The sequence below is a fragment of the Erythranthe guttata genome, chromosome 10, assembly GCF_056151865.1.
Source record: "Erythranthe guttata isolate IM_541 chromosome 10, IM_541, whole genome shotgun sequence".
NCBI lineage: Eukaryota > Viridiplantae > Streptophyta > Magnoliopsida > Lamiales > Phrymaceae > Erythranthe > Erythranthe guttata.
In genome coordinates, this window is record NC_142542.1 from 16938674 (window position 1) to 17010320 (window position 71647).

Consider the following 71647-nt stretch of genomic DNA (forward strand, 5'->3'; position numbering starts at 1 on the left):
AATAAATTTTTTGACTTTATTATTTACAAAAAAAATTAAAATTAAAAGATGGTACATGTCAATTGTTGTGAAACTTGTACATAGAACAACATTGTCCAATCCTCTTTTCAAAATCAAAGAAAATTAAAAAAAATCTTTGATTTCCACGTTTCCACATGCAATACATGATTCAGTGTTGATTTCTTTCATTTCTGTTTGACAAAACAATAATCGATTTTTGGATAATGATAAATATATAAGTCAATTAAATTAAAAAACTAAATACAAACTTTTACATAAAAAAATAAATAAATGAAATTACAAAAATTATATGCAAACCGTAACATTGTAGCACATAGGACATAAGTTGGATTCGTAAACAACATGTGCAAGAAATACATAAAGAAAAAGTATTAGCATAGTTATGCAGTTAAATAAAAATATTAAACGGATTTAAACCATCTAAATTAAATTATAATACGATAAATGCATGAAATCAATTGAAAAAAAATTACAAAATAAAACCAAAAGGAGAAAACGAAAAACGAAAAACGAAAAACGAAAAACAAAAACAACTCAAATGGAATGGGTGAAGAAGAATAGTGTAGGGTGAAATAAATAGATGGGGGTTTATATAGTTTTGATAAGTATATAGTAATTAGGAAATTTTTTGAATTCAAATTTTAAATTCCAAATCACATGATTATAGGTGGGAATAAAAAGGTTAGAAATCAAATCAATTCAATTCGGATGATTTGATTTCTATTGGTTAGGAATTAATTTTAAAATATTAAACAATATTGATGGTTATTAAATATTTTCATTAAACTAACAATATCAATAAATATAATCATCTTAAATAGGTAAGAAATCAAATTTCATATCATAAAATGTATATATTCTGATTTTAGAAAAATTTAAAATAAATAAAACATACATGTTTCTTTTTGGGTCCTTTTTTTTGTATTTTAATAATAAAATTATAAATTCATAATATATTATTAATATGTTATTTTGAAATCGAATTTTAATACATTATTAAACAATATTAGTATATTTTTTAATATTTTTTTTATTGAATGGATATTCGAATATTCCAGAATATTGGAAAAAAAACTGTATTTCTTTATTTTAATATTTGAATATTAAAAAAATGTTTTTTTTTTCTGAAAATTATTTGAATATTCGTAAAAAAATTGAGTGTACTGAATTTTTTTTAAAAAGACTACCAAGAAATATATTTTGAAATACTGGAAATGTAAATAAGATTTTTTTATTTCGAATTTATAAAATATTAATTTTGGAAATAATATATATACACGTGGTAATTGTTAAAATGAGTGTATAAATGTTAAATAGGAAATAACTTAAATACATACCATAATAAAATTGACAACTCACCAATTGAAGAATCCACCTCATCAATTGAACTCCAACTAAGCAATTTTGACAAATGACATCATCATTTGCCACATGTCAATCATTGAGGGCATAGATCCTCTTTTTATATTATATATAGATTCGTAAAAAAATTGAGTGTACTGAATTTTTTTTAAAAAAGACTACCAAGAAATATATTTTGAAATACTGGAAATGTAAATAAGATTTTTTTATTTCGAATTTATAAAATATTAATTTTGGAAATAATATATATACACGTGGTAATTGTTAAAATGAGTGTATAAATGTTAAATAGGAAATAACTTAAATACATACCATAATAAAATTGAGAACTCACCAATTGAAGAATCCACCTCATCAATTGAACTCCAACTAAGCAATTTTGACAAATGACATCATCATTTGCCACATGTCAATCATTGAGGGCATAGATCCTCTTTTTATATTATATATAGATTTCCAAATATCTCTATTCCAAATATTAACTAAAACAAATAAATTAATTTATAACAAAAATATACAATTTATTTTACAAACTCATACTCTAAAAACGCCACCGCAGCCCCACCACCGCCTATTATTCGGGAACTGCGACGCCTATGACTCGCGAACTGCAAATAGCAAACTGAAAAATTAGATTTTATATTATTCAATTGCAAACAACAAAATACCTATGATTTTGCCAAATGCAAACAGCAAACTGAAAAAACAAAATCCATAATTTGTATTACTGAATTACAAACAAAAAATTACCCATGACTTCGCCAAATGCAAACAGCAAACTGAAGAAAAACATTCAGCAAAACTTGCATTATTGAATTGCAAGCAATAAACTACCTATGACTTGGCCAAATGCAAACAACAAACTGAAAAAAAAAATAAAAAAAAAATCAGCATCATTAAAAACATCAACCAAAAAATTGTTTATGGAACAATTTGCAAACAACAAAAACATTAAACATAATGTTTGTAAAATGTAACTTAAGACATACCTTGCAAATTGCAAATCAGAGGAATCGAATCTCAACATCAAACGCAATTTTTCAGAGAACAAACGAAGTTAAACCAACCTGCAAACGAAAATTGCTAACAACAAAAACGATGGGAAGGTTCTACATACGAGAGACACAATATGAATTTTGGCTATGATTTTGGATTTCTGAATTTTTGTTGTCTTCTTTAATTCTTCCACCAAAAAATCATCTCATAATCTAAAAAAATTCCTATTTTTTTCCTTCTCTATAATATTTCTTTATCAAAAAAGTAAACAAAAAGAAAAAGAAAAAAAAAAAAACAGAGAAGCTCGAGAGAGGGAGAAAGGCGTGAGACACAGATGAGAGAAAGAGATGAGAGATTAAATATAGGGTGAGAGAAACGAGAGATTGGAGAGAGAAAATATATGAGATTTTTTTTTTTTATTAATTGAGGGTGATTATGTCTATACACTAATTATTTTATTTATATTATTTTTTTGAGTCAAAGGACCTATGCCTATATTCATCTAGCAACTAGGATTTGTACCTATATAAGTCCAAAATAAGAGGTGTCTAGCAAATTTCCCCATGTAATTATTATATGGGATTATTTTAGAGATCTCCCAGATATAGAAATTATATATAACTAATTAACCACCAAGCGAATTACACCCTTGTGCAAATCCCCTATTTTATGATAATAATTTGACACTCCGTGACCACTTTAAAATACCTAAAATGCCCTTTTAAAATAAGTTTTAAACCCTAGTCAACTCACAGTCAGCTCTCTTTTCCTCTCTCAACTCCCAGATTCAAATCCCGTCCTCATAGGTCTCCAACCGACGATGTTGCTTCCCGAAAGTCATAACTCTCTCTCCGATGGTCGAAATTCGATGGTTCAACTACCGTTAGATTCCTCCCGTCGAGCTCTTTAAAGATTTCATAAAATTTCTCTGGATCTGTTTCTGCTATTGTTTTACAGTCGGCGCGTATTTCGACGACGGTGGATCTTGCCAGATGTGTAATTTGTGTTCCGGCTATCGAAATTTGATGAGTTACCCACCGTTGGATTCATCTCGTCGAGATCTATATTTTGGTGGAAATTTCGTTCCTTTTTTTATTGTCATATATATTTCTATAATTATTTTCACTTGTGAGCGCGAAACCTTGGGTGGTTAGCGGTGACTAGGGTTTTGGTAGGAGGCCCTTGGGGTGAGGAGTCATTGGCGGTTTGGTAAAAAAATTGTAGCTATGGCCTCTCTTTCTCTATCTCTCGATGTCTTTTTGTCTATTTTCAATTTTTTTATGTTTCTTCATTTTTTGTTGATTTGCTCTAAATTTTTTTTTTTTTTGTTTAGATTTTGCAATTTCAGCTTAATAGAAGCCATTGATACTCTCTTTAAATGTGTCAAAAAATTTGGTTGAAGTTTCATTTGTTTCAAGTTACAGTGTTCTAGAGACTGTATACGTTACTGTACATTATTATACATTACTAGTTACATATAGTTATATGTAGTAATATATGCATATATTTGTGTGTTTTGATTTGTATTTATTGGTTATGAGGTGATTTATAATATAAATATTAAAATTATGAATTTTTGTTGTTGGGGTTTATGAATTTTTTTTGTATAAGCCAATATTCGTGTGTGTACATAATCGGTCGACTAAAAATTTAGAGTAAAAAGAAAGAACATAACTACGAATGACTATAATTTAATACAACTACATGTAGTTATTTTCAATACGGTAAACATATCAATTTAATTTAAAAAAAAATAATAAAATAAACAAATAGGTTTTAATTTTTTTTTTAAATAAATAAATAGATCAACAAAAAGGCTAAATGCATGACCAGCAATGCTGAATACAGTTTAGGTAAAAATTGCATACAAGGGCAGTATAGTACTTTCTCCTCTCTAAGAGGGTATGCCTAAGGATTATTTCCACTTTGGTTCATCCTTAGTTTATCTTATATCATAGGTTAATAGAAGAAAAAAAATTCGATCTCCGCCAAATCCAATTCAAAAATTTATGATTTCAGAACAACTTTTTTTAATCCCAATCGAACTTTCTCGATATTGAACCGAAACTAATTTCACCTTCTTTGAAATTGTACGGAAATGGCAATTCCGATCTTACCCGTCCGATCGCAACTCCTAATCGTGAACCTATTCGAAAAAAAATCAAATAAATCCAATTACTACATATCAATAAAATTAGGGTACCCAAAATACCCCTATAGCAATTAATTCCGTGCTCAAAGAATCAAAATCCCCAATTGTAAGTATGCTCATAAATTTCATGTTTCCCGCTCAACTTCCCCCCCTCCCTGAATATTCCACCTCACCCTTTTTCCAACTCAGCCTCACCTCACACCACCAAACACCACCACCGCCACCCCCTCCCCCCCACCCCACCCCACCCCCCCACCCCACCCATAAATGCAGATACGGTCTGTAACGTAACCCCCCCCCCCCCCCCCCCCCCTGTGTTTTCTCCGCACTCTGCTTTTTCTTTTTTTTTTTCTGTAATAACAAGGTGAAAAAATGCCATGCCTCAGCTCAGCAGCTTCAGGATTACCGGACCTCAGCTCCGAATTCAAGCCCGTTCTTTTCGAAACCCAATTGAACCCGAAAATTAACCCGGGTTTCGTCCAAGAACCCGACCCGGATGCGTGTGAATTGGAGCCCCAATTTATGGAGCCCAGCGGCGACGGCGGCAGACCAGATGAATTCGGAGCAATTGGAATGAATCCGGGACCGGGACCCGACCCGGAGAAGGATTTGGGCTATTTGGACCAAACGGAGCTCCGATTGACTGAGGTTAACGGCGGCGGCGGTGGTGATGGAATTGAAAGGGCGAAGGCATGCAGAGTGAAGGGGCCCACCACCACCTCAAAACTTGTCCTGGAAGGGTCTCATATGAGAATTGAGGAAGGGGTTTCTGAATTCAATTGTTCCTTGCCCTTTCTCGTTGGAGCTCCGAAATCGGTATCAATTTACCACTACCATTCTTTTTTTTGTAGTTCAATTTATTTTTTTTGGTTTTTCGTTTTCGATAGAATTGAATTGTGTGCGTTTGAAAATTCATAAGAATTCGTGTTTTTATGCGATTCTTGATTTTGCTATTTGAGGTTGAGGTTGCAGATTATGTTTAAATGATTTTTAGATTTTTTTTTTCTGGATTGTGTATCTATAGGCTATAGACTATTTTTCGGTTATCAATAAAGCCCGATTTGCAGTTTTTGTTTTGGTGTCAAATTTACTGCTTCGATTGTCGATTATTAAGGATGTTTTGGAGTTTTCGATGCATCTATAATGTCTGATTCTGTGGTTGTTTACGTGGCTTATAAAAAGCATAAATGTGATCGGAAAAAAAGATTCCATTCCCGTGTAGCACGATTCTACTGAAAATCCAGTAGGAGCTGACGGAAGCTTCCTAAGTGAAAATTTGATAGCATAACTGGTAAATCTCGTTAGTTAGTTAGACAACGGAAGTATTAAATTCATATTCCCTTTTCTCCCGGAATGTTCGGTGTACTTTTTCCGATTCCTTGTATTTGTTAAATGCCCAATGAAATTCTTTTCTTTTTTGGTAGATTGTTATCATGTTCGAAAGCATTTTTCAATAAGGCTATTTTGAAAGAAAGAAAAACGAAAAGGTTATTTTAGGAACTGGCTTAAGCTGGCAATCTCTACGTTGAGTTGATTTTTTTTGTTTGAGGTTTGATTATTTTGAACACTTCGCTTTCAATCTCAGGTCCAATGCGGTGTTTGCCAAAATACGGTCTATCCCGAACAGAGTGTACTGTGCACTGTTCGTGGTTGCCGGGGTGTTTTTCACCTGACGTGTGCAAAAGAAAGTCTTGGTTTGTCATCTTCAAAGCAATTTAAGTGCCCTCAACATGTAAGTTGTTCTATTGTTAGAATCATTCTTTACGATTATTGATTGTTGCTTTGGAGTTTTTAACTGAAGAAGGCTTACATATATAGCATCTTTTTTTTTTTTTTTCCCCGTGAACAGGCGTGCTTTTTGTGCGAGAAAAAGAATCATTTGTGGAGATGCATAAGATGCCCGATAGCATGTCATGACAAATGCGCTCCGTTTCCGGAGAATGTGATCAATTTTCCCGATCGACCAGGTGAAGCTATTTGTTGGAGGCATGATGCTGATTGGCGTCTCGACAAGGTTCTTTTTCTCTTCCTCTTTTTTTTTTTTTTTTTTTTTTTTTTTTTTTATATATATCTTTTTTGGATGTTGATTAAAGTTTCCTTGTTTACAAAAATTGCTAACTAGTTCATCCGTAAGAGGTTTATCCCAATATTAAGGTAATAAATGTTCGAAAATTAAAGTAATTTAATGTGTTTTCTGTAAGCAACTGATTATTATTCTTTTTTTTTTTAAATAATTATTTTCGTTTTATAGATATAGTAAAATGCAAATATTTCAATCAGTGTATCATACAAGCTTTTGGTTGTGTATATATGCATTCTATAGGAGGAGTTCTCCGAATTAACTAATGTCGCATTTTGGATTGAGTCATTCGACATTGAATTTCAAATCCGTGACTCTCATTTGAAGTTAATTTTTGGGCAATCGTTTGGATTTCAAATCATTCCCATTTGGAGTCATATCCATAATATAGTCTTGTTGAGTTTAGGCTCGAGGTCATATAAATTTATTTGATCTTGAGCCCTCCAAATAAGTCGAGAGCTCGACTCAAACTCTTTATTTTGGTGTACATGAAAGATAATTATATTTCCGCTCGGCCTAATATTGGAAAATATGGAAATTATTTTCGGAAACATCGGTTATGGAGGTGAAAGTCGAGAGGCGTGAAACAAAATTGTTCATGGTTAATCAACACTCGACCTATTATTAACCATCGTTAGAAAATTGGATATTACTCCACCTAATCAAACTTCCTTATACGACATGCTAAATGTAAGTTTTATTTCACTTCACTTCACTTCACTTCTTCGTCCAAGATCTTGAGCATCTTTACATTTCCTCACGGACTTAATTTCTCCATGTTTTATATATGTGTCCTTGTATGGACTAATGATTAAACTAATATTATATTCCAAAAGCTTAGGCAATGTTTGGTACCGTTTTCATTTTCTTTTCTCTATTTCCCCTAAACGAATTCATGTTTGTTAAGCTTTTCAAAAGATTTCATCAAAACAATTCCAAAAGTTTCTCTCTCCTTCAAACATGATTTGACTGCTACCGAAAAAAAATGTCTTCACTAAAACACAAACAAATATCGCTTTATTATTCAAATTCTTCTTCTATACATTTTTTCCAACACATTTAGACATGATAACACTGTCTCCTCCCAAAATGTAAACATTCATTCTTAAATTCTTCTCCCAACTTTCCCCAAATGAAATGAAAATAAGCCCAAAATCGCTTCTAAACATTGCCTTAGTTGTTTATTATTCATTTTTCATGTTTTGATTAACTTGTTGATCTTTTGTTCGAGTATGGGTTGGCGGATAAGTAGTCATCATGTGTTATAACTTTTCGGGATCGTTTAATTATGGTTGCTTTTGTAGAAAACTTCTAGTTTTAAGTCATTTTACGTTTTTGAACTTTTCTTGAACGCATTGATTATAGTTTTAGTAAATCTCGATTTGCACAACCGGCATTTTCTTAGAGCTATTCTAGTAAATAGATTGATCCATGCACACGGGGTGGGGACCCAAATGTGAGACTCAAATACCAAGGGCCGCCCTTAGTACACTTCTAATTGGACCTTCCATGCTGATAGTATCCGTGGTCAACTCAAAATACCAATCGATGAATTAATTATTATTAATTTATTGAATCTGGAATACTTAGTTAGATTGTATAAGATACTCAAGAATCGTAATATCTAATCATAATGTTGAATTATTGCAATAGTATGAATATTTAATATCTTTTGAATGGTCTAGAAGATAATAATAAAATTGATATATTAAGTGCACCATGTAGGACCACCGCTAAGTTTACGTGCATGCATGCACGTCACTCACATGCACGCACGCACTCGTAACACAAACACACATGCAGATTAATTCTAGCTGAAAGCTTGCTACTTGGTAAAGTAATCGGAAAGCTTAAACATGGTGATCTATATTGATCGATAATTGTATGATTGATTTCAATCAGCGCGATTTTTCGGGCTCACAGATATGTATAGTTTGTAAAATCAGGTTACTGTCCAATAGGCTGCATTTTACATTGCATATGGTGGTCGGTCATCGCTATAAAATCTGATTTGCTTATAGATTCGACTATTTCATGCAAGATGAGCTTAATGACGATTAACTTATAATTATGGATTTCGTAACCCATTGATTATTATTATCGCATATGCTATTAGCTTTATTCAGACATTCTACTGAATATGTCGGTTGACAACTTTTTTTTTCTTCTTCTATGCAGTGTGACGTTTCGGCAAACAGCATTAAGGTTAGATTTTGATTATATATATATATATATATATATATATATATATATATATTACATATAGGTGAGACAAAGTAATGCTTCAAAAGAGTTTCTAGATTACTTTCGTAACGAATTTGAACTCTGAAGTGTTGACACGACTTTCACCTCTGATTACGTAATTTATTTATTTTGGTTATTAAATATCACCAATTAATGTTTTTAATGAATTTTCAGGACATATTCTCTCTCTTGCCTCTCCCGTACGACGAGGAAGAGTTCAAAATCGACATTAACTGGAAAGACCAGACAGAATCTAAGGTGGAGCCACACCCGTACGTTCACATCAAGCGTAGTATCCTTTGAATATTTGATACGTCAATTCCGAAAAAAATTATAGCTTTGAAAAGAAAGTAGCTACTATTTAAAACTTCTGTCATGCTAAACGAGTTTTAACTGTAATGTGTATAAATAACTACCTTTTTTATTACAACCTTAACTCCAATTAGACGTGTACCTCGTCAAGAGAAAGCGTAGTAACGTCGATGCTGATATCGGGTGCACGAACTGTACCTCTACAGAATGCAACGATGGTTGTGTATGCAGGTATTATATTATATATTACTTTTTATCAAAGGTATACGAATTTAGCTACGTTGATTTGCTTTTGCTATTGGTTTCGTTTTTTAAATGTAACAGGGTTCAGTGTATCAGCTGTTCAAAAGCTTGCCGTTGCTCGAAAAATTGTGCGAATCGACCCTTTCAGAAAATGAAAAAGATCCGTATTGTCAAGGTAAAATTATGTTCGATTATTATGTTTGTGAAATATAGTCCTTCCTTTTTGTATGGTGATTTTCAGACACTGTATGGCGATTTTTCAGACAGAAAGCTGTGGTTGGGGTGTAGTTTCTGCTGAACCAATCAGCAAAGGAGATTTTATCGTAGAATATGTCGGAGAAGGTAATCCTGCATGATCGATAAATTAATACTTGATAAATTAATAACCTCGATTTAATAATAGCTTCTTCTGGTCCCGACTTGGTAAAAAAATATTAGTTCGATAATTTAATATTTATCAAATTAATAAAATTTTGTTAGTGCCAACTGTATTAATTTATAGAGGTTTAACTGTACTCTCTTTGTTTTTGTTACATTTATTAAAAGATAATGCGACTAGTTTTCTTGTAAGAACAGTTGCTTGAAAGGATAATTAATAGCACGTAATTGATAAAGATCGCTGGTAGTTAACTGACTAAAGTCGTAATTATATATATTCTTTCACTGGTTTTGAATTTTATATAGGTACTTATAAAAATTTAATAATTGAAATGCATACATACATGTTTATATAATTATGATTAAGATGTTCTAAATCATGTTTAAATCATTAACTTAGTGTATCTTCTACACGATTACATTGAAATTCGAGTTTTTTATCGATGTGATATTTTGCAAGTCTAATTAGTTGCATTTTTTTCGTATTACAGTAATTGATGATGTCATGTGTGAAAGAAGGCTGTGGGATATGAAAGATCAAGATGCTAAGAACTTCTACATGTGCGAAATTAATAAAGATTTTGTGATCGACGCAACGTTTAAGGGAAACGCTTCGCGGTTTCTTAATCACAGTTGTGCCCCTAATTGTAAACTCGAGAAATGGTTAGTATATTTTATGATTTCTTATTCATGTTTTTTTTTTTTTAATTAAAGAAGATTGTCTTCTGGCCAATTGTGAGCTCTTAATCGGGAAAATTACAGTTTTCATCCCTTAAGTTTGCACTGATTTCATATTTGATCCCCATGTTCACAAAATAACACATTTGGTACCTCATGGTTTGATAATTTAACACTTTCGGCCCTTTTCGTCAATTTACCGTTAGTCTGTCTTAACAGACAGTGATGGGGCACATACGTGATTCCGTTAGTACTAACGGAGTATTGACGGAAATGAGTAAAAATGTTGAATTTCTGAAACGTGAGGGACCAAATGTGTTTTTTGTGAACATGAGGGACCAAATGTGAAATCGATGCAAACTTGAGGGATGGAAACTGTATCTTTCCCGCTCTTAATCCGATACTTTTGCTGGAAATTATATTTAAAACTTCAAAAGTGTTAAGCTGGTGAACATATAGTTCGTTTCTTCGTCGCTTTGTGAAATGAATTTATTTTGATATTGAAGTAACAAAAGATTCTGACTATAATAAAATCGATAGGCAGGTTGAAGGGGAGACGCGTGTGGGCGTCTTTGCATCTAAAGCCATTGAGGTTGGAGAACCATTGACCTACGATTATCGGTATGCAATATGAAGCATTGATTTCCCGGTTTTTTTTTTTTTTTTTTTTTTTTTTTTTTTATATATAATAATTATTATTATTATTATTTCAGAAATTGCTATGGTTTATTAACTGTCATTAAAACTCCGGTTCAATTATATCACAATGTTCGAGAAAAAATAAATCACGCATGCTTGTTTGTCGTCTATGGCTGTGCAACAACTTACTTGAATGTTTCAAATGTTCGTTTTTTTTTGGGACGGCAACTAAATTATTACGCGTTTGCAGATTTATACAATTCGGGCCGGAAGTTGAGTGTCGGTGTGGAGCTGCAAACTGTAACAGGTATCTCGGAACGAAAAGGAAGATTATTTTTGGACCAAAATCGAAAAGGAAGATGGAGGTATTGGAGTTTTCATGGGGTCCTAAAAGACAAAGGACTTCTAAAAGAGTGGTGGGGATTATTCTAAATTGATTTTAATTATTGGAAAATTTAAATTTAATAATTAATTAATGGAAAATCTCTTTAATGGTTTGTATATTGATTGATGTTGTTTGTTGTGAGTGAACACATTAATTATAGCAAGATGTGAATGAACTACAGTTTAATTGTTATTACAATTGAAGAAAAAGTTTTTTTTTTTTTTTTTTTTTGAGTTATAATAGATTGGGGTACCTCATTTTGCCCTTTGTAAATCTTGCATGTAATGTTGTTTTTTATTTTTATTTATATTATAATAAAAAAATTACAAAATAAATAATGAAATATATATAATTATATATATGTATATTTAATATGTTTTTTTATATTATTATTATTATTATTATTATTATTATTATTATTATTATTATTATTATTATTATTATTATTATTATTATTATTATTATTATTTGTTATTATTATTATTATAATATTTTATATTGTTATATATTTTCTAATAAAAATAATATATAAAAAATAAAAAGAAATTGAAAAAGCAGGCTCACGATTTCTTTTTCTTTATAATATACCACATTGCTGAAATTTTAATTATTTATTTATTGTGAAATCAAAAACCCATTGCGCCATGTGATTTTAGTAATAAGAAAATAACTATTTTATTCATGAACATATTATATAAGAGGAATTTGAAATTAATAAATTCAGTGACAGAAATTCACCAATTCCATAAGATTGCCTCATTCATATTATAATAACACAAACATAGTCAAATTTATTATATTTTTGCATGTCATTAAATATACATTTTTAATTAGATAAAATGTTATTCTAATAATATATATTTAAAGAAAAACCCCTCAAAAGTAAGTTGGTAATTGAGTCCATCTCCCTTTGAGAAAGCTTTTGCAAATCTCTGCCCAGAATTTTCTATCAGCTTCTCTTTCCATTAACTGCAGCTTAGCCTCTTCACCAAATCCTCTCTGTAATTAAAAATAATAAATAATAATAATAATAATAATAATATATTAAATAAATAAATAAATAATGTGGTACCTCAATGGCATTATTGGAAATAAGACGATCAATGAGGTTATTTAGAATATCATTAGTGTATTCAGGATGGCCTTGTATTCCCAATATATTGTCACCAAATGTGAACATTTCAACATTTGTTTTTTCAGAATAACCAATTACTTTTGCTCCAATAGGAACCTCCCACACCTATTAATTGTCAAAAATATATATATTAAAATTAAAATTTTTGCAATAACTAAATATATATTTTATAAAAAAAAATATATATTGATAAATATACCTCATCTTGATGGCACTCAATAATTGAAAGATTTGGAGGAATAATTAATTCATCAATTGATGAGTAGAACTCATTTGTTAGGCTCACTTCCCTAACTCCAATATCCCATCCACTACTTGATTTTCCCACTTTACCCCCCAAAGCCCTACACAACACCTACAAATTTCAACAAAAAAAAAATAAATTAAATAATTGATCACGACGAATAAATATATATTATATCTGATGAAATACATCGAGTATGATATGGATATACCTGGTGACCGAAGCAAATACCGAGGACTTTCTTTTGCATGGCGAACAAAGATTGGAGGAGAAAGCAAAGATCAAGAATCCAATCGTCGTTACCGTAAGCATCATTAGGGCTACCGCTAATCAAGAAACCCTCGTAATTGTGAAGTTCGTCGAGATTCGGAAATTGGCCTTCCACTACTCGAAAAAGATCCCACTTTTCGCCTTGCTCGCCAAACGCCTCCACGAACACATTCAAGTACCCACCGTAAACTTTCTTCACGTAATCCGAGTCGTTCGCCGCTAGTAGAAGTGCATATCTTTTCCCCTCTTCCCCCTTCATTGTAAAAAATATATGTAAATATTCTTCTTATTATTGCTTGAAAAGCTTTGGATTTTTTTTTTTTTAAGTTTGGTGAGGACTAAATTAATGTTTGTTTGTTTGCTGGGTATTGAGCCTTTCTTTTATAGGAGGGAAAAAGTTCCTAACTTGAGCATGAAAATATTGACGTGGTTATTTAATTAATTAGTTAAATAATTAATTAATTTAGAATAGTGGATTGTATTATGGGAAAGGATATATACAAGATCTTCTAATTATGGAATGAGGAATCATATATATAAGTCTTTCTTCTTTATGATTTATTGTATGGCTTAGCTAATGTGTTATATAGATCTTATTATTCAATATGCAAATGAATTTTCTTCGTATTATTATTAATTAATTATTCTTTTTGTTAATTAATTACTCTTTATTAGGCATAGATTCTGTCCCTTTATCTTTTCCAAAGTCTCTGGAAATAAATAAATAAATAAATGCAAGAATTTCACGTGGTTAACTAACTCTATTTCCCATGTGGGAATAAAGTTTATATACTATGCTGCATGCATCGGGTGAAATACACCGAGTGGATCTTTACCATTTATAAGCACGCAAACACAGACACCCCCATATTGGTGTGAAAACAGTAATAAGAAGTCAATTAATTGAGATTTCTCTTGATTTTTCCTTTACTAATGTCACTATTTAATTATATTTTTAGCCACACATTAAAATGGTATGTTGAAAACTGATGTGAACGACAATCACTCATTTTCGGGTTTTACTAGTGGAGATTACGCATGATATTTACTGTTTACTGGGAAATACTGAATGTCGTTTCAATTTTATTGGTATCGTTCGTAATATCGTTTATTATGTTCTCTGAATAATTGTTTTCTACGCTGAAAATGAGCATGCACGATGAGCCGACTTGAAACATAATTTTGACCATTTTTTATTCAGAATTTGGGAAAACTCAAATATCAAATTGGTAGTCCTTTGAGCTAAAATTACAACCACGACTACAAAAAAAAAAAGAAAGAGTTAACATTATAATACAATTTCAATGAGTTAATTTGGATATATTACTGGGATTTGGGCGTGAGAGAGTTATGCATGTTTGAACATTGCCCCAGTCACAATAAGTCGACTTCAAACTCGATTTTGGCTATATATCTTATAATACGGATCTTGAAAATTCAAAACATCAAAGTTATATTTGTCGTTTTACATTGTTACACATGTCAATATATATATATATATATATATATATATATATATATATATATATATATATATATATATATATATATATATATATATGGATGTACTTTGATGCGTTATACCTAGTGTATAGCATATAATAAATTGTGTTTAAAATAAAAAAATAAAAAAAAAATAATAAAACACCTTAACATATATGCTAGCACCTAGAGCATGTTTCAATTTTCTTAATAAAATCATAAGATCTTGATTTTAATTTCAAGACATGTTAAGGTCATGTGTACATGTTGACAAATAAATAATACTTTTAATCTTTATTAGATATGTGAACTTGAAATGAAAGTTACACCTATATATAGAGAATTGGTAATTTTTTGTGATGCAAATGGTCCAAAAAACTATTCTATTAGAACTTTTTGCAATGGAATATTTCACAAATTTGATACCCTCCCAATAAATTCTTGATTTGGGCAAAAACAGACCACATATTTTTTTTTTACAGAATCTGATATCTAACGCGAGAATTGAAAAAAAAAAAAAAGAATAAATTGCACTTAAACCCCTCTGATTTGAGCTTTGTGCACATGACCTCTTATACTTTCAGTATAAGCACATGAATCCTTAATATATTCTCATGGCAATTGATATGTCACTAATGCTATTTTGCCACAATTTTTTCTGTTAATACTCATGCATTAATGTTTTGTCACAAAGACAATACAGTTTGCACCGATTCCACATTTGGTCTCCATATTCATAAAAAATACATTTGATTCTTCATGTTTCAATAATTTCACATTTTTGACCATTTTCATCAATTTGCCGTTAGTTCCTCAATTAAGACAATCATGGGAACATGCTTGATTCCGTTAGTACTAACAAGGATTTGATGGAAATTGTTAGAGAATATTATATTATAGAATTCTCCTAATATTAGGATTCTAGTATGATTCGGTTACCTAGATTAGTTAGGATTTAGTTACCTAGTCAAACTCTATTACCTTACAATATTTCTCTATATATATTCCATGTAATCAACCCATAACACAATGGGGGTTTCTATTCTACGTATTATTATTTCTCTTCTTCTCCTATTCTATTCTTCCTATATGGTATCAGAGCTCCAGGTTTAGGTTTTTTAACCTAGCCGCCTTCCTTCTCCATGGCGGTGATAACCTAGCCGCCTTTCTTCTCCATGGCGGTGACCACCCAATCTTCTCCCTCCCCCGGTGGTGGTACTCTAATATTTTTTCTTTACGTTTTTCTTTTTCTATCTTCTTCTTCTTCTCCTTCTCCATGGCCGTCGCCTCTTCTCCTCTCCATGGCCGGCAAACACCACCCAATCTTCTTCCTCCCCGGTGGTGCATCTTCTCCATCTCTTTCTTTTTCTTCTTCTTCTTCTTCTCCATGGCCTAAAACCTAGCCGCTGCCTCTCTTCTTCTCCATGGCCGGCGACCCCTCTCTCATCTCTTCTCTCTATCTCGATTAAAAAAAAAAAAAAAAAAAAAGTTGCTTATTTTCTCTCACCCGTTTATTATTATTATTTTTTTTTTTTCTTTTATCAATTGGGCAGATATTTCCATAGAGGAATTCTCTAGCGTTGTGTTTCGCGATTTGTGTCCAGTCTTCACTTTTGAAGTTTATTCGTTCCGACTGCGGGAGCGTGTTAGCAAGGGATTGTCCAGTCGAGTTTATTCGTTCCGACTGCGGGAGCGTGTTAGCAAGTGATTGTCCAGTCTTCACGTTCGTCACGTTTCGACTGCGGGGGCGTGTTAGAGTATATTATTATATTAGATATTATAGGATATTAGGATTCTAGTATGATTCGGTTACCTAGATTAGTTAGGATTTAGTTACCTAGTGAAACTCTATTACCTTGGAATATTTCTCTATATATATTCCATGTAATCAACCCATAACATAATGGGGGTTTCTATTATATTACGTATTATTATTTATCTCTTTCTCCTATTCTATTCTTCCTATATAATATTTTTCTTTATTTTTTTTTCTTTTCTATCTATCTTTTTATGAACACCACCCGAATTTTCTCCCTCCCCCGGTGGTGCTTCTCTATCTTTTTCTATCTTATTCTTCTTCTTTTTCTATCTTCTTTTTCTTCTTCTTCTTCTCCATGGCCTAAAACCTAGCCGCTGCCTCTCTTCTTCTCCATGGCCGGCGACCCCTCTCTCATCTCTTCTCTCTATCTCGATTAAAAAAAAAAAAAAAAAAAAAAAAAGTTCTTATTTTTCTCTCTCCCGTTATTATTTTTATTATTATTTTTAAATATGGCAGATATTTCAACAGAGGAATTCTCTAGCGATGTGTTTCGCGGTTTCTGTCCAGTTTTCACGTTTGAAGTTTATTCGTTTTGAAGTTTATTCGTTCCGACTGCGGGAGCGTGTTAGCAAGTGATTGTCCAGTCTTCACGTTCGTCACGTTTCGACTGCGGGGGCGTGTTAGAGAATATTATATTATAGAATTCTCCTAATATTAGGATTCTAGTATGATTCGGTTACCTAGATTAGTTAGGATTTAGTTACCTAGTCAAACTCTATTACCTTGGAATATTTCTCTATATATATTCCATGTAATCAACCCATAACACAATGGGGGTTTCTATTCTACGTATTATTATTTCTCTTCTTCTCCTATTCTATTCTTCCTATAGAAATGACTAAAAATGATAGAATTTTAAAACACGAGAGACCAAATATGCTTTTTGTGAATAGTCAGATATGAAATTAGTGCAAACTTGAGGGATGAAAACTGTATTTCTCCCAAAAATTAATATTAAGGGGAGCATAATATATAAATGAGAACACATGCATGGCTTAAGGGGTATTGACAATTTATTGTGAGCCCTTTACATTAAATACCAAGTAAAATAGCATGAATGGCTTAAGGGGTAGTTTTGGTAATTAATATTTTTTACGAATAAAGTATATAGAAAGCACAACTCATTTATTTATGATAAGGATAGGGGATCAATAGATGGTTCCACGTAAAGGGAATCATTATTAGTTAGAGATGCAATACATTAATTACCAATTAAATCATTTATAAGTAGAAAAATAAATAAATAGATTACTACTTTTTGGTATCATATATTCGCTTTGGTTTGATCCTTGATGCAAATCAAGATTCTCATAGCATGGTGCATTAGTATATCATAAAGAGTGTAATTTTTTTAATATTTCATGTAAAATAAAAGGAATTTGAGAAATGTTGGGGGCGATGGCGTCCCTCTGGTCCTATATATGCTGGCTCCGCCGAAATATATACAGATTGTGATTGCATCCAAATTACGCGAACAAACTAACAAATACGCCGTTTGCGATAACCAAAAAAAAAATTCAATTTTTTTTGGTTGGTGGCAAGAAAAAGTAAAGTTAAATGTGTCATCTCCCTTTTGCACAATATAATATACTATGTAGTTCTATCATCTAAGATTTTCAAGGTATTGGATTCTTATTCAATCTTCTCTTAGAGAACTTATCATGTGACATATAGTTTTCCCATTTTCTTCAAAAGTAGTTACAATTTGTTAAATGGAGTTTTGCCCACCACCACAACTAACTAAGACAACATTGGACCTAACACAAAAAAATGGTTCTTTTTTGTTTGTTTCCTTATTGCTTGATGCATAATAGTTGGGTGAATTGCGTTTTGCACCCTCAAAACAACATGGACTACCGCTTTGAACCCTCAAATTTTGAAATTGGCAAATTACACCCTCAAATTGCATATATCATGGCAAAATGTACCCCACACCTCTCTCTTGTGACATTATAACCAAAAGATCAATATATCGCGATATTTTAGCATTTTAATATATTCTATCTTGGTTTTTGTTTTGTACTTTATATTTTATCACCGTGATGATTTATTTTTGTTAGTTTTCTGTATCAAAATCGAAGTTATATATGAACTTAATAATTTTCAAATCTCATGATATATTTATCTTTTAGTTAAAATTTCCCAAGAAACAATTGCATGGTTCATTTTACCATGAGATATGCAATTTGAGGGTGCACTTTGCCAATTTCGAACTTTAAGGGTGCAAAATGCCAATCCTTTGCATTTTCAGGGTGGAAAATAACAAACTTGTTTAAGACCCAGGATAGGTTTGATTTTGAAAAGCTTTAAATCACATCATCTTGATGACAATTTACAAATATTTAATTATTTAATTTTATATTATATATGTGAACAGTGAATACCCAATATAAAAGTTCGAGGGTGCAAGTTGCAACCCTAATCTTGATTTATGATCAATCATAATTAGAGGAAGTACCAAAAGGTGGAGTATATTCTTGTACTTATGAATGTAGACGCATTATACCGTTGCATCCATTTTTTAGTGGAATTTTGTTTGGGTTTATGGCATCAAAAAGTTCAACTTGCATGTATGTTGGATCACGTATTGCATACAATAAGGCTAAATTAGGTAAATTTCAATAATTTTTTGTAAAAAAAAAAAAAAGGTAAATTTCAATAATTAATTAAACAATTAATCTTAGAAGGTATTTGGCTATAAGGTGGTGTTTGCAAATGATTATTAAAAGCAGAAGTCAGTGATTGTGATTTAAGTTAGTTTTAAGTGCTTATTTCTAAAAGTTGGGGGTGTTTGCAAATATTTCGGAAAATGAACTAAAATTGAAAAAGCAGGGTTATGGGTGCTTTTAAAAAAATAGCTTAAAGCAGATTATTTTAAGAGAAGCAAAAGCAAAAGTTGATTTTGCAAACACCTAAAAACAGATTATGAGCAAAAAAAACCGCATAATCACTTTCAAAAAACATTTGCAAACACCACCTAAACTGTTAAATAGAACTTATAAGATGTTTAGAGTCTATAAGCTCGTGTTTGGTATTTTTTCTTAAAAAAAAAAGGTTAAATACAGTTTGCACCTTTTTACTATCATCACTGTCGCATATATCTCTCTGTACTATGAAATGTGACAAAACAACCCAGTCGTCCATCTATGTTACAAAAGTTGTCCCTTTCAATAGCTGTTGAAAAAATTTCTGACCAAAATACCCCTTTGATTGTGTATAAAATATGCGCATCATTCTTCACTCATTTGTACTCAATTTGTAAATAAATTACTCGGTTTAAAAATGTCTTCCGATAGTTCAAATTCTCAAAATCCATATTTTAGGTCCAAACACTACATGTCATATTTTTCTGGAACCATTTTTGTTTTTATGTACGTGTTCGATTTTTTTTGCCAACGTTACATTGAATTCTATCAAATAAGACTAAGGGTGAAAAGGTAACTACACTGCAAAAACTAACACTGTTAGAGTTGACTAGTAAGGTGAAGGACCGTTTTGTCGCATTTCATAGTACATGGGGTATATGTGACAGTGACGATAGTATAGGGGTGCAAACTGTATTTAACCCTAAAAAAAATCATAAAATTTTAAAAAATTGGCAAATAGGCCCATGAGAAAAATATTTCTTTAAAAAAGAGGGATCCTACTTTTTTGTCTTGCAAATATATCCACCTCATTCAAACTTATTTGCTATTAAGGAAAATTCTTTCATATATACCAAAATTACCCCCAACTCCTTGAAACTCTAATTCAACTCCAATCTCATCATTTACACCCAATTTAGCTCAATTTCACCAATTAACCAATTTTGACCGTTGGTCTCCGGCGTTGATTTTTTTTTTTTTTTCCTGAAAACTATTTTTCATTAATATTATTGTTTCAGACAAAAGGCATGGAGATGAGTTTATTTACGAATTTTTTTTTTGTCTGGACTTATGTGCATTTAAGTGCCTTGCCATGGGCCCATATGCATTTGCCCTTTAAAAAATTAGTTGCTCGAGAGCAAATAAGATTTTTTAAAAAGTACATTTACCACATCTTTTTTATTTAAGATCTTATAATGGGTAAAAAATAGTTTATAACAAGGGGCATGCTAAATCCCACACTAAAATTTACTAAATCCCACATATAAATTAAAAAAAAAATCTCTCTACTTATATTCTCTCTAATTTTTTTCTATGATGACTTTTTCCAAGTCACTCAAAATTCGTTAATCTTTCACGTGAATAATCATAAAAAGTGAGTTTAGGCTTATTTAATATTTTTCAATTTCATTATGCCTTTTTAATTATTTAAATTCATATCAATTCGAATTTCTTTCTCAAATTCGAACTTTATTTTAGTTTGAACACATGAAGATTTTTCTCAAATTCGAACTTGGAATGACATGGACGTTTTTAGTGTGTGATTTTATTAAAAAAAAAATAGGGAAAAAGAAGAAGGGTGGAGAATGAGAAGATGAGATTTTAGAGAGAGAAAAAATTTCAATTGTGTTGTGTGTATGATTTGGTAAAGTTGGTGTGGGATTTAGCATATCAGTTATAACAAATACTTTAAAAATTAACTAAAAAAATACATAACAACTTATCAACTCTTAAAACATCTTATCAGATGTTTAAAATAAGTTTAGCCAATCAAACACTTATTGAATGTTTGGTTAGTCCAACAACTTTTTGAGTTGTCCACAATTGTTGGGGAAAAAAAAAAGAATAGCTTTAATATTGGTAGTTGGGAGAATAGTTCTTAGATCTCTCATAATTCAACGATACAATTGGATTAAAATTATTTAATGATGTCTTGCCTAATTTCATTTTAGCTTCCTGGCAAGGTTAGAACTATAACATATTTTCTTAAAATTGCATATAAGGTTACCTATATAAACTTGTTGCTAGACATGCGATAAATACAACATGCAATACAAGGGTGGATGTGTAAGGTGAGAGGTGGTTGTAATTATCCAAACATGGTTTTCTTTCGTAATTTAACCCTACCTAAGAGAATGACCACAATTTATCCTATAATATATAAATTTAAATCCTCATAACTTAAAAAAAAGTCGACATTTGACATCACATTTATACGATACGTATCATGCCTACATGTTGGATTTAATTGTTCCATTTGTTTCGTTTTGAAAACATGATCCTCACCCTAATATTTTTAATGCACATATTTTGTTATGATCACATAAAATCACGATCCTCACCCTAATATTTTGTTTTTTGTTTTGTAATTATTACAATTATCTTAATTTTCTACCTGTTCGTTCGATCATGTTATCTAAACAACAATTTGCACTTTTGAACTAAATCCTCACTTAAAAGTAAGTATCACCTGCATTCCTAATTTTTTCATCTCGAACTTGTCCTTACATTAAATACATAACCCCTCCCCCGCCCGTCACTCGATTTCATGATCGTGGGAGGCGATGACTATGGTGATGGTAGTCGCGGTCATAGGGGGACGATTATGGCAGTAGCGGATGCGGCAGCTATGGCGATGCTCCGGAGACATTGGTGTTAGGTCAGATCAACGGTGGGAGGTGGCGGCTATGGCGATGGTCATCGGAGACGGTGGTGTGAGGTCATATAGACGGTGGGAGACGACTGCATCAACCTTGGGTTCTTTGATGACATTAGGTTTTGGTGGACTGCTAAGTTTTTATAGATAGGATTTGGTGGCGACTGGGAGGAGTTTTTGGCTGCTAGAATTTGACGGCGATTGGAAGTTGTTGACTACTAGGGTTCAGTATAATATAGTAAACTATAGTACATCATAATATACTACAATCCCTCTATTAATAAATGTACTAATAAAACTTTGATTTGAATGACATGCCACTTTTTACTCTCATAATCATTAAATAAATGATGAATATGTGAGGAAATACTTTTTTCAACATCTTTAAAATCAATTTTAATCATTTTAAAATTATAATTTCACGGAGGAAAAGAAATTGAATTTTAATTTAATTTAATTTAATTGTTTACTTTTCCTTCATTATTAGTGTAAACATTTGAATGTATAAATCATGTATAATATTAATTGCAGTAATAATATATATATATATATATATATATATATATATATATATATATATATATATATATATATATATATATATATATATATATATATATATATATATATATATATATATATATATATATATATATATGATCCTTCAGTAAGAAACGCGATCCGCTAACTTCCTTGACAGGGATGGAGATGACCTGCAAAAGAGGGAGCCGGACTGACACCGGAGTTAGTTCTCTGACGGTCAAGTCAGTAAGGGATCACGTATGATTTTTCGAAGGATTATATGTATTATGTATTTTATGAATGCGGTAAGAAAGAACCTGGCCCTTTGGGTGGCGTACACCTCCTCTTATAGTGTTCTTCTGGCTCGCTTCCCCAGGGTCACAGAGTTAGCCCTGCGACGGTCACGTTAGTAATGGATCACGTATGACTTTCTGAAGGATTATATGTGTTTTGTATTTTATGAATGTTGTCAAAATGAACCTGGCCCTTTGGGTGGGCGTACACCTCCTCTTATAGTGTTCTGCTGGCTTCCTCAGCGCCCGCGAATTCCGGCCGGAGAGGTCTGCGGCGTTCTTTATCCACTTTTACCCGAACGACCTGGATCATGATGATCTCCCTCGCAGCTATCCGTCTGGACATTACTGTGAATTCTATCCACATTTTCCCAGTCTTTGGGCCGCACCTGATCATTCGTGCATTAAATGCCATTGTCAGGGTATTTAATGCGCCGCTAGGGACGCCGTCAGTGCATTTATGACCTCCTTTTCGTACTTGCCTCGACCTTCTGAGCTCGCTTCGGGGTTCCCAAGGGTTGTTAATGTGCTCGGGCTGTTCTTTCTACCTGTGTCGTTTGTTCAAAGCGGGCGTAGGGGGTAGTTGGGCTTCTCTCTCGTGGGCCCTTTTCCTTGATTGGGCCACCTAGGTCATGCTCAAGCCCCTCTTAATGGGCCTCCCAATTTGAGTCTTGATATATATTCTCCAAAAAAGTTATGATCAATACATCTCACTTGGAAAAAAATTATAATTTGTTGCATGCATGATTCTAAATTTTATTTTTATTAATTATTAATGAAGACATACTAAAAGTTATTGAAAGAAAAATTCAGAAACATTTCAGTGAAATTAATTTTTATTTTATTTTATGATTAAATTGAGATTTTGAAGATTTTTGAAAAAAATATTATTACATATTCATCTTTATATATATAAGTGTTTCAAGTCAATTATGAAAATATAAAATGCCATGTCATTAGAGTCAAAGTTTTATTATTGGAGGGGCAAGTGTTACATTTGGTATTTTAAGGGGTAAGTGTTACAACTTCTATACTTTAAGGGTGCAAAATGTACTTAACCCTTAATTTTACAAATATTCCAAAAATAACTAAAATGAATATTACAGAAATCAAAAGTATTTGGTACTAAAATAGTATTTAAAGTAAACTAAAGGCCTTAACTGAAAAACAATTTATTTATCGAAAATAAATAAAAAATAAAAAAGTAAAATCAAATAAAATTGTTCAGAATTTAGGTTTTGAAGCTGCTCTGTGCTGCTCCAGACCGCCCCACACTCTCTCTCTCAATTTGTTCTTTCGGCGGCAAATCAAGGGTTCTAGAGAGAGAGAGAGAGAGAAGGTTGAATTGATTAGTTATGGCAGAACCCGAAGCCCCTCTACGTTATGTCGGAGTTGACCGAAGCTCCGCCGCCTTCCGCCTCATGAAACAAATGGTAATACTTTTTTCTGCTCGCCGATCATTCTTCGCTATGCTCCAATGTGCGCAATTACGCATTTCAAGTTAATTTGCAATATTTTTAGATTAATTTGTGCTCAAGCTCTGCCTTGCTAGACTGGGAATAGCAAATTAGGGTTCATTTTCGAATATTATGAAGAAAAAAAATTACGTGGATGTGAAAGAACTCATCTTTATGTGAAAATTGAATTATCGATTTATTTGGTTTTTAGGATTAATTGACTGTTTGTTCAGGGATGGGAAGAAGGAGAAGGGCTTGGTAAAGAAAAGCAAGGAATCAAAGGATATGTTCGGGTGAAGAACAAACAGGATACTTTAGGTTTGCCTTCTTATTTTCACATTTCATTTATTTTATTTGTTTTATTAACATCTTGGAGTTTTTTATAAATTTTGATTTAATAATGGAAGGGTGATTTTGATTGAAGTGATATTCGTCTTTGTTTGGTGCACATAAAGGTATAGGCACAGAGAAACCAAATGCGTGGGCTTTTGATACCACTCAGTTCGATAGTATACTCAAGAAATTGAAAGTGGTAAATTCCATCAATTTTCCTGTTTCGAGTAATATATTATGTGCACTTATTTTTCAATTTCTAATTTTTTTAATTGCATTTGCTTCGTTGTTTAATTTGGCAGCAAGCGGTTACAATCAACAATGATGAAGGTATGCTCACGCAAAAAAGGGAATTTGACTTGGTTTTAGGTCTATCAAATTGACTTATTAACGATTGGTTTTACTGCACGTAACAGTTGATGAAAAAGATGAAGAAAAAGTAGCCGAGAAAAGCAGCCCTTTGAAGGACAAAGAAGAAGCAGCTGTCAAGGTTACTCGACCACAAGGGAGGTTGGTATATACTTTTAGCGTCAAAAGCTCTCCTTTCACCTACCGTATACACAACGATTTTATTTAACAGTGTATGAATTGCAATATTATTTGTGAAGGTATCAAAAAAGAGAGAAGGGGAAGCGGGTTCATTCTTATTCTGCAAAGGATCTTGAAGGAATCCTTGTAAGCACAGCTTGTATTTATGTTGAAAGAAACTTAATGCTGCATCAATTTTTGTGTAATATATTTAATGGAATGCATATATCTTTAGTGAACGGGACATCTGCGTTGGTTAATTTTGATTAGCTTCGGTCGTTGCTCTTCTAGTTATCTTTAAACACTTAATGGGATGATTTTTCTCCAGGTAAACAAGGCGAAATCTCCCGAGGCTAATTATGGAGAGGACAAAAAGTCAATGGATATTAATCTTGCTGATATCGAAGAAGGTAACTTTTGATCCATATGGTTAAAATGAAAGTTTTAAAATCGATTACCTGTGGAGTTGGATTTGATATATAATTTATTATGTAATAGATCATGTGATAGGAGAAGTTCAAGATCTTCCACCAGGGTGGTGGGGACACAAATTAGGGTTTATTTCCGGAGGTTTGCTTGGTGCCGAGTCTCAGAGAAAGAAGTTGCTCTTGTCTGGGAATGATCAAAAAAATTCAAACGGCAGAACTATGTTCAATGAGGACGATCAAGAAAATCTCTACAAACTTGTTCAGGTATTTGTTCACTTTTTTTTATTTTGTTTTTGAATTGAATACTTTTGTATTATTACCGTAACTCTAGCATATACACATTCCAATATGGAGTCAACTCGTTGGAGACTTGGAGCACTCTTTTGGCAACCTAACAGAACCAATTACATAATTTGTCGTGCATTATTGGATTTGTGTATAGGGATTCAAGACCACTAACAGTCGTATCTCGATTTTAGTGTGAATATGAGATCAAAATAACTGGCAATGTTCTCTTAGCCATTAAGTATTCTATGAGTTCAGACTATTAAGTCCGTGGGAATGGTGTAAATAATCGAATTCTTAAATGGAATCTTTTATTTAATATATTCTCTCGTCAATTTTTCTGATCTCTATTTTCAGGACAAGGCGACATCTGGAAAACAAGGGCTTGGAATAAAGGACCTTCCGAAAAAAGTTGCAGGCTGCTTTTTCGAAGGAAAAAAGACAACTTTCGGTGATAGTGATGACGAGAATTCCTCCAACTCACCTTCGTCAATGAAAAGGAAACACGAAGAAAATATGGACATGGATAATAACGGTGCTGAACAGAAGCCAAAACTTAAGAAGTTGTGTCGGCAGCTTCTTCGGCAGGTAACTTTGTCTCGAGATTTACGTAACTAAATTTTGCTTTACAGTCTATTACCATTTTTTTTTATCCGAGTTTCTTTTATTACAGGTGCCTGGTGAGTCATTAAAGCTGAAGCATCTCAAAGAACTCGTCGATAAACACTCCCCTTCGATTTTTTCCAGCTTCTCTTCCGAAGAGGCAATTACTTGTTTAAAGGAAAAGGTTAGTACATCATGTTTCCGTAATTGTGGATTTTCGAGCAAATCTTTATACACATTGGTTTAACGTTTTTCGAGCTTTTCAAGTAATCTAGACCTCTGTTTTTTTTTTGCTGCAAGCTTGAGAGCAGTGACAGGTTTTCGGTCAAGGGAAAGAAAGTCTTGCTCTCGAAAAGAAGTTGATGAAAACAATTTTTTCAATTAATATATTTGCTGAGGAAGATAATCGTAATATGCTTCTTTCTTGGTTTTCACGGGAACATGAAAGAGTTAATAAGAGCGATAGGTATAGAGTTTTAGTAAAAGAAAGTTGAAAATGTGTGTTATTTTATTGAGGAGAGTACAATATGAGCTGAATATTTGTTATTATGGTCTGTAATAATTTTTGTAGTACTAGGTCTATTGTTTTTGAACGATTCTTTAACATACACATTTGTATTTGAATTTTTGATAATATTTGTTCTCGAAACTTTCAAATGAATTTGGTTTCAAAAGGGAGCGGTTGTGTTGCGCAAATATTTATAGGAGAAACGAAGCGCGTATGAACTTATGTGCGATGTAGGTATGGCAAAAGAAAAAAAAGGTCGAAAAAAATGCGTAAATAGGAATTAACAGTATTGCCCATAGGGGCTACATCAAGGTTTATAAGACAAAAAAAGGGGAGAATTGCGCTTTTTGTCCCTCATGTTTCGTCCGATTTTCGGTCCTCTTTGTTGCAGAGTTGATACGAGCCGATTTTCGGTCCTCTTTGTTGCAGAGTTGATACGACTCGCATTGAAAGGTCAATTTTAAACAAAATTTGATCCCCTCCGTCACCTGTCGGTTCACCTCTAACGGAAAACACTATTTGGGGGGTCAAAATTTAAATTTTAAATTGTTTTGGGCCTTGTTTTTATATATAAGGTTAAATGGTAAATTACAACCAGCACCTAGAGGTAAAGCCAATTTACAAAAATACCTCTCATTTTTTAGAAATTACATCCGACCCTTGTATTTTGTAAATTTCTTACTTCCACCCCATACAAAAGTGTGTTAACAGTAAGAAATTTACAAATTTCAAGAGGGTGTATGTAATTGTGGAAAAGTGAGGGAGGTTTTCGTAGTTAGACTTTACCTCAGGGGTGGTTGTAATTTATCGAAGATTAAAATTCAAAATGGAGGTAAATAGCTTTTTAAAACTTGTGGATCACATGGTCAAAAAAGTGGTGCTCACGTAGCTATTACACAACATGGTCTCATCATAGCGAAATTACACCATTTTTATCACTAATCACTTTTGTACTTTTTTTCCCCTAAATATGTTTGTTTAGTCAAATAAAATAGAGACAAAAATACGGCTGCTTTCACAAAATGTTGACTAATGTGAATTGGTTGGTGGTCCAATAAATACACACTTAATTCCTTAGTAGTAAAAGAAAGCAAATATGAAAGATATGGCTCTATCTTTTTATCCCAACTACAAGTTAAATCCATATAAATTAATGCAAATGACGATACCAAAATTTTATTAATTTACCGAAATATTAAATTATCAAACAATTAAATTCAATTGTAGTGTCCTTCTCAAAGTGATTGATTCGTACCAAATAATTTGATTGCAGGATTCACCATGCCGCTGCAAGTAAATTTAGTATGATTTTTCCATCAGTTGAGTTGTCTACTAGGGTTCTTGCCATATTATATTTTGCATTAGTTATTGAAAAAAAATATTGTTTTCTTTCCCTTATGTTTGCCATTAATTCACATTTGATTCTCCACCGTTAAAAAAAAACATATTTGGTCCCGTAAGTTACCACATTATTACGCTGTTAGTCCACTCCGTCAATTAAATGTTAGTGACTAACGAAATCGCGCACGTGCTGTTAGTCCACATTATTACGCTGTTAGTCCACTCCGTCAATTAAATGTTAGTGACTAACGAAATCGCGCACGTGCTCCCCATTTCATTCAATTAAGGCAAAAGAACCCTGGATCTAGAAGTGTGTTTTCTTCTTTAGAACAAGAGGGACTAAATCTATTTTAGTCGTTAATATGTGGGAGTAATAGTGCATTTTTTATTTTTTCCTTCTTTCCTAGCAAGATTTTGTTAACTACTACTAATAAGTAATAACACATTAAAGGGGGACCAAATTAAATGTGTCATAATGTGGGAATTCTGAGGGACCAAAATTATATTTCAGAAAATGAGGAAAAATATTTTAGCGGTAAACACGAGGGACTAAAAAAATATTTTTCCCATTGGTTATAGAGGCAAACTTATAATAGATAATATAAAGGAAAAAATACACTTTTCGTTCCGCAAGTTTATCCCGATTTCGCATTTGGTCGTCTTTGTTCACAAAAAAATAGTTTAGTCCCTCATGTTTCAATAATTGAACACTTTTGGTTCTTTTCGTCAATAACTATTAGTACGTCAGTTAAGACAATGATGGACACATGCTTGATTTTGGTAATACTAACGAGAAATTGCAGGAAATGATGAATAGTGTTAAAACAAATTAACATGAGGGATTAAATCTATTTTTTGGTGAACTAAACTTAAGAGATGATTAAAAAAAAAAAAAATCCCAATATTTTCTCTATGTTCTTCATTAAATTTCTCTCTTTATTTTACCAAAATACCCTTAATTTCATTTGATTTCAGTGTTTGCTTTGGGGTGTTAAGAGAATGACCACTTGAAAAAGATTTTGGAGGATGGTAGTTGAAATTGATAAATAAAGATGAGGGATTAAAGTATGAATAAATAAATTTGAAGACTATTAAAGAAATTTACAGGGTTTAAATTTACCAAAAAGCCCTCAAAATCCCTGGCAACTTTTACCAAAAAAGCCCTGAAAAAGCTTCCACGAAATCTTCACTCTTCAGAAAAAGAATTGTAAGAAAAATAAAAAATAAAAAATAAAATAAATAAAAGGAAATCTGACTGCTACCATAAAAGTGTAAAGATATTAGCAGTACTTTAGCTTTTTCAAAAGTTATACTATCACATAAGCTGCCCACTCACATAACTACCGTATATATATATATATATATATATATATATATATATATATATATAGTTCAACACCCCAAACACACACTAACACACGCCACAAAAACACACACAGTGCATATATTGTTGATAAATAGTGTACAAAGTTTGTTACATGATGAATGAACATATTTTTCTGAAGTACTAATAAATAACTTATTATGGGTTCATTCAGAAATTTCTTGCTGTTCAACGGTAATGAAGGTACTGCATATTACATTTATCATATATGTATATATAATTACACATAATTACACACAGTGTGCGGCTCTGACTGTGTGTGTTTCTTCCATGTCTGAATTAGTCTTTACACGCAATACACACACATTTTTTGGTTTGTTGCAAGGGTTTAATGGTTTGTAGTGTAGAAGAAGGAAAGTGGCAATTGCTTTTACTGGTTTATTGTACGCAATCATGTTTTTAATATATATATATATATATATATATATATATATATATATATATATATATATATATATATATATAAACTAATTTTTCATTACAGATATTCAAAGATGAAACATTGCTTTCTCAGAATTGTAAAATCAATATCATCACTGCAAAAACCCTGACAATATATATTTTCTTGATCATATATATATATATATATATATATATATATATATATATATATATATATAATAATACATATACACACACTGACACACACACATATATATATATCTTGATCCATCATTTTTATTTTTTTATTTTTATATATATAATTAAAGAATTGGTTTCATTCAAATTTCAAAGATGAAAAAAGTACAACTATAAATATGTATATTTTGATATATAAATAAAAATATATATTAGTTAAAAATAAATATGATATATATTTATTATAGTTTTGGTTTGAATAAATTTCAGGTATGGGTTTCCATGAGATATAATAATTACATCATAGGTTTTCTCGATCCATTGCTTGTCTTGGACTTTGTGTTTTGCCATTTTTGTGCTACAGGTTTACTCTCTCTCTCTCTCTCTACATCTCTCTCTCTCTCACACACACACACATAGACACACATAGAAGCTCATTAGTTAGTTACTTTAATTCTAATTAGCAGCACAATTAATAACTTCAACAAAAAACACTGTTATTGGGGATTGGGTTTTATAATTATTTAATTAAAAAAAGAAAAAAAAAAAAAAAACAAGAGAAAAAGCAAAAACCTAGGAATTGGTGCATGTCTGGTCAAGCAGAAAACTCAGATTAATTGTCTGAACTGGTGAACATGTGGTGAGAGGGAGGGAGGGATACATAGGGGATTTTTGCATTTCTCAAGGATAATTTCTGGAACATGTATGTATGTATTTATGTATGTATCACTGTATAATACATACATATATACTATACAGTACAGAGTAAAGAAAACAGTTTATAATTAATTTCAAACCCCACAATGGAAACATATGAGACAAAAAACCCCCTTGTTTTCATGCTTATTTACTTGTCCTCATTATGTTTACACACACACACTCACCCACCACCACTGTATGTATCTATCTATCTCTGTGTGTGTGTTTTTGCGTGTGTATATATATATATGTGTATGTATCTTCCCTTTTGTTAATTAACTCTCAGCAACAAGACAAAATTACTCATCAAACACAGCCTTAAAAAGCTTTTCTGAAGATGGGAGGTAATTAATTAATATGTACCAATTTTTTGTTTCATTTTAGGGTTTAGCTGCGGCGGCCGGAGGCGGCGGAAGAGGCCGGAGGTGGTGGAGCAAATGGCGGTTGTTCTTTCTGCTTCAGCTGGCTCTTTTCTGAGCTGGGCTGGTTCCAAGATCTTGTCTTTTCATTGGTTGTCCCTCTTCTGATGGTGGTTGGTGGCGGCGCTGGTGGCGGTGGTATTGGCTGGACGGCTCAATCGGTTGTGATTTGTGATTTAATTTTTGCTTGATTATTATTATTATATTTCTTGTAGCTAATTAATTAGTGTTTATAATGCCAATTAAGGGTTTGCATTTGTTGAATTTTCTTGGTTTCTTTAGCATTTGAGTACTATATATTGAGAGCAAAATGAGTTTATATATATGTAGATAATTAATTAATTATTAATTATTAATTATAATCTGTAGGATAATTAAATCTCTATTTGAGAATTAATACTTGAGATTATTATTAATACTGTTATATCTGCATCTTTGAGTTTTACAATATCTTTTTCTATTTATTTTTTTATTTTTTAATTAATTTTTTTTGACCTACTTTTAGTTTTTATGAGTATATAATAATGACGTGGTGATATTGCAATCTGTCGTCTATTATGTGTTAAATCATGACCAACTTTTTGCAAGCAAAAGAAATTGAATGTCAAAAGTGCAAATATGTAAACCAATGAGTAGAGAAATGAGTTACATCACATGTAAGTAGGGGTGGTTTCGGTACGGTTACTTACCGGGTATTTAGTTTAGTATCGTACTGTATGTTTCGGTATTTAAAATTTTTATACCGTTGATGTATGGCTGTACCAATGATCGCGGTATACCATTATTTGATATATTGTAATATTTTATACGGTACAATCGGTAAGTCGCACTCTACCGTTTATATAATTGATGGATTAAATGATATAATAAGATGAATAAAAAAAAATAATGTAATATGCGTCATGATTCATGCAGCCGTATTAAAATTTTGCTTTGGATAATATTAAAAATAATGTAATTTAAAAGAGATAAAAGAAGGGGAAATTACAGATAAATCCCTAATCCAAAACACAAAACACAGATCAGTCCCTATGTAGTTTTCTCAAGCAAATCAGTCCCTGCTCACGCGCCTAATATGCAGATCAGTCCCTAATAAAATGTGCAAATACTAAAATACCCTTTACTTTATACTAATTTTACATAATTTATTTTCAACCTCCAACGCGCCGTTTGTGGTACACGCTCTTTGCCCGTTGCATTTCAAAAATCAAACAACAAGAAGGAAGCTAAAAAGGCGCAGAAAAAAATCGATGTTATCAGTTTATACCCATTTCCAGACAAAGAAGCAACAGAGAAGAAACAAAGAACAAAGAAACAACAAATAACGAAGAATCAACAAAGACGGAGAAAAATAATAAAGCGAAAGGAAAAATAAAAATAAACAAACCCATTTCTAGACAATGGTGAAGCAGAGTAAACAACAAGGTTTGATTTTTTTTTTTTTCATTTTTTTTGGAAACAGACCCATTTGGGTGTTGCTTAAGTTTGCAAAAAGGTTTATTTGTTGTAGAATTGCATGATTTTGAACATATCCACTCGTGGGTATTATGCCTCGACTTTATTCGGTGTTTCCCCAATCATTAAACCGGTTCCAATATCTGTTGTTTTGTTGTTTGGGTTTGCAAAGATCATTTATTTGTTGTCGAATTTCATAATTTTGTAACACTTTCCTCCTGGGTATTATTCTTCGGTGACATTAGCATGTCCCCAAAGCATTTTGACTCCTAACAAGGGTTTCATATAGGATATGGGAAAGAAGCTTATTGTATTTTCCGTACTGGTTCTATAGTATGTTTCATGCGCAGTAATGGTATTAATAGTGCATTTAGATGGTATTGACACAGGGTACTCGAAGTACTGTCCCGAAAGCATTTAGTCCTAACAATGGTTTGATGTATGATGTTTGATGGTTCTGTAGTATATGTCATATGCAATAATGGTATTGCTCTTGACTTCGGACGATATTAACACATGGTACTGGAAGTATAATGTTTGGTGGTTCTGTAGTATGTGTCATATGCCACAATAGTATTGCTAGTGCCTTTGAATGGTATTGCTAGTGACTTTGGATGGTATAGACACAGGGTACTGGAAGTATAATGTTTGATGGTTCTGCAGTATGTGTCATATGCCACAATAGTATTGCTAGTGCCTTTGAATGGTATTGCTAGTGCATTCGAACGGTATTGACAAAGGGTACTGGAAGTATAATGTTTGATTGTAATGTAGTATGTGTCGTATGCAACAATGGTATTGCTAGTGCATTTGGATTGTATTGGGCGAAATTATTGGAAGTACTAGTAGTGGAACTTTATAGTACGTTGTATTTGTTATAATTGTACTTTTATGTGTATGTAATTGCAGGAATTGATGTAAAAGAAGATAGCAGCAATCTAGCAATAGGCTGCAGGTGCTCACTGGTCGCTTTTCAAGCAATTATGGGCATATTGTCATGCTGTAGACAGTACATATATTTGGTTTAAGGCAAAAACTTGCGATATCAAAACACTTCACCCTAAACTAGCAATTATCTTTCTGAGGCATCGGAGAGTAGAAGTGGAAGCTAGAGATGAAAGAGATATAGTGTTATTGTGAAAAATCTGGGAGTGGAAGTGTTTTGGGGTTTTTGTGTTTTTTTCTTTTTCATGAACATATGAATGTGTTTTTGTGCCATAAACAATCTGTCCTTTTGTTGTAGAGCTAATAATATTATTGGTTAGCTCTACTCGTACTTTTCCATTGTATATATCGTACTATATGTTTCGATAAATTGTACTTACCTTTTGAACACATGGTAATTTATTTTGCTATGAATTGAGTTTGTATAAAGAGTACTATAAAAATGAGCAACAAATACTTCATAGTCTATTCGAAGATACCTTGTCAAAACTAGACTTGTACTTACTTGATAAACAAAGCGTAATATATTCACGAATAACATGTACTTCACATGTGTATTCACGAAAAACTTATATTTTCCTTAAATGTTACCATAATCGATGTTGATCGACTCCCACATTGACTCTATTCATTTTTAGTAGTCTTAAAATGAAGAATTGTGTCTTAAAATGCGATTATATGGATGCATTGGCCCCACAATAATATAGAGTCTAACAATACTATATGAACGTCAAAGCGTACTATATTCACGAATATAGAGTGTAAAATACTATATACTTTATCAATGAACAAAACGTACTATATTCACGAATAACTTGTACTTCACATGTGTATTCACTGTACTTACTTGATGAACAAAACGTACCATATTTTGTGATGAATTGAATTGTACCAATTTCATTGACATTTTAATGATCGATAAGTATGGGAGATGCATAGATTATGTTTTAGATGATTATTCTAAGGTAGGTGAGCATTATTGTTGCGTTTGGAATACAAGATCCCATAAATTTGTTGAATTTCATACATGATACTCATATATTATGTTGACATCAAAATTGAGATTAAATTACGAATTAATGGCCTAAATAAATTGGTTATTAATTCGGATCTCGGTTAAAAGTCCATAAAAAAATTGGGCTTATATAAATTTTTTTAGATTAAATTACAAATTAACAATCCAAATAAATCGGTTATTAATTTGGATCTCAAATCAAAGCCCGTGATAAATTTGGGTTTTATGTTGAAGTCCACACTATATTTGGGCTTCACAAATGTGTTATGTGAGTTAACCCAAAATAAGCAATAAATTATTATTTATTCGAGTTAGTCATTCGAGCTTATAAAAGCTAGCCCACATGAATTTGCCAGCATCCATGTCCACCGGCCCAAGTCTCAAGTCAAGAAACCCTAAATCGAGCCTATAAAAGGAGGTATCAAACACACACAAAGACATATACGAGGAGACGAGGACACAAGCATCAAGCAAGGCGTACATCAAGCACTCAAAAGCTCTCAAGTCTCGAGCTCTTTCCACGACGAAGAACAACAACCGCGGAGGTTCTACATCTTCATCAAGGCACCATTTCCACAAGACCTAGAAATCCCCAAATCGATTTCTAGATATTCATATCTACTTCCACAAATCAACGGTGGAATCAAACTCTAAATTCAAGAACAAGCTTCGGCCCTTGGATTAAATCTAGGAGAAGAATCAGAGGAATCAACAAAGATTGTAACCCATTTTCGTTTTGATTAAATATATTTATTTGTTCCTATATTTTCTTGTCTTGTAATTTATTTTGCAGACATTTAAATTTAAGGTTAACAAATTGGCACACCCGGTGGGACCACTTTGCCTTTCATCTCCTCTCCTACATTGAAGCGCATATCCTTGTGTTCAACGATCCAATGGCTCCAAAGAAGAACCAAAACTCTTTGATCCAAAAGGCTGCCGAGATTGCCACCGTTGTTGGTTTATCATCCACCGGGGGCAAGATCGATAATACAGCTACGACAAATGGCTCAAGCTCCTCAGGCTCGGAACAAATCGACTCCAAATCTCAAGCCTTCACCACATTGCCGGTTATAGTGGTTGATGCGACTTCCGTGGATGAGCAATTGGCGCACTTGACCCAAACGGTGGCTAATCTTCAAAAAATAGTCGAAGACAAAGACATGAAAATCGCTCAATTAATGGATAAGTTGGAACAGTCAGAGGTTGGGGAATTTAGCCCGAAGCACGAATCTTACCCGCTTCGTGATGAGAAAGCAAAGCAAGTGGAAGAAGCACAGCCCAAGCCGGACTTTGTGCAAGGCGCCGCTCATTCTTCGATGTCTATTGCCACACTATCTGTTCAACAATTGCAAGAGATGATTGCCAATACCATCAAAGCGCAATATGGCGGGCCATCTCAAGTCTCACCCATGTACTAAAAGGCGTACACTAAGCGGATCGATGCATTGAGGATGCCAGTGGGATACCACCCCCCAAAACTTCAACAATTCTTTGGAAAGGGGAACCCCAAGCAACATATTGCTCATTTCATCCAAATTTGCAACAATGCGGGGACCAACGACGATTTATTGGTGAAACAATTCGTAAGATCACTCAAGGGAAATGCTTTCGATTGGTATGTCGATTTGGAACCCGAGTCCATCAACAGTTGGGAAGAGATGGAACATGAATTCTTGAATCGCTTCTACAGCACGAGTCGTACTGTGAGTATGATCGAGCTTACCAATGCGAAGCAGTGGGAAGATGAACTGGTTGTGGATTACATCAACCGTTGGCGTGCACTAAGTCTAAATTGCAAGGATAAACTATCGGTAGTGTCGGCAATTGAGATGTGTATCCAAGGGATGCATTGGAGGCTTCTCTACATCTTACAAGGGATTAAGCCTCGAAAATTTGAAGAATTGGCTACGCGTGCCCATGATATGGAGTTGAGTATCGCGAACCATAAGAGTGCACTCCCGCTAGATGGTCAAAAAGGGGAAAGAAAGGATTTTAAGAGAAACGAAAAATTCTCTAAAACTTATACCAAGGAGTCAATGGCCATAAAAGCAGTGGGTTTGAAAATTCCTTTGAATAACGAAGATGACAAAACCGGTGAACATCGAATATCAAACGACAGACGTCGACCCACGTTGAAGGAAATGCAAGAGAAAGAATACCCTTTTCCGGAATCGGACGTCTCCCATATCTTTGATGAGCTGCTGTCAAGGAAATTGATTGACTTGCCGGAACCAAAACGGCCCGAAGAAGTAGGAATGATGGATGACCCAAAGTATTGCAAATATCATCGAGTTGTCGGCCATCCCATAGAAAAATGCTTCGTGGTCAAAGAGAAGATCATGAAACTCGCGAGAGATGGCAAAATAATACTAGATACTGAAGATGTTGCCAACTCGAATGTTACAAGTGTCACTCCACTCTCAAGCGACACATATCCCGCATGGAACACCAAAAAATGCCCGCCTGCACCTGCGAAGAAAGTGTATGTATTTCAATTTGGGAGTTTGGAACCACAATTGGTAAGGGCTTTATTCCACGAGGAGGAAGTCATACACGATGAAAACCCCATTTCTGCTATTGAGGATGAGGGAGAATGGATTCTAGTGACACGTCGGCAGAGACAAAGGGGGCGTGTTGACAAACTTCATGTGATGCCATCACGAAACCCACAGTCAATAAAATACATTCACCGTGCCAAATCGAACAAAGACTCAAAGGTGAGTGATGATGCTTCAAGAAAATCTTACGGAAGTTCGGTTTCCAAGCACGTGACTTTGAAAGAGTTCTTCCTGCAAAAAGTTGAAAGAGCATACGTTAATTCGGACGAGAGCGACAATCAACATTATATTCCTTGTTGTGCTACTATGACTTTCACGGACGATGACTTGTTGTTGGGATCTAAACCTCACAATCGTCCGCTCTTTGTTTCGGGATTCATACACGAGCAAAAAATTAACCGTATACTCGTAGATGGAGGGTCAGCTGTCAATATCCTACCAAAATCCACCATGAGACAGTTGGTGATCGCTACCGAAGATTTGTCTCGCAGTCGCCTTACTATTCAAGGATTTAACCAAGAAGGCCAAAGAGCTATTGGGATGGTTCGTTTAGACCTCACAATTGAAGAGCTAGCGGCAAGTACACTATTCCATGTGATTGATGCAAGAACCTCTTATCACTTGTTATTAGGAAGGCCATGGCTTCACGAAAATGGAATTGTCCCATCTACCATTCATCAATGCTTCAAATACCTGAGGAATGGAGAAATGATGAAGGTCGATGCTAATGCGAAATCCTTTATCGAGGCAGAATCATACTTTGCGGATGCCAAATTGTATCTAGAGTCAAACCTGAAGTGCGAAACGGTGATTTCAAAGACGCCGATATGCCAGCCTATTAATGGAAGTCATTTGGAACTCGTACCGACGAAGATTGGTTGCACAGAGGATGAGAAGGTGGCCACTTCAGTTGAAGCTCTGATGAGCAAAAATGACGGAGCTGTGAGGAAGTTGAGTTTGCCAGTGTTTCGTTGTGCTCCCCGGTCACGCCGAGGAAGCCCAATTTTGTTCAGTGAATGCACCACATTATTGGAGGGTGGACAAGAACGACCGAGGGAGCAAGAGCCAAGCCACTGCCACCTTATTAGGGGAGATTTAATCATGCCTATTATCGACTTAAGTCCATTGGCGCATGAGCAGACACATGATGTTGTACCCCAGTCTCAATGGCCTAGGGAGGCGTATGATCCAAAATTATATAATTTATTAGCTAAGTCTGGTTACAACTTCTCTAATCCATCTCGGCTAGGCGAACTAAAACCTGAGTTGACGGGCGAAAAGATTCATGGGTTAAATGAAACACAAAGGAAATTAAGAAGACAAGGTTTTCGCGTTAATCAACCCAGAGTCGGTTTGGGATTCACTCCCATCGAGCCAGTTAGAATACGCGTGTCAAGGAAAGAAGGGTGCACCAACGTCCATCATATCACCATAAATGGTTTTGGAAATCAAAAGAAAACCAGCGGTCGCATTTCTGCTTTTGATCGAATTGAGGCTCCTACCGCCCAATCTTCTATCTTTGAAAGACTTGACACTCATGTTGCGCGACCCTCGGTGTTTGAAAGGCTTGGTCCTTCTAATAATGTCTCGAGTGTTCATGATAGACTTTCTACAAACACTCGTTCAGTGTTCTCACGACTGGGAAATCACAATAGGAACCAACCCGGAAAAAGAGTGCGAGAGGATGAGATAGATGTGTTTGAATCAACGGATGAAGTTCAAGCTCGTCAAATGCTTCGATCACGCCAAAGGGACCAACCGCTCTTAGTTATTGCCATGAATGGATCAGTGAAGGTTAAACAACGTGTTACCAGCCATCATGCATCTAAAGAGAACGGAAATCGAAGCGAAGATGAAGTCGAAATTGTCGTCAGCAATCATTATGCAAGTATTGTTGATGATCAAGAGGAAGTTTCGGAAGATGAAATACAAGAGGCCCCTGTGCAGCTGGAGGGTGGAGGGCAAGCTACTGTTGATGAGTTAAAGGAACTGAACCTAGGCACATTAGATGACCCCCGCCCAATATTCGTGAGTGCAATTTTTAGTCCTGAAGAGGAGGAACAATATCTTGAGATATTAGGCGAATACAAAGATGTGTTTGCATGGACATACAAAGAAATGCCCTAGCTCGATCCCAAAATTGCAATCCATCACCTTGGTATAAGAAATGGAGCGCGCCCTGTAAAACAATCGCAACGTGCACTTCGTTCCGAGTTAATTCCTCGAATTGAAGCCGAAGTCAACAAGCTCATAGATGCTGGATTCATCAGGGACGTCAAGTATCCAGCTTGGATCTCTAGCATTGTGCCAGTCAAGAAGAAGAATGGTCAAATACGCATTTGTGTTGATTTTCGGGACTTGAACAAGGCTTGTCCTAAGGATGATTTTCCCTTACCTATCATCGAGCTCATGGTTGATGCGAAAACCGGACATGAAGCATTATCTTTTATCGATGGCTCTTCCGGCTACAATCAAATTAGAATGGCTCCAGAAGATGAAGAATACACGGCATTTCGCACGCCAAAGGGAATTTTCTGCTACAAAGTAATGCCGTTTGGACTAAAGAATGCGGGCGCCACCTACCAGCGTGCCATGCAAAACATCTTTGACGACATGCTGCACAAAAGAGTGGAGTGTTATGGCAATGACCTTGTTGTCAAAACAAAGAAGAGAGATGACCATTTGAGGGACCTTCGGATTGTATTCGAACGCTTGAGAAAATACAACTTAAAGATGAATCCTCTTAAGTGTGCTCTTGGCGTCTCTTCCGGCAAGTTTCTTGGCTTCATAGTCTGTCATCGTTGTATAGAGGTTGACCCATCTAAGATAGATGCCATTCAAAAGATGCCTGCACCTAGAAATTTGAAAGGGTTGAGAAGTTTATAAGGAAATCTCGCATTCATAAGAAGGTTTATATCAAACCTCGCCGGGAGATGTCAACCATTCAATCATCTCATGAAGAAAGACACACCTTTCGAATGGGACGAATGATGTCCAAATGCTTTTGAAAACATAAAGAAGTACTTTTTAAATCCGCCAGTCTTAGGAGCTCCTATACCCGAAAAGCCACTCATATTATACATAGCAGCTCAAGAAAGGTCCGTCGGTGCTCTTTTGGCGCAAGAAAATGAAAGCGGCAAAGAGTGTGCCTTGTACTACTTGAGTAGAACTCTAACGGAGAATGAATTGAGATACTCCCCGGTGGAGAAAATTTGCTTGGCACTATTCTACGCGATTAAGAAATTGAGGCATTACTTCGAAGCATACTCCATACGACTGATTTCACGTGCCGATCCAGTCAAGTTTGTGATGTCAAAGCCAGTGCTATCTGGAAGATTAGCAAAGTGGTCTATCATGTTCAATCAATACGAGATTACGTATGTGCCTCAAAAATCTGTTAAAGGGCAGGCACTAGCTAATTTTCTAGCCGACCACCATATTCCGGCGGAGTGGGAGTTATCCGATGACTTTCCTGATGAAGGCATTTTCTTTACCGAAGTTCTTCCGGCATAGGAAATGTTCTTTGATGGGGCTGCCCGGTCTGATGGATCGGGGGCAGGAGTTGTTTTTGTGTGACCCGAGAAACAAGTTTAATTGACATATGATAAGTGTTCGTTTTGCACAACTTTTACTTATCTAATCTTCGTGTTTTGGTCTTCATTCGTCCGAGTTTTCGGCTTTATTTGTATATATTATGTTGTTTTTGTTTTACTTATATTTTTAGGTAAAGATAAGCTATTTTTGCCGATTCGAGACGATTTTGGAAGCGAAGCCGAGAATCAAACCAAACACGTGCAAAAGTGCATTCTCGCGGATTGTGGCAGTGTTTGGTATTTCAAGCATAACTTTTGCATACGACCTCCGATTGGGCTGATTCAAGTGGATTTAGAAAGATAACTTCAAGGGCTACAACTTTTGTGAAATGCACAATTGTCGAATTCGGGCTGAAAAAGGGTGAACAAAGTGTTTGAAGTTAATGCAGAGGCCAGATCGCGATCCAGAATCACCGGATCGCGATCTGGTGCCAAATTCCAGTAGCAGCGAAAAGTTGGGGCAGATCGCGATCCGCACTTCCTGGATCGCGATCTGGGAAGGCGGTGGGCAGTTTTCGAGGTTGCCAGATCGCGATCCAAGAAGCCCAGATCGCGATCTGGGCACAGAAATCGAGACTAGATATTTTTCTTTGATTTTTCACTATAAATAGAAGGTCTCTTTTTCATTTTTATATATCTCGATAATATCTCGACCATCTCTCGACTTTTTCTTCGGTTTTCTCTTCGGTTCTCGCCAGTTCTTCGCGGGAAGCTTCGACGAGGGTTTCGACTCGGGTTTTTCATAAACTTTTCTTTACGTTTTGTTTATGATTTCTCGTGTTCTTCATTTTGATGCTATGTTTGTAATGAACTGAGCATTTTCTTTTAGGGAAATGAAACCTTGTATATATTGATTTTGATTTCCGGATCTGTGATCTATTTGTCGTTCTTTGATTATGTTTATGTTTTCCTGTATTAAATGCTTTCGATTGTTTGGCCAACAGTTGAATTGATTCTAAATGGGAATGAACTCGAGAGAGGATTTCTCGTTTGATTTTAGAAAAACATAGCTCGGGTTGTGGAAACGGAGACGTGATGCACCTCGGGTAGCCCTTAAGGACTTGACCTAAATGCTCTCTTAATATCAGGTTCTGAACGGAGACGTCGGACCTGTGGGTAGACTCTAACTACACTGGAGACGGGGGTTAGGGTACTTTAGTGTCTGGGTTAGCGAACATAGAATTGACATTAGATTCGGATTTGTAGATCTTTATCGATAGTACACTGGTGGATTTTACCCTAGAAGCCATCACACGTCGGAATTCCTCGATTATACTGGCGGACCGTTGTTTTTATTTTTGTTTCCTTTTTGCTTCATTTCATCCCCCATTATTTCCTTCGTCTAGATAGAGTTTAGGATAGTATAATTACGGTACTTGGTAGATTTAGGAACTTAATTCCCTGTGGATCGATATCTGGAATTCACTATTCTACAAAACGCGATACTGTACACTTGCGGTTATTTATACGTAGGTTTTACGCGTATCAACATACTCGGTGGTACTGGGCGAGCTCTGCTCCAATAATGTCGCCGAGTATCAAGCTTTGATCATTGGTCTTGAAATGGCTTTAGAAATGAATATTACGGAGATTGAAGTTTATGGTGACTCAAAATTGGTTATCAACCAACTTTTGAAAGTATACGAGGTTAGGAAAGAAGACCTTATTCCTTTCTGTCAACATGCTTCGGACTTGATAACGAAGTTTGAAAAGGTCGTGTTAAATCACATTCCGAGGAAAGATAATAGGATGGCCGATGCGCTAGCTAATCTAGCAACCATTTTAGCTTTGTCGGAAGGAGAGACAACAAGTGTTCCCGTGTGTAACCGTTGGATTGTACCATCATTCGTTGAAGTTAGTCATGAAGACGCTAACGCTACATCAATTTCAATCAATGATGATCAAGATTGGAGAATACCATTGATCAATTACTTGAGAAATGGAGAATTACCCGGCGAAGTTCGTCATAAGACGGAAGTAAGAAAAAAGGCGCCTCATTTCATCCTTTACAAGGATACGCTTTATCGTCGGTCTTTTGAAGGCAATTACCAGCGTTGTTTTTACGGTGAAGAGACGGCTGAAGCAATGATGGAAGCACATTCCGGAGTTTGTGGTGCTCATCAGTCCGGCCCGAAGCTACACTTCCAAATTAAAAGAATGGGTTATTATTGGCCTACGATGGTCAAAAATTGCTTGGACTATGCAAGAAGATGTAAAGCTTGTCAATTACATGCGAACTTCATACACCAACCTCCGGAGCTCTTACATCCTACAGTCGCCTCATGGCCCTTTGATTCGTGGGGTCTTGACTTCGTGGGACCTATTTCTCCTAAGTCGTCCGGAGGTCACGCTTATATATTGGCAGCTACAGACTACTTCTCCAAATGGGCGGAGGTTGTTCCTTTGAAGGAAGTGAAGAATGAAACTGTGGTCGAGTTCATTCATTCCCATCTTATCTTTAGGTATGGAATACCTCGGTACATCATTACCTATAATGGAAAACCATTTTACAACAAGTTGATGGATAAATTATGTGTGCAATTTGGGTTTAAGCAACACAACTCCTCAATGTATAATGCGGCTGCGAATGGTCTAGCAGAGGCGTTCAACAAAACTTTGTGCAATCTTTTGAAGAAAGTGGTCTCAAAGTCAAAGAAAGATTGGCACGAGAGGGTCGGGGAAGCTTTATGGGCGTATAGGACGACGTATCGGACTGCCACTCAAGCCACTCCGTATTCCTTGGTATACGGGGTAGAAGCTATCCTCCTACTTGAAAGTCAAATACCTTCGCTTCGTATTGCTATACAAGAAGGACTAACCGTCGAAGATAATGCTCGTCTTATACTTGAGCAGCTGGAGGCACTAGATGAGAAGAGATTAGAAGCTCAGCAACAACTTGAGTGCTATCAAGCCCGCATGTCTAAATCATTCAATAAAAAGGTCCGCCCTCGATCATTTCAAGTTGGAGATTTGGTTCTGGCAGTAAGAAGGCCAATTACCCTCACCCAGCGAATGGGGAACAAATTCGCGTCGGAATGGGACGGCCCCTATGTAGTGAAGGAAGCTTACGCAAGCGGCGTTTACAAGTTGGTGGACAATGATGGATTACGAATTGGCACCATAAATGGTAAATTCTTGAAGCGTTACTACCCTTGAAGAACCATCTACCTTCGAGGAAAAGAACATGGTGAATTAATGTTGCATGTTCGCTTGAACTACGTTATGACTTGATCCCTTTGAGGAGGGTACGTAGGCAGCTTAGACCCATATTCTAAGTTCAGTCAAACCAAAACAAAAAAAAATTGTTCTATGTTGTTCGGTTGAACTACGTTATGACTTGATCCCTTTAAGGAGGGTATGTAGGCAGCTTAGACCCATATTCTAAGTTCAGTCAAAACAAAAAAAAAAATTGTTCTAAGTTGTTCGCTTGAACTACGTTATGACTTGATCCCTTTGAGGAGGGTACATAGGCAGCTTAGACCCATATTCTAAGTTCAGTCAAACAAAAAAAAAAAAAATTGTTCTAAGTTGTTCACTTGAACTACGTTATGACTTGATTCCTTTAAGGAGGGTACGTAGACAGCTTAGACCCATATTCTAAGTTCAGTCAAAACAAAAAACAAAAATTGTTCTAAGTTGTTCGCTTGAACTACGTTATGACTTGATCCCTTTGAGGAGGGTACATAGGCAGCTTAGACCCATATTCTAAGTTCAGTCAAACCAAAAAAAAAAAAAAAAAGAAATGTTCGTTGTAACTGCGTTTATTCTAAGCAAGTTTGGTTAATTTTCTTTTAAGTTAACCAATATGTAAAATCAGGCGGATCCCAAAGTGTGCACGATGTAATCATCCAAAGTTATCATTTGCTACATAATGATGAAAGAGGGATGCCAAGATGATAATAAGGCCTTATGAGAAGCAAGAGAAAATTATATTGCATAAAAAAGATGGAATGTTCTTTTACATCGAAGGATAGTAAAGCGACGTGAGCAAAAAAAAAAAAAAAAAAAAGAAAAAAAGGTAGCAATTAAGCGAACAAATCAAAAGCTTCTAGCTCCCGTCGAGATTCTTCAAGTAGTGCTTCCATCTTCTCCAAAGCTTCCATCTCATGGTTAGATAAGAATGGTGTATTCCCAAGACGAGAAGTATTCTCTCTTTTCATAGCCACAACCTGCTGCATCTTGGCCAAATCTTCTTCGACCTTATCAAGGGATGAACTTACTGATTCTTTCTTGTTCCTTAGCTCTTCTAGTTGCTTGGTGATTTCAAGAATTTCAGCCTTCACGTTGTTCGCCGTCTCGACGAGCTCACTCTCTTGCAGTTCAGCCTCGGAAAGATCTCTTTGCGCAAGCAAAAGAGACTTCTCGTGCATCTCTTGTGTCTCTCTCTGCATGAAATCCGATTTGACCTTTGTGTATTGCGAAACATCTTCAAAATATGACTTCAAGCGCTTCTCCAATGGTGATATGTCTTTCATGTAAGCTTGCATGTCTTTGAGCACCTTCTCGATCGCTGGCTTTACCTCGGAAAGTTGTTGAAATGAAGTATTCATGATCTTTTGGGAAATCCTTTGCCAATAGAAATTCAAAAGTACTCTTTCGGCTTCACTTTTGATGATCTGAGGAGAAAACTCGAAGACCTCAACATATGCCTTCTCGATTGCGGGAACGGGCAAAACTGTCTTTTATTGTTGTTCAGTAAAAATCCTCTCCACTGCAAGAGAAGTTGTTTTTTGTCGTTTGTCTTGAGGACGCGAGATGGCACCCGTTTCATGTAAACCCAAAAAGTTGGCCTCGTTTACCGACCCCAAACTGACCTGAGAAGTAAGACGGACACCCTCTTCGAAATCGGGAAGCTAAAAAAAAATATTAAAAAATAATGATATAATAAAAAAAATGAATAAAGAAAAATAGGGTGATTTATTTTACTGATCCGTCTAAAGGCAATGAAGAACTAGGCACGCCCTCAAAAAAATGAGGAATTTGCAATGGCTAAGTCAAAAACCTTGGATGTCTCTTTCGATGGACATTGGTTGCTAAACTCGTCGTTCGAAGGTAAAAGCGCAGAGATGATCTCATTCCCTTCACCATGATCAACTTCGAATGCGGGATTAGAGGCCACTTTATCCATAGGAATACGCCACTTCCTAGTAGAAGTCTCTGCAGCTTGCGCGATGTTTCCCTTTCCGATAGATGAAGAAACATAAGGCTCTTTGGGGTCTTTCGCTGGAGCTCTTTGAATAGTGTGACCAAGTTTGAGTGATAACTTAGTGTTTGCTCCTAAAGAAGTTTTCCAGCTCTTTGCCCACCATTCCGTATATTCTTTTGTCACCAAAGGAAAAGAAGATGTGTCACTTGGCATAATAAGCTTGGAGGATGTGCCCAATAAAGTGCAAGATTTCCAAAATCGGATGACTTCGTGCAACTCACAAGTCAATATCTCTTTCTTTAAGTCACCCGGAATGCTTTGGCAAAAACCATGTTGGCGGCTGAATCTATGAGGATTGTACGCTTCAATGATGTGTTCTGCTTCACAACAAAATGTCAAATAGCTGGATCGCAAAGCCAAGAGAATATCTTTGCATTCGCTGGAGAGTTTGGCATCGTCTGTGACTAAAGTTTCTTGCTTGGAATACCACAAGTCTCGGAGCTTTGACATATTGATATTATGAAACAAGTCACGTGCCTCATCAAGATCAAAATGTTTAGCCATGTTCTCTCCCGCATATTTCACCATATGAGCGCCGATTATCTCGAGTTTGGAATGAAAGTGAGTCTCGAGAGTGTGTTCTATCCATGCATAGAGATAGTGAATGGGGAAGATAATAGGAGACTCGCCTAAATTCTCCGATGTAGATATTCCCCTTAAGCCGCGGTAGATGCTTGTTAGTATAGGAACTGCCAACGAAAAATATTCTCCTCTAGCCATTCGACTTGAAACCTTGAAAACAGAGACGGGTATCTTGTCAATTGATCCATGAGGGAGAGCAAAACTACAAAGCCAACATGCAATGAACGCGGCCAAGTAAGTTTCTTCTCTAATATCTTTCTCGATTTTGAGCGTTGCAAACGGTATGTCGTATTCCTTGGGGCGAGATAACTTTGATGCGTCGACCTTTCCACAAGGATTACGAGAAAGTTTTGACTTAGAAGTCCTCTTTCTTGATGACCTTAAAGGAGACTCGCTATATCTGGTTGGTCCTTTGAACCAAAAGTCAATCCAATCAGAGAGTAGTACGCCACGGGAATCCTTTCAAAGTCTGTGGTACGCCATGAATAAGTATTTGCAACTACGAGGTAAGGAAGTTCCACGGGAGTCATTATTGAGGAGCTCTTTCGCTGAAGGAACCACTTCGTCGTAGAAGTCTCCATGAACGGGCAGCCCGCATAGTCCGCGTATGTCCCATAGGGAGATCGATAATTCTCCATTAGCCGTGTGCAACGTGTTCGTAGAAGGGCACCATAGTTCAAGGAAAGCTCGAAGAACCTTTTTGTTGCAGACGTACGTGAATAGCGAGGCTATATCTTGGCTTGGCGAAGGGTGTCTGCATAATGGCCTAGCACATCTTCCGTCCACTCCCAATAGCTGACGTGAAAGGACACCTCTGCAAAGTTGGATGGTGGGATCTTCCACGAACTTCCCTTGAATGAGAAAGCACGATGTGGGAGTACAAAATCCACAGGTCTAGTTTTTTCGTCGTGAAGCGAGGACCTTAGCAACAAAACTCGTGAGCAGGTCTAGTTGGATGTGCATGGATTTTTCGATAGATCGTGACTGGGAAGACGGGCAGTTTGAAGCCGCTTCATAAACGCGCAAGGTTGTACCTTTGATTTTGAAGTTGTCCTTATCATTGCGAATAACGATGCATAGGAAAGGTTCATCTCGATCTTCGATATACATCTCCGCGAGTTCCCTAAAGATTGTCAAAAAAAAAAAATGATCAGAAGCAAGAAGCATGAAAATAAATGATAATACAATTCTACTGGAAGAAAGTTGAATGCAAATTCAGATATAAACGGCAATTTGGATTTTTTTTCTTCATTCAGTCAAATTCACAAACACGTTGTGTGCGTTGCCCTACAAGATTGTTGTTTGTGTTAAGATGGGACAAAGCTTACAGTTTGATCAAGCAAAATACTACAAAAAAAAAAGGAGATTACTACTGCTTATGCAATGCGTGGATGGAGAATAAAGACTACATCTAAAGCTCTTTTATAGTTTTCTTTCGAATTGTTGATCAAGAAAGCAATAAAGATTGCCAAGGAAATTTCACAAGGCAAAGATTTGTTTTCTTAATATGAATCGCTATGTTCAAGGAGGATTCACGTTCAGAAGGAATCTCCCAAGTCATTAATTTTGATTAGCAAAAAAAGGAAAAAAAAAACAAAAAAAAAACAAAAAAATTGGTCTGTTAAGCAAATTTCCTTTATTGGGTTCTGTTAAGCAATTCTGAGAAGGCCTTGGAGTCATCTCACGTATTTGGTCTACAAAGGCCATAGATGATGACGCCCGCCATAACAATTTTTGAGAAAAAAAAAAAAAAAAAAGGAAATTTGCTTCGTTTCTGAGGATTGCTATAAGTTCCCTATTTGTTCAGGTAGACCCCATTAATATTGTGGCCAAGTAACATGTGGGTACGGGCCCAAATTTATGTGGTATGGGCCGCGCGAAATCTGTGGCTTTCATTCTCTGGCACGGTCCGATCTTTGTTTTCCAATGACGGCATAAATGGAATGCAGTTCAAAAAAAAAAAAAAGTACTTCAAGTCTCCGCTCATAAATATTTGGCATATTCTTCGCTGAGTCTCGAAGTGGGGGCATTTGTTGACATCAAAATTGAGATTAAATTACGAATTAATGGCCTAAATAAATTGGTTATTAATTTGGATCTCGGTAAAAGGTCCATAAAAACTTTGGGCTTATATCAAATTTTTAGATTAAATTACAAATTAATAATCCAAATAAATCGGTTATTAATTTGGATCTCAAATCAAAGCCCGTGATGAATTTGGGTTTTATGTTGAAGTCCACACTATATTTGGGCTTCACAAATGTGTTATGTGAGTTAAACCAAAATAAGCAATAAATTCTTATTTATTCGGGTTAGTCATTTGGGCTTATAAAAGCTAGCCCACATGAATTTGCAAGCATCCAAGTCCACCGGCCCAAGTCTCAAGTCAAGAAACCCTAAATCGAGCCTATAAAAGGAGGTATCAAACACACACAAAGACATATACGAGGAGACGAGGACACAAGCATCAAGCAAGGCGTACATCAAGCACTCAAAAGCTCTCAAGTCTCGAGCTCTTGCCACGACGAAGAACAACAACCGCGGAGGTTCTACATCTTCATCAAGGCACCATTTCCACAAGACCTAGAAATCCCCAAATCGATTTCTAGATATTCATATCTACTTCCACAAATCAACGGTGGAATCAAACTCTCAATTCAAGAACAAGCTTGTAACCCATTTTCGTTTTGATTAAATATATTTATTTGTTCCTATATTTTCTTGTCTTGTAACTTATTTTGCAGACATTTAAATTTGAGGTTAACACTATACAAGATACTCATATAAGTGTACAATGCTCAAGTGTAAAACTAATATTTTCCTCAAATGTTACCATAATCGATATTGATCGACTCCCACATTGTCTCTCATTTTTAATAGTCTTAAAATGAAGAATTGTGTCTTAAAATGCGATTATATGGATGCATTGTGTTGGTTGTAATATCCACACGCAAGTGCACGTATCGTACAAGTAATATAGTGGACAATTAAGTCCGGATATCGAACCCACAGGGAATATTTAATTACTTAATCCTAGACGCTAAATTCGAGCAATTATTATCAAGCCCACCCTACACAGTCGAATTTTGAGAGAATTAACTAAATTAAACTAAATTAAAAAGAAAATTAAAAAGACAAAAGCACGAAAGCAATTAAAAACGAAGGTTTAATCAGAGTAAACAAGCCTAGGATTTTATTCTTCCCCCTATGTGATTATTATTCCCCCAATTCCTTCAAGTATGCAAATAATTAACCCGGATTATTAACCTGAGATGCTAAAATAATCATAACCCGCTTCCGCGTGTATTACGATTCTAATACTCTAGATTCAATTACTATATTCCTATGCAATTAATTCTAGAACACAACATTAAACACAAATCTCAATAATGGCTACCTAAGAGATTAACTATATTCCTATGTTAATACCACAAAGGCTCTTCTACCACAGTTCTAATTATTAACCCGATCTTTCGATTCATGCGATTAACAATAACATAAAAGCACATAAGTTGATCAAGTTCATGCACTTAATAAAACAAGCAGACGAAATAATCCGGAATTAAAACTTGCATAAAATCATAGAAAAGAGTTCATAAATCTCACATAGGGTTCCAAATAAAATCCTAGAAATAAGAAAATTAGCTACTCATGATTAAAGCAAAAACGCAAATAAAATAAGTCATAAACGATAAATCTATGCTTAGAGTCTTCGAATTCTTCGTCTTCATTATTGCTTTGTTGCTCTTGAAATTGCGTAAAAGGATCCCCAATTGTGTGCTTGACTTGGTCTTATATAGGGTGAAGAACTTGGGAAAGAAGGAAGTTTCCTTGTGCAATTAAAATCCCTTTACTGCGCTGCCTCGGGGTCTCGGACGGCCGTCCCACAATTTGAACTAAAACGCGGACGGCCGTCCGAGCTTTATATCTTCAGCATTTTGATTTTTTCACTTTTGGCCCATATTTTCTCCAAAATTGCAGTTTTGACCCCATACTTTTACAATTCTTCAATTTGTACCTAAAATACAATAAATCAACTTTTTAAGCACCAACTATCGTTAAAACACACCAAAAGCTCAAATAAAAAGGTACGATAAAGTGTAAAAATATAAACTTAACACATTGACCCCACAATAATATATAGAGTGTAACAATACTATATGAATGGCAAACATATACTTTATCAATGAACAAAGCGTACTATATTCACGAATAACTTGTACTTCACATGTGTATTCATTGTACTTACTTGATGAACAAAGCGTACTATTCATGAATAACCCTAACTTTACCAGTTTATACAAAGTACTTACTTGATGAACTAAGCGTACTATATGCACGAATAACCCGAACTTTACCAGTATATACACTAAACTTACTTGGTGAACAAAGCGTACTATATTCACGAATAACCCGAACTTTACCGGTCTTTACATTATACTTATTTGATGAACAAAGCGTACTATATTGACGAATAATCCGAACTTTACCAGCTTATACATTGTACTTATTTGGTAAGCAAAGCGTACCATACTGACGAATAACCCGAACTTTACCAGGTTATACATTGTACTTATTAGGTGAACAAAGCGCACTATATTGACGAATAACCCGAACTTTACCAGCTTATACATTATACTTATTTGGTGAACAAAGCGCACTATATTCACGAATAACCCGAACTTTACCAGCCAATACATTGTACTTATTTGGTGAACAAAGCGTACTATATTCACGAATAACCCGAAGTTTACCAGCTTATACATTGTACTTATTTGGTGAACAAAGTGTACTATATTCACGAATAACCCTAACTTTATCGTACTCTTATGTTCACTTATTAAACAACAGTACATAGGTTTTGCATAGCATGTAGACTGCAAATATTACTAGATTCAACACTATCAAACTATGAACTACTCCACTTTCAGAATTGCAATTCTTCACTTCACTTTCTTGATGGACTTGGTTCATCGACGCACTTGTAGCTTCATTTTCTTTATGATTTGAGTTGTTGTAGCATCGGCTAGATGACCCCTTGTACAAAGAGTAACATCACCACAAGTGTGCTCAAGATTGCATTTACGAATGCTAAATAACTTATATGACTTGTACAATGATGCATAAATCCTCCATTTGCAATTTTCGATAATGCATACTGCTATGATCTTTTGTTGATCATTTTTCATTTACTTAAATGATCGATTATTAGCAATAGAATAGTTTTTCAGCATATGCCTAAAATCATCAGCATCTTTAAAAAACTGATTCTCTCCCCACGGATGCAATGTCTCCATGCATCAATTGAATTTCCAAGCGAATTACCCTCGATTTTCATCGATTGATCGCCGCTTTTGGTTAAAAAAAAATTGATAAATGGATTACAATAGAGTGGAATCCAAATAACAATGTACATGAAAATAACATAACAATGCACTGGTTCCATACTGTCTTCTCCATTATATGATATTAAGTTTTCCCACAAATAGTACCAAAATTTACCTATCACCCATACTGTCCGAATAATAGTTACGTACTATCTTCCCCATTATATGATACTATGTGATACGAACCCCGTCGTTAATGGAAAAACGGTTCCAGGAACTCCAAGATCAGATGGAAGGAATTGTTACCCAACTAAAGGAACTTAACAAAGATCAACATGTTCGAGGGCCATACCTACAACGTGATGTTCACCAACCGGTTCTACCTCATCGTGATAAGGAGGTTTATGGTGATGGAAGATATGGTGTAACTGCTGCAACACCAAGAGATGTTTATTTGAGGCGAGGGGATCGGTTCGATCGACCAAGACGAGGTCATTCCGATTATTACGAGCGAGAGTTAGATGATTATCCTAGATCAAGTACGTACTCAGTTCATTCATCCTATGCTAATGAGTTAAAATAAAGGAGATCGCCGAGTCGAAAATCACGGTGGAGCTCTTCATCAAACCGAGATAGGGAATCAATACCGAGAGAGGCCACGTTCGATCTTCCATATGAGACTAAAGAAAGAGGTTATTATTCTTCTCAATCTCGTTCAATTCATGATACTAAATGTTTTTCGTGTTTGGGTTTTGGTCATGTCGCTTCAGATTGTTTGGATAAGCCATTCATGAATTTGCGGTCGGACTACGAGAAATTGAAGAGAAAGGGTGATTCTTTATCGCCCCCTGAAATGGAAATGCTCGTCAAGCTTTTGAGAAAGAGAACGCTCAAACAGATTTGGAAGTTATTGATGCGCTAGTTGAGGAAGAAGTAAGTGAGAATATTGAGTTGCAGCCCGAGGAGGACGAAAAGTGCAAAACCGCCCCACCACTTGAAGAAGAAATTGAAAAGTCGGATTCGAGGACGAATCCTTTTGAAGAGGTGGAGAATGATATGATCCAGCCATGCATCGAAGTTAATGCCGAGCTAACCAGAGAGCAAACGTCCATTGTGCATTACGATGAGATTGTGGTGTTGAGGTTTGACGCATCGGGGCTTCGAGCTACAAAATACTCACGTTCATATCCACTTCGAACTTACACATCTCTGCACCACATCGCCAAACACACTATCTAGCAGCCATTGAAGTGGATATGAACGTGAGTATTTTGTAGCTCGAAGCCCCAATGCGTCAAACCTCAACACCACAATCTCATCGTAATGCACAATGGACGTTTGCTCTCTGGTTAGCTCGGCATTAACTTCGATGCATGGTTGGATCATATCATTCTCCACCTCTTCAAAAGGATTCGTCCTCGAATCCGACTCTTCAATTTCTTCTTCAAGTGGTGGGGCGGTTTTGCACTTTTCGTCCTCCTCGGGCTGCAACTCAATATTCTCACTTACTTCTTCCTCAACTAGCGCATCAATAACTTCCAAATCTGTTTGAGCGTTCTCTTTCTCAAAAGCTTGACGAGCATTTCCATTTCAGGGGGCGATAAAGAATCACCCTTTCTCTTCAATTTCTCGTAGTCCGACCGCAAATTCATGAATGGCTTATCCAAACAATCTGAAGCGACATGACCAAAACCCAAACACGAAAAACATTTAGTATCATGAATTGAACGAGATTGAGAAGAATAATAACCTCTTTCTTTAGTCTCATATGGAAGATCGAATGTGGCCTCTCTCGGTATTGATTCCCTATCTCGGTTTGATGAAGAGCTCCACCGTGATTTTCGACTCGGCGATCTCCTTTATTTTAACTCATTAGCATAGGATGAATGAACTGAGTACGTACTTGATCTAGGATAATCATCTAACTCTCGCTCGTAATAATCGGAATGACCTCGTCTTGGTCGATCGAACCGATCCCCTCGCCTCAAATAAACATCTCTTGGTGTTGCAGCAGTTACACCATATCTTCCATCACCATAAACCTCCTTATCACGATGAGGTAGAACCGGTTGGTGAACATCACGTTGTAGGTGTGGCCCTCGAACATGTTGATCTTTGTTAAGTTCCTTTAGTTGGGTAACAATTCCTTCCATCTGATCTTGGAGTTCCTGGAACCGTTTTTCCATTAACAACATCCTACGCTGCTCAATTCTTTCTCCTTTATAACCGGCCTTTTCGGACATGATCAAAACAATCTTCCTTTTTTTTTTTTTTTTTTTCTCTTTTTTTGACACTAATAAACCCTAACTTGGGCTGTAAGGAACTCTAAACAAGAACAAAATTCGATTTTTTTTCTTTTTTTTTTTTGACACGAACAAACCCTAACTTGGCTAAAAAGAAATCTAAACAAAAAAATAAAAATTCGAATTTTTTGTATATTTTTTTTACGAAGACTCTAAATAACACAACTCAAGAAAAGATGAAATATACTAGAAGACACAACAAAAAATAGAGATAGGTGAAACCTGTTTTGGATGTTGGCTCTGATACCAACTGATACGAACCCCGTAGAACTTGTTACGAGACCCTAATACCTTACGCGGAAGCAAGATCGAAGACATCCAAAAATAAAGATTCAAAGGGTGGAACCGCGACCCGTTGCCTATAAAGAGGCAAGAACCTTGGTATGTGAAGACGTCACAATCGATTGTGAAAGATCGATTGATAAGTCGGGGTGAACAAACGGAATCCACCGATATGTTCGAAGAGTTCTTGAAGAACCAAAGAGAATATTCTCAATTAAATCATCAAAATTCGTTTTCCCTTCTTCCAATTATCCATCTTTAAGCTTGCTTGAATCGTATCATACTCCCCCTCTTTATAAGGATTCGTCCTCGAATCCGGACAAATATCACAAGGAGTGTAAACAAGATCGATCTCTCTGTTTGGTAGCGAACTTACACATCTCTGCACCACATCGCCCAACACACTATCTAGCAGCCATTGAAGTGGATATGAACGTGAGTATTTTGTAGCTCGAAGCCCCAATGCGTCAAACCTCAACACCACAATCTCATCGTAATGCACAATGGACGTTTGCTCTCTGGTTAGCTCGGCATTAACTTCGATGCATGGCTGGATCATATCACTATGTTTTGCCACCAACAGTACCAAATTTACCTATCACCCATACTGTTCGAATAAAGGTTACGTACTATCTTCCCCATTATATGATACTATGTTTTCCCACCAACAGTACCAAATTTACCTATCACCCATACTATACGAACAACGATTACGTACTGTAAGTACCATACGTCCATACCATAATTATATTAGCATGATACTATTACGTGTCATATTCAATACTATGTATCACACAATAATTAACAACCATAAAAAAATGCATTTCAGCAGTACAGAAAAGGATGGAGACCTACCAGCCATCGGTGGGTGGGTTTTACAGTGATTTTTTCGTCGGAAAAAGAGGAAACCAGAGGAGAGAAAAAAAGAAGAAAGAGAGCAGATAGAAAGGAAGAAAGAGAAGAAAGAAAGAGAAGATGAACAGAGAGAAAATGAAGAGAAAAAGAAAATGAAGAGAGAGAAAATGATGAGAGTGAAAAAGAAGAGAGAATATCAAAAAATATATTAAATTCACATTGAGGACTGATCTGCATGTTAGACGTGTGAGTAGGGACTGATTTGCTTGGGGAAACTACCTAGGGACTGATCTTTATTTTATGTTTTGAATTAGGGATTTATCTGTAGTTTCCCATCAAAGAAAATGTTTGAAACAAATCGAAGGACACAAAAATAAAATGAAAATTGCTGCAAAAAGTGTTCTTCTAGGGGTAAGAAATTTGGGTTTGGAGATATTTTTAAATTTATGATTTACTTATGGGGTGATTATATATTTTTATTATAAATAGTATAAAAGAAAATATATTCAATAAATTGTTAAATTAAAAAATTGTGGTAGGTTCAGTATCACCACGATATTGAAAATACCATACTGCACTGTATGGTAGTGTTACGGTACCATTATCGTATCAAATGTAGTGGTAACTGGTAACCGTTACTTGAGTAATTTTTTGGTAATTTGCTGCCATGGTAGTTGGTAGTCGATACACAGTTCGTTGTAATTATTTTCCGGGTTGTAATTATTTTCCAGCCCTATGCACAAGGGCCAATTATGCAAATTTCGACCAAACAGAAAAAGAAAAAGAAAAATCAATTGTGGAAATCCATATTAACCATGTTCTTTTTCGTTACGTAAAATCGATTTCAAGCAAAAAACCAAACACGTACCGGTACAAATGGACAATAAAAAAAAAAAAAAAAGCAATTTATGTGTACCCGTCGTAATCGGTTCTTCAAAAAAGGAAAGAAAAACATATCAATGATTCTTACATCGGAACGGTTCACAAGGACTCGAATTTTTGAATTTACAATTCAAGAATTTTTCGATTATATATTTTCCTCTTCACAAAATGTATTTCCCCAAAATAATTAAAAAATATAGCCCCAAAAATGAGGGGAGATTGCCATAACAAACTGCCTTCTGCAGGCTGAGACCATACAGCAACAACTTTTTGATGTCGGAAAACAGACGAAAAATTAAATGTATTTCGAAATTGCCAAAATACAGGCAAGGAAAGCCCCCCCTCTGACGAAATTATTGAAAATACAATACAAGAATGGTGGCAAGTTACTATGTACCACACATTCAAACCTAAAGAAACCAGTTGAAAACATGATAGTTTTGTATTACACACACATACACACTTTGTGTTGTGCAATATCCAGTTTGTTCTATCCTACACCCAATGAACTTCACCGAGTTAATATATATATATACACGGGAAAATTACATTTTTTGTCCCTCCAGTGTACCTCGATTTCACATTTGGTCCCCCAAGTTCGCAATAAACAGATTTAATCCCTCGTGCTTCAACAATTTATCATTTTTGGTCATTTTCGTTACTACTAACGGAACCAAGCATGTATCCATCACTCTCTTAACTGACGGACTAACGGATAATTGACGAGAAAAGACCAAAAATGTCAAATTGTTGAAACAAGAGGGAGAAAATGTGTTTTTTGTGAACATGGGGGACCAAATGTGAAATCAGTGCCAACTTAAGGGACGAAAACTGTAATTTTCCCATATATACACATATGATTGTGTGTAAATCAAAGGTGAAAAACTACACTAATCGGTAGCAGGTGATCTTTAACAATCAATTCATTTGCAGCAATTCCATAGATGACAAACATACGCGCGCTCTCATCGACATCTACACTACAAAAATCGACCAATCTAACGGATCAATTTCAAGAAATCAGAGTATGAGATCTCCAAACGAGGCCTACGTGAATAGGCATAAGCACGAAACGTATAACACACATATCTAAATAAAACTCAACTGCAGAAAAATGCATTAGCTAAAGATCAGATTTTTATGTGTACCACCGCTATTATGATCAAAATGATTTATCGCAACGAAATAATTTCACAACTAGGCATTGAGAAAGAATCACAAATCACAAAAACAATGGTTCATTAAACAACATATATATAGTGTACAAACATCCCGCTTTTCATACACGATAAACATACGCGCTCTCATCGTACTCTATACGTGTTAAAACACAACAAAAACCGCCACCCCAAAACGAATCAATTTCAAGAAGAAAAAAAAAACACAAAAATAGAGCAAACGAGCTTTTCGAAAGCGATCGCACCTGAATTTATTCACTATTGCTTCGCAATAACATTCTCCAAGTACCACTTGTAAGTATCTGTAAGTCCATCCTTGAGAGAAATCTTGGCTACCCACCCCAAATCCGCCAGCTTCGAACTATCCATAAGCTTCCTCGGAGTTCCGTCGGGCTTAGTCGAATCCCAAACGATCTCGCCTTGAAACCCTACCACCTCCTTCACCAGCTCCGCCAGCTCTTTAATGGTGACCTCTTTCCCACTCCCCACATTCACGTGCTCCAGATCACTGTAATTCTCCATCATGAACACGACGGCATCGGCCAAATCGTCCACGTGGAGGAACTCGCGCAGCGGGCTGCCGCTGCCCCAGACCACCACGCTTTCGACATTTTTCGATTTCGCCTCGTGGAATCGGCGCAGCAGGGCGGGGAGCACGTGCGAGTTCTCGGGGTGGAAGTTGTCGTTGGTTCCGTACAGATTGGTCGGCATTGCGGAGATCGCGTCGAACGAGTGCTGGATCCGGAACGCCTGGCACATTTTGATGCCGGAGATTTTGGCGACGGCGTACCACTCGTTCGTCGGCTCGAGCGGGCCGGTCAGGAGGGCGGATTCGGGTATGGGCTGCGGGGCGAATTTGGGGTAGATGCAGGAGGATCCGAGGAAGAGGAGTTTGCGGGATTTGTGGTTGAAGGCGGAGGTGATTACGTTGGTCTGGATTTGGAGGTTGACGGTGATGAAGTCGGCGGGGTAGGTGTTGTTGGCGTGGATGCCGCCGACTTTTGCGGCGGCGAGGATTACGTATTGGGGTTTGTGGGCGGCGAAGAAGGCGTCGACGGAGGATTGGGATGTGAGGTCTAGCTCGGAGTGGGTGCGGAGGAGGAGGTTGGTGTAGCCGAGGGAGGTTAGCTTGCGGACGACGGCGGAGCCGACTAAGCCGCGGTGGCCGGCGACGAATATTGTGGCGGATTTGTCCATCGGAGTTGGATCAATTGGGTGAGATTTGGAGTGTGTGTGTGATTGAAGATTGCAGAAGTTGTCGGTGAAAGTTTGAAGTAGAATTGGGCTTTTTCAATTGGACTTTTAAGTTTAATTTATTGGGCCTTGTCACTTTATTTACAACTTTGCCGAATCATTCTTATATATAAATACAGTAGAACGTCGACAAATTAATATTCTATAAATTAATAACTTTATTTAAATAATACTTTTTTTGGGTTCCAATTCGATAAAAATATATTAAATTATTAGTTCGATAATTTAATATTTTTCTAAATCAATAGAATTTTGTTAGTTTCGACTGTATTAGTTTAAAGAGATTTAACTGTATGTCTAACGTTTTCTATTTGTTTCTAGGGTTTAGGAATTGGAATTTACAAAAAAATTGCTGATTGCAATATAATAATTTCAATAATATCGATTTTATTCCGAAATGTGCTAATCCGAAGAATACGACTCAATTTCGGCCAATCCGTTTGAGTAATGGTGTGTACAGAATTGCCCAATAGTGAACCGGCTCAAACCGTTGATGGCCGACATTATTTCCGAGGCTCAATCAGCTTTTGTTCCCTCGCGTCTCATCTCGGGTAATATATTCTTGTAGCAGAGTACAGAGCATTGGCCTCCCTTGGTGAGTTTATTATATATTGAGCGTGTATTGTATAAATGCGGTTATTACATTAGAATCTCGATAAATTAATACCTTACTTAAATAATAAATTATTTTGATCCCAACTTGGTGAGAACATGCTAGATTTTTAACTCGATAATTTAATATTTCGCTAAATTAATAGATTTTCCCTATTGTCGACTTTATTAATTTATAGAGGTTTAACTGTAGTTTGTTTTAAGATATAAATTCAGCCGAATGTAGTGAACAACATATTCATTCTATGTAAACAATAAAGTTCTCCCGATCTTCAATCTACAATATATTCTTTTCTCTTTCGTTAGAATCTTGAATGATAATATCGACCGAGACAATATATGCGAACATCGAGGATTAGTAGACAATTTCTTGATCTCACATCAGCTGAGGCTATGGCGGCTCTTGAAATTGCTAGGCTTTCTTTGTAAAAATTGTTTTATGGCGAATGTTCTTCCGAGTTTTAATATTGACGTTTTACGTTCTGATTTTTCAAGTTAATGTAATATGTTATTTCTCTATTTAAAAAAAAAATCTAATAATTTCAATTTTGGCATAGTTTTATTAGAATTCCTATAACCTCAACTTCAATTTTCAATCTCATTCACTCAAACATCATTTATGAAGCCACTTTTATATTAATTGTTTTGCAAAAAAACTTATATCAATTAGATATCATGCCCAAAAATTGTCGCCATTATCACTAATTTTACAACAAGAAGAGCAATCGTATAGAATTGACATTATATTATATTCTTCAATTTGAATTCGCTTTGTCTGCATCTAATTCATCATTTCCATTTTAGAAACATATATAAGAAATATATTAAACGATTTATTGATGCATGCATGGCTATTTTTGTTGATTCATTATAACCATGTACTATTCTAGATAACGTTTATGTTTTATTTTTCTTTCTTTATTATAGTGGTTGAAAGCTTTAACTAAAGAAATATTATAAACTTGGTTGAGATAATAATCTCAATATTTGAATAGTATAATATTTAATATATAATAGTTTTATTGAATATATAAATTCACCGACTTCCACTAGAAAATAGTTAAAGTCTCAAACCACGATAGTGTTTTTAACAATGTTTTGAAAATATATTCGGACATTAACCTGGACAAGCTATTGGGTTACAGTTGAACCAGTTTAACGAGAGTCCAACCAATTTTTCTTTTTTTATTTTTGAATTATTTATACATAATTTTTTTTAAATAAAACATATTTTCTTTTACACACAACATTGAAATTTAGAAATCTTATATATAAAAGAAAGAAACGCTGGACAACCCTAAAAAACTCTAATGGTATTTCTGTAATTATTTATTTTTAATATTTTTTCTCTACTAATTTCTAACTATAATTTTTAACAATTATCAAAACTAAAACTAAGCAATGAAGAATCCTACCTTATTGGTACTTATGTAATTATTTATTTTTAATATTTTTTCTCTACTAATTTTTTAACTATAATTTTCATCAATTATTAATCTCCTATTTTTCATCAATATATCTCAAATCTTAAGATATAAAGCTAGAAATTCGATTTTGTTAAATCTTAGTCTACTTATTTGGATTATAAATCTTAATATATAAGATTTAAAAAAACTAATATTATATAAAATATGAATAATACATTAAAAAAACACAATTTTGCTCAAAAAAAAAAAAATCCAATTTTCACTTAGGTTCCAAGTTACGGTTCAAACAATCAAACAGACCGGACAAGGCAATGTGTCGTGTTTTAACCGGTTCAACTGGCGGATCGGTCCAGGTTTCAAAACATTGGTTTTTAACCCTAAAATTGTTAATATCTCCCGTAACTAATAGAAATATAATCGACGTACAACTCTGAAACTATATATACTCAATATATAATTGCAATTAATTTCGATCAAATTATAGTTGCATAGGGCAGTAGGACTCTCCTAGTTACGTAGTGAGAGAAAGAAACTAAAAACTTGCCCTACAACCATTCTAATTTTTAAACGGTGTTCTCTCTCTCTCTCTCTCTCTCTCTCTCTCTCTCTCCCCCTCTCTCCCTATATATATACACAACGGTGTTCTCTCTCTCTCTCTCTCTCTCTCTCTCTCTCTCCCCCTCTCTCCCTATATATATACACGGTGTTCTTCTTATATCTTCTCCACACGCACAAACGAGAACTCTCTCTCTCTCTCTCTCTCTCTCTCTCTCTCTCTCTCTCTCTCTCTCTCTCTCTCTCTCTCTCTCTCTCTCTACCTCTTCTCTCTCTCTCTTCTCTCTCTCTCTCTCTCTCTCTCTCTCTCTCTCTCTCTCTCTCTCTCTCTCTCTCTCTCTCTCTCCTTTTTCTCTTCCGCATCTGCAATTCTCGATTGGGTAAAATAAAAAAAAGCTTTATTCCACCGTGAGATATAATACATCCGTTTTGCCCAATTGAGTACGTACGGAAATCATAATCTCCCCCCTTCCGGCGTTGATCATCGTCCCCACAAAACGACGTCAGTATCTATCTACCTTCTGCATACTTTTTTAATACAGCCATCTTTTTTTTTATTTTTCCATGAAATATATAATTATGTGCGCAAGTTTCGGATCTATAGTTTTCTTCAGGATACCTGAATCGTAAGATAATATTATTATTATTATTGAAATCTGTTATTTTTTTTGTAAAACGCAGCGCGCATAGAAGCATAAATGTTTTAATGGAGGCAAAATTTGGCAAGAAGAAATCGTCCAGTAGTAATCGGATCCATTACGAAGCCCCCCTTGATTACACCATCGAAGACGTTCGTCCCAACGGTGGCACCGAGAAATTCCGATCTGTTGCTTACTCCAACGTAATCTTTTTTTATCTTAATTTTTCTTTTTTCCTATATACATACATACATACATATATTCATATATCTGATTCTTCTTCTTTGTCAATTTTTTTTCTTCAATGGCTGCAGTGCGAGAGGAAGCCGTCCTGAGACGACTTGAATTCATCAGTAGAGCATATAATCCCGCAAAATATTTCCATTTTTTCTTATTTTATTTCTTCCTAATTTCTCTCCGATCCATCTCTTCAACTTTCATCAATGGCGGTTTCTGCAATCGGTTTCGAAGGCTTCGAGAAACGGCTTGAAATCGCATTCTCGGGCCCTCCAAACGGGCCGGGTCTTCGGGCCCTGACCCGTAACCAACTCGATTCAATACTCGAACTCGCCTGCTGCACCATCGTGTCACACCTCTCCAACACCGAGTTCGACTCGTACGTTCTCTCCGAGTCGAGCCTATTCGTCTACCCGCTCAAAATCATCCTGAAAACGTGTGGGACCACCAAGCTTCTTCTGTCGGTCCCACAAATCCTAAAACTCGCCGATTCTCTCTCCCTTGTTTACCGATCGGTTCGCTACTCACGTGGCACTTTTATTTTTCAAAATACCCAACCTGCCCCTCACCGCAGCTTTTCCGAAGAAGCCGCTTTTCTGAACACGTTTTTCGAAAACGGCAGCGGTTATTTACTCGGCGACCCGAGTTGCCCGAACCGGAATTGGCATGTCTACGTGGCGGCGGTCGACCCGGACCCGCTTAGGGGGTCCGATTATATGACTGGGGTGAATCTGGAGATGTGCATGACCGGCCTTGACCGGGAAAAGGCCGCCGTGTTTTTCAACTCCGGCGGCTGCGGCGGCGGTGGAAGAATGACGAAGATGTCGGGGATTGACGATATATTGTCGGGGCACGAGATATGTGATTTTGAATTTGAGCCGTGCGGGTACTCGATGAATGCGATAGAGGGTGCAGCGTACTCTACGGTGCACGTGACCCCAGAGGATGGGTTCAGCTACGCCAGCTACGAGGCGATGGGTTTGGAGCTAGGTTCGGTTGGGTTCGAGCCGCTGCTGAAGAGGGTGCTGAGGTGTTTCAAGCCGGAGGAGTTTAGTCTTGCTGTCACGTGCCAGAGAGGTGGTGGGCTGGAGAATCTTTGGTTCGGCGACGTAGACGGTTACACGTGCGAGAATGCGGTTGTGCAGCCGCTGCCGGGTGGCGGATGGGTGGTCTACAGGTGTTTCGCGGCGGAGGAGAGGCGGTGCGTTGCTACTACTACGGCCAACTCGGCCATGCATTGCTGGAAGGAGGTGGCGGAGGAGGGGAGGCTGACGGCGGTCCGTTGTGTGGACTTCTTTTAGACCAAATTTGCTATGTTATTTTTTCCCTTTATTTTATTAATTTTAATTTTAATGGTGAATTTTGCTTTTTTTTTTTGTGTGTGTGTGTGTGTGTGTGTGTTTTGTTTCTTGCCTATCGATTTGGAATAAAAACAGAAATTATAGTAAATTCGATCGATACTTTAGTATTATGTGTTGGTTTGTTATATTCTATTATAAAGATATAATTCAATTGATCCACTAAACACATTTCTAAACACATTTGTAGAGCAAAATTGATTATTTGATACTTGATAGAATTCCATTTCATATTTCATTGAGGTCCATTATTTTAACATTCCTTTTCATATTGTTAAAAATATTATATTTTATAACTTAACAATGAATACCCTAACGGTTCAATCAATTGAACTACAATGAATTGGGTTTGAAACAACCGAAAATATTTAACTCCAAACATTAAGAATTTAATATAAATCCACACTGATCACATTTGTATGCTTTCATTTATTTAAAGTGAAAGCACTCGTTTTGAAATTGTATTGAAATTCAAACTTTGGAAATAATTAGTGATACTTATGTTTTTTTCGGGAAATTCTAGATTACCTAATATATTTTCGCAAAATTCTGGATTAAACTGGACGTAAATCGACTATGTTAAGTCGACTATAAAAGAAACATAGTTAATTTACGTAAATTGTCACATTATAACAATACTAAAATCGGCCGTAGATGAGGTGGTGGAGGTTTTTGATGCCGCGACGGTGGTGCATCGATGGTGGTGGAGGTGTCATGTCCAGGCTCCTCGTCGACGGTGGAGATCTTTTTATGTCCAGACAGTGGTGCCTCAATTGTGGTGGATGTGTTTGATATCCAGAAGGTGGTGCCTCGGCGGCAACCTTCAGTAAGGAGGAGATAACCTTGAAGATCTAGAATGAAGAAGAGTGGGACTTAGAAGAAAAATGATGTTAGGCGTGTTTCGCATAACCCAATCCACGTGATTTGACTTACCTTGATAATTAATTAGTGTGGAGACGTGGAATTAGTGATTAATTAATCATCATTAATCCTAATGACTAGGAATTAATCTGTCTTATCACAATGGGAGTCAAATTGGCTGGTGAGTGTTGTCCCCATAATATGTAGTTAACTTTGTCAAAAAAAAAAAAAAAACTTTGTCATTTTGGAGTGGCTTGTGTCCTCCTAGACACACAGTCAGCAGCCACTAGTTATGTATTTATTTTTTTCAAATTTTACTTGGAAAGATAAGTTCATCGATTCATTTATAATATGTATATTTATAAACATATATAATAATGACTTTTAGTGATTGATTAAGTACAACTAATCATATGGATTAGGAGTATCAAATTTAATTGATCCATTATAAAACACAATTTTTTAATTGATCATTTTAATTATTAATTAATCGCACTTACAGTTCAACGTTGAGAAGTGGCATTCCTCTTGCCATTTAAGCTAAATTTCATTGATCAATATTAATTTATCGATATAACAACCCGAATATTCGGAGTTGCCAGTTGGTGATACAGTGATAGCATATTATATAATAAATATAAAATATAACTCCTTTATTAATGATTAAAGATTATAAATATATATATATATTTATTTCCTCAATAATATGTTGAACTGAAGGGTGGGAGTTGGAACAGAAGTTCCAATTTCCGCCGATATCATATACAAAATTTTCATAATTTGGAACAATATTCTAATTTTGAATTTCGAAGATTTTGATTTCAATTTTTTCTCTATTGAAATTGAAATAGATTAAAGGTTCGGATTCCTGATTTAATTTCAAAAGTTTCCATCTTTCATGTATTTTGCATTTTAGGTCACTAAAAATTTATAAAAGGAAAAAACAATTAATTCCGTCAATTTTGATCCGAAATTTTTAAATTTTGGAATCCAATTTCTAAAATATCGAGTTTCATATTTGAAATATTTTAAACGGAATTTGAATAAGCTTCTTTTGGGAAAACCTTGGAAAAAAAAAGTGCTACTTTTAATCTAATATAATTGTATGAAACTATGTTAGTTATGGATATAGGTACTTTGCTATAAAAATATTAAAGTTTGAATTCTATGATTTTTATCTACGATTATGCAATAACTATCATTTTAGTAATTACGATATTCAATGTAATGAATTATGTTTATCTAATTATGAATTTAAAATAAATAAATAAGTACATAATTTCGTGATTTACTTATACTCCATCTTTTCTATAATAGTTGTCTCTTAGCAAACAAATTTTTTTTATATTATTTGTCACTTTAGATTTTTAATAGTGTATAAAAAACATTTTTTTCGTTATTTTAACCTTATTAATTCAACTATAATTATTAACTCTCTCGTATCATATCATTAAATAATCAATTTTATTTTAGTATTTCTAATATGTGTTTGCCTAAAAACAAGATAATTTTTTGAAATTCTTAATACTTGCGCAAAGATAAAAACGCGAGTTGGTATTTTATTTTTTTTGTCCTCTCACTATATAATTTATGATGAATAGAATATTTTCAAATTCTGCAGAAAATGAGAGTCGATATGTTTGTCAAATAAATGGGCTTAAAGAAAAGCCCAACTAGAAAGAAAGATGTGGAAAAATGCCCATGCCCTTATAAATTGCCTTTATACCTTTCTAATTATATTAATTCTTTTATTATAATAATTATCCTTTTCTTTTTCTTTATTTATTTATTTATTTTTTATATAAATTCCACCGCATGGAAGAATAAACGAATTCCAACAAAGATTTGGATCTCTAAATTGTCATACTCTTGCTAAGTAATTATTATTTTTATATTAGTAGAAACCAATATAAAATGTTTTGAAATTAATTTAATATATTGTATTCACACAAATCTCTATAAAAGGTTGAGAATGTGCAGAAAAAAAGCTAATCTCTTGCTTTATTTTTGTATTGTGTATGATGATTAAGCAGGCTGAAAGTGGATATGCTATATATTATGTTACACATATAACAAGATGACTGCACTTTTAATAAAAGTAATTAATAAATAATTGATATTAATGAATTGTTGAAATTGTGCATAATTAGTGGTGTTGATTAACTGTAGGGATTGTAGGGGTTTCTTAATGTAGCTTTACATTGTTATAATGTCGATTTTTTATTTTAATTTTACGAAACTAATTGAGCTTAACGAACGTACGATTATTCAGTATTGTTTTTTTATTCAGTTTTGTAAAAAAAATGTTTGAGGATGGTTTGACTAACACAACATAGTGAACTTCGAACGCGATTTAATTTAATCAGACATAAATCGAGCTCGAGTAACTAGATTTTTCACTTGAAGAAAACTCTGAATCCACTTTTTGGTTTTGAGTTTGTATGCAATTTGTTGCAAAGTTGCAAAAAAAATACATTTTCATAGTCGTGTCTAGATATATATAGTGTGTGTTTTTTTTTTTTTTTTTTTTTTTTACCAAAGTCTATTTATATGTTTTTTATTTTAAATATTTTTGAAATGACCTTGAACTTTAGTATATAATTTTTGAAAAAACAATTATATTTTCAAAATTTCCTAATGAAAATGTAGTAACAAATTAATTGAATGGTCAAATCTAGAAACCAGAAAAGTCCAAAATAAAAAAACATAAAAAGGAGAAGAGATGAGTCATAAATCATAATTAGATTAGATTTGGTAACCTTGGAATTAAAAAGGGCATTGTCAAGTCTAATCTCAGTAGACTATCAAATGGAACAAAACAAAACAGAACATACTCACCCTAATAAATAATAAAAAAAAAAAAAATACAGTCATATTATATTTAGATAAATTACGAAAATTTCCCTAAACTTAGGCTAAGTTACAAAAAAAACCTATCTATCTGTAATTATCAATATCCCGACGCTTGTTTTTATCTTACTCCGACCCATTACGTGCAATTTTTCACAGAATATTTTTTACTATAGTGAATTTCCCCAAAAAAATTGCTGATTCTAGCCCTACAAATGTGACATTTATTTGTGTTACTTTTGAAAAGACAAATTACTCTTAGGGGGCCTTTACACCGAATCTTTATTCTTCTTAAATAACACATTCGCAACTTTTTTGTAGTATATCATTACTCATCAGAGGGTAATTTTTGTTTTAAAAAAGTAGCACAAGGAAATGTCATGTCTGTTGGGGGTAAAATTGGTATTTTTTGGAAAATATTCTCTGGAATCGTAAAGTTGTGAAATATCACACCGTAAGAGGGTCGATGTAAGGCCGAAACAAACATCAAGGGTAATTTGCTAATCACTGATAAATGGGGTGTTTTCATAATTTAATCTAAGTTAAGAGGATTTTTGTAATTTACCCTAATATTTTTCGGGTTTTTCTTCCTCGAACAAATACCCAAAAACCATGTTAGTTTCTCTTACATTATCAATTTATTCAAATTATTGTCTGTCCCTCTAAAATTCTGGGCTTCTAACAACTCACTCACTCACTCTCTGACATCTCTCTGTCAGCACCACCTGATTCTTTCCACTCACTTTCTCTCACACACACACATTGAGAAAAAACCACACACACAACACACATTACAGTCAAAAAACAAGAAAGTGGAATCAAGTGAGTAAAGAAAAAAGAAAGAAAGAGGAAAGTGAACCCCACAGGTAAACATTATTGTGTAATAGGGGCATGGATAAGAACTGGTAAAGCAAATTCTAATCATTAGAAAGAAGTTGATGTGAAAAAAAAAAACACACACACACACACACATAGTACTGTGTGTGTTTAAGTGGGATTTGATCACACAGAAAAGGCAGTAAAATTAAACAAGTTTTGCCAAAAAGAAAGAAAGTAAAAAAGGGACTGTAAAAAACAAAGAACTGCATGCCTACATCCATCAGTCTCTCTTTTTAGTACAAAAGAAGCACTACCCTATAAACACTCCCATGGCTGGGGCGCTGTGTTGGTTTTATCGGCCAATCGATCCACTTTCGACCTATTTTTTTTGTTGATAATGTTGTTGTTGGGCCGATAATTTTAACCGACTCATATATAAATGGGTCGGTCAGTGATTTTCAGTTTACTGAAAAGTTGATTGGTCGGATAATATCAGCCAACCAACTTTTTTAATAATAAAAATTTATTATATAAATTAAATTCTAATTCTTATTTTACTAATGTTGAAATAATATATAAAAGAAGTCAAAACTCGAAACACAATTTTATAAACATCTACTATTTCTATTTTAAAATTCTTAATTCATTTTCTTCATTATATATGTACTTATTATAGAAGTTTAATAAAAATAGACTTGTAATTTTAAAGTTAAGATTTTTGCAATATAAGTTTTTCCGAAATTTTAAGTATCTTTATAAAAAACTTTTAAGAACATCTTACTATTTAAAAAAAAAAATATGAATAAATAGATGACCGATAATATCTCCAACCGACCCATTGTTTATCCGACAAAGTCGGTTGTCAACCATTATCCAACCCATAATGGTCGGGTCGATAATAATCAATATTCAACTAAATTGGGTGATCGGTCGGGTAGGTAATTGACCGATAATTACCCGACCGATCCATGCCCAACCCTACACACTCATGTACGATTCATCTTTTTTATTTATTTTTGGGTAAATTACGGCCACTTCATAAGGTAAGGTCTAATGTCAAAAAACCTATCATGTTTGGATAATTACAACCAGCCCCATCAACAATGAATCTTCTTACACGTCCACTCTTATGGTGTCAAATTCAACATAATCTTCTAGATTCCGTAGAATGTTCTCTAGTTTGTATTCATTTTGCGCAAAAACACAGTTTCTGATGCACCGCAATCTGATTTATACAAGCCAATAGAAACATCTTATGACCATCTTGTTTTAAAATGTGGAGCTTAATTTGAGTAAAACGGGTACAAATTGAAGAATATTCCTCATAATCTAGAAGATTTCACTAAATTTGACGTGTAAAAGGATTCATAGTTCATTGATGGTTGTAATTACACAAACATTAAGATTTTTTTTCGTAATTTGACCGTACATTAGAAGGTGGCCTTAATTTACCTTTATTTGTTTCAAAATCACTTTGTTTTTGTATATTTAAGTTTTCACCCCCACAATAAAAAGAAAAAGGGCTTGAGAAATAAAAGCAAAAGTGGTCTAAAATTACTCAACAAAAGTAATGGTAGCTTTGTCTAAAGTCTAGAGAGAGATTAAGAGAGAGAGAGAGAGAGAGAGAGAGAGAGAGAGAGAGAACACATTACATAGAATACATATGGTTGTTTTGGTGCACTCGTGTTTTTCTAAATGATCATGTCTCTCTGTTCAAAAAACTCCCTCCTTCTTGTTTGCTTTCTTATTAATACATATCTCTGCAATCTCTGCCTTTCCTTTGAGGCCCGAAATCCTGAAGGTATTTCAAAAAACAAAAAAGAAAACTCCATTGTTTCTTACATGAACTTAATTTTCTTTTTTTCTCTGTAATAATAAACATCCTCTGTTTTTTTCTTCATGTAGTGGAAGCTCTAACTGCAATAAAAGAAGGTTTGAACGATCCACGTGGCGCTCTGAGCAACTGGGATGAAGACTCCGTTGACCCTTGTAGCTGGTCCATGATCACTTGCAATTCTGATAATCTTGTTACTTCCTTGTCAGTTTTCTTCTCTCTTAATTCTAATAAAATAATTATTAATTAAATTTTTTTTATTTAATTTTTTTTAATTTCTTGATTTTTGGTCAACAGAGGAGCTCCTAGTCAAGGTCTATCAGGTTCTTTGTCTTGGATGATTGCAAACCTCACTAACCTCAAACAACTGTAAGAATTTCACACACATTACACACACACTACACGCATAAAGATTGGATTTTTATTTCATTATTATGAATGTTTTCACTGCAGATTATTACAGAACAACAATATTTCTGGGCATATTCCAAAAGAAATAGGGTATCTACACAATCTTCAAACATTGGATCTTTCCAACAACAAGTTATCTGGGCATATTCCTCACTCTTTGGGTTTTTTGGATCATTTAAAATATTTGTGAGTTAAAAAACAAATCTTTTTTTTTTTGTTTTGGGTTCATGCTTGTTGCATGTTAGGCTGAATATAAAGTGACATAATCCATTAGTTTGACTTAGTATTGTACAGTTGTTGATTTTGTTGTTGTAATAATATAATTTCAGGAGGGTGAATAACAATAGTTTTAGTGGGGCTGTTCCTCTGCCCTTGGCCACTCTTCCTCAACTTACTTTCTTGTGAGTATTTTTCTCTCTCTCACTATATTTTCTTTCTTTCTTTATTTTTTTTTTGAATTTTAATAGGTTTTTTTTTTTTAATTAGATGGAGGATTTTTTTCAACATGAGAATTATGGGATTGTTTTTTTTTTTTTTTTTTTTTAATATTTATATTTATATATATTGTTTTTGGGATATTTCAGGGATTTGTCCTACAACAACCTCAGTGGACCTGTTCCCAATTTTCCTACCAAGACATTTAAGTATGGCTTCTCTGCATTATTATAGTAATTATTATATCACAGTTTTTATTATATATACTAGTTACTACAATTATGTACACATCTGGAAATTTGAACAGAATTTTCGATTTCCGATGATCCAAAAATTTTCAATTTCATAATAATACTGTATTTTTCTTTCCGATTTCTCCAGTTTTTGTCGGTAGAAATTGATATATATGTGTGAGATTCCGATTTCCGATCCAATATTAATATTTCCGAAAATTAAATTTATAGTATCAAAATTATATGTATTTATACTATAGGTGAATGAAAAATAATGAAATTTCGATGTTCCCACGACTAAACCAAAAAAAAAAATCGATTTTGAAACAAGTTTCTTTATTACATTTTTTTCCGATCTTTTTTAGGACATTCGAATTAGTTTTGTGAAAGTACTAATTCTGATCCAATCTCGTAAGATTTCCACTGCTGTGAGTATGTACATTTATGTGTTTGTTGTCATTTATTTATTTTGATATATGCATTAATATATTCATCAGTTATTATTTTTTTAATTAATTTAATATGTTATTGCAGTATCTTTGGTAATCCTCTAATTTGTGGAAGCCACTCTAGTGAAAAATGTTCTGAATCAATCCTGGC

General features: G+C 34.8%; 6 protein-coding genes and 1 long non-coding RNA gene across 17 annotated transcripts in view; 5 read left to right on the forward strand and 2 right to left on the reverse strand.

The window, feature by feature from the left end:
* The first annotated feature begins 4731 nt into the window (after positions 1-4731).
* SDG4 (SET domain group 4) lies at positions 4732-11712 on the forward strand. The gene is made up of 11 exons (XM_088824267.1): positions 4732-5347; positions 6117-6263; positions 6381-6545; positions 8790-8816; positions 9030-9147; positions 9302-9398; positions 9492-9585; positions 9674-9752; positions 10280-10451; positions 11007-11087; positions 11356-11712. Exons 1-11 carry the CDS (start codon positions 4904-4906, stop codon positions 11540-11542), a joined length of 1611 nt encoding a protein of 536 aa, XP_088680393.1. The 5' UTR covers positions 4732-4903; the 3' UTR covers positions 11543-11712.
* Positions 11713-12261: 549 nt separating this feature from the next.
* LOC105958351 (gamma-glutamyl peptidase 5) lies at positions 12262-13495 on the reverse strand. The gene is made up of 4 exons (XM_088824007.1): positions 13081-13495; positions 12825-12980; positions 12563-12730; positions 12262-12489 (listed from the first exon to the last, which is right to left on the reverse strand). The coding sequence occupies exons 1-4, from the start codon at positions 13396-13398 to the stop codon at positions 12367-12369; spliced, it is 765 nt and encodes a 254-aa protein (XP_088680133.1). The 5' UTR covers positions 13399-13495; the 3' UTR covers positions 12262-12366.
* Positions 13496-23969: 10474 nt separating this feature from the next.
* Positions 23970-27083, forward strand: LOC105958385 (G-patch domain-containing protein 1). The gene is made up of 11 exons (XM_012982399.2): positions 23970-24208; positions 24466-24550; positions 24688-24764; positions 24868-24895; positions 24982-25075; positions 25174-25240; positions 25422-25503; positions 25592-25785; positions 26164-26394; positions 26480-26593; positions 26710-27083. The coding sequence occupies exons 1-11, from the start codon at positions 24131-24133 to the stop codon at positions 26770-26772; spliced, it is 1113 nt and encodes a 370-aa protein (XP_012837853.2). The 5' UTR covers positions 23970-24130; the 3' UTR covers positions 26773-27083.
* Positions 27084-29657: 2574 nt separating this feature from the next.
* Positions 29658-31660, forward strand: LOC105958369 (uncharacterized). Of its 2 annotated transcripts, XR_016034072.1 has the most exons (3): positions 29658-29825; positions 30492-30585; positions 31305-31660. It is a non-coding gene; the product is annotated as an uncharacterized LOC105958369 (long non-coding RNA). The 2 variants fall into 2 exon arrangements; XR_001172859.2 differs by lacking the exon at positions 30492-30585.
* A 24708-nt stretch (positions 31661-56368) lies between these two features.
* On the reverse strand, positions 56369-58821 carry LOC105958383 (putative GDP-L-fucose synthase 2). Its single transcript, XM_088824083.1, has 2 exons — positions 57769-58821; positions 56369-57343 (listed from the first exon to the last, which is right to left on the reverse strand). The coding sequence occupies exon 1, from the start codon at positions 58718-58720 to the stop codon at positions 57782-57784; it is 939 nt and encodes a 312-aa protein (XP_088680209.1). The 5' UTR covers positions 58721-58821; the 3' UTR covers positions 56369-57343; positions 57769-57781.
* A 2856-nt stretch (positions 58822-61677) lies between these two features.
* LOC105958382 (S-adenosylmethionine decarboxylase proenzyme) lies at positions 61678-63717 on the forward strand. The gene is made up of 3 exons (XM_012982396.2): positions 61678-61873; positions 62053-62212; positions 62324-63717. The coding sequence occupies exon 3, from the start codon at positions 62453-62455 to the stop codon at positions 63545-63547; it is 1095 nt and encodes a 364-aa protein (XP_012837850.2). The 5' UTR covers positions 61678-61873; positions 62053-62212; positions 62324-62452; the 3' UTR covers positions 63548-63717.
* Positions 63718-69616: 5899 nt separating this feature from the next.
* LOC105958381 (protein CLAVATA3 INSENSITIVE RECEPTOR KINASE 3) overlaps positions 69617-71647 on the forward strand; it is a 4275-nt gene continuing 2244 nt past the window's right edge. For 2 of the 10 annotated variants that reach the window (XM_088823903.1, XM_088823907.1), the window contains exons 1-7: positions 69700-69935; positions 70040-70172; positions 70266-70337; positions 70422-70469; positions 70709-70780; positions 70964-71023; positions 71582-71647. The exon at positions 71582-71647 is cut by the window's right edge and continues 35 nt beyond it. In XM_088823903.1, the coding sequence (XP_088680029.1) occupies positions 69830-69935; positions 70040-70172; positions 70266-70337; positions 70422-70469; positions 70709-70780; positions 70964-71023; positions 71582-71647 (557 nt within the window). In that variant the 5' untranslated portion in view covers positions 69700-69829. Of the gene's footprint in view, positions 69936-70039; positions 70173-70265; positions 70338-70421; positions 70566-70708; positions 70781-70963; positions 71024-71581 lie in introns of all 10 variants that reach the window. The other 8 variants (XM_088823902.1, XM_088823904.1, XM_012982394.2 and 5 more) reach the window with 7 other exon arrangements.

Excerpts from the sequence above, each read along its gene's own strand:
- SDG4 (XM_088824267.1), top strand. The coding sequence starts at position 4,904 with ATGCCATGCCTCAGCTCAGCAGCTTCAGGATTACCGGACCTCAGCTCC. Across the intron at positions 5,348-6,116 it reads TCGTTGGAGCTCCGAAATCG|GTCCAATGCGGTGTTTGCCA; the intron begins GTATCAATTTAC and ends TTTCAATCTCAG. Across the intron at positions 11,088-11,355 it reads CCATTGACCTACGATTATCG|ATTTATACAATTCGGGCCGG; the intron begins GTATGCAATATG and ends ACGCGTTTGCAG.
- LOC105958351 (XM_088824007.1), bottom strand. The coding sequence starts at position 13,398 with ATGAAGGGGGAAGAGGGGAAAAGATATGCACTTCTACTAGCGGCGAAC. Across the intron at positions 12,981-13,080 it reads GTATTTGCTTCGGTCACCAG|GTGTTGTGTAGGGCTTTGGG; the intron begins GTATATCCATAT and ends TGAAATTTGTAG. Across the intron at positions 12,731-12,824 it reads TTGAGTGCCATCAAGATGAG|GTGTGGGAGGTTCCTATTGG; the intron begins GTATATTTATCA and ends GACAATTAATAG.
- LOC105958385 (XM_012982399.2), top strand. The coding sequence starts at position 24,131 with ATGGCAGAACCCGAAGCCCCTCTACGTTATGTCGGAGTTGACCGAAGC. Across the intron at positions 24,765-24,867 it reads TACTCAAGAAATTGAAAGTG|CAAGCGGTTACAATCAACAA; the intron begins GTAAATTCCATC and ends TTAATTTGGCAG. Across the intron at positions 26,594-26,709 it reads TTACTTGTTTAAAGGAAAAG|CTTGAGAGCAGTGACAGGTT; the intron begins GTTAGTACATCA and ends TTTTGCTGCAAG.
- LOC105958383 (XM_088824083.1), bottom strand. The coding sequence starts at position 58,720 with ATGGACAAATCCGCCACAATATTCGTCGCCGGCCACCGCGGCTTAGTC.
- LOC105958382 (XM_012982396.2), top strand. The coding sequence starts at position 62,453 with ATGGCGGTTTCTGCAATCGGTTTCGAAGGCTTCGAGAAACGGCTTGAA.